The 72,089-nt window shown below is 43.3% G+C and overlaps 2 protein-coding genes across 2 annotated transcripts; both read left to right on the top strand.

Moving 5' to 3' along the window:
• The first annotated feature begins 22,522 nt into the window (after positions 1-22,522).
• On the top strand, positions 22,523-51,115 carry SYNPR (synaptoporin). Its single transcript, XM_035106752.2, has 4 exons — positions 22,523-22,665; positions 38,705-38,903; positions 44,712-44,903; positions 48,762-51,115. Exons 1-4 carry the CDS (start codon positions 22,523-22,525, stop codon positions 49,038-49,040), a joined length of 813 nt encoding a protein of 270 aa, XP_034962643.2. The 3' UTR covers positions 49,041-51,115.
• A 12,647-nt stretch (positions 51,116-63,762) lies between these two features.
• Positions 63,763-70,269, top strand: SNTN (sentan, cilia apical structure protein). The gene is made up of 4 exons (XM_035098242.2): positions 63,763-63,964; positions 65,298-65,332; positions 66,421-66,560; positions 67,755-70,269. The coding sequence occupies exons 1-4, from the start codon at positions 63,849-63,851 to the stop codon at positions 67,911-67,913; spliced, it is 450 nt and encodes a 149-aa protein (XP_034954133.1). The 5' UTR covers positions 63,763-63,848; the 3' UTR covers positions 67,914-70,269.
• Positions 70,270-72,089: the final 1,820 nt, after the last annotated feature.

The raw sequence follows: 72,089 nt of genomic DNA on the forward strand, positions 1-72,089 counted from the left end.
TCTACATTGGCTCCCAGTACGTTTCCGAGCACAATTCAAAGTGTTGGTGCTGACCTTTAAAGCCCTAAATGGCCTCGGTCCAGTATACCTAAAGGAGCGTCTCCACCCCCATCGTTCTGCCCGGACACTGAGGTCCAGTGCCGAGGGCCTTCTGGCGGTTCCCTCGTTGCAAGAAGCCAAGTTGCAGGGAACCAGGCAGAGGGCCTTCTCGGTAGTGGTGCTCACCCTGTGGAACGCCCTCCCATCAGATGTCAAAGAGAATAACAACTACCAGATTTTTAGAAGACTTCTTAAGGCAGCCCTCTTTAGGGAGGCTTTTAATCTTCAATCAATTATTTTATTCTTCTGTTGGAAGCCACCCAGAGTGGCTGGGGAAATGCAGCCAGATGGATGGGGTATAAATAAATTATTATTATTATTATTATTACTAGTTAAGCAGAAGCTTTCCAATGTTTTTCCTGGTTCTACCAGTGAATGTTCCCAGTTGCCATGCTCCTTGCCTGGTAGCAGTTTCCCCCATGTTTGGTTTCATCTTGGGTTTTCTTGAAAAGGCTAAGCGCTGAAGCTTCTCCCAAATTAGCCACATTCAGTTGGTAGAGCATGAGACTCTTAATCTCAGCGCCATGAGTTTGCACCCCATGTTGGGCAAAGGATTCCTGTATTACAGGGGGTTGGACTCAATGACCCTCATGGTCCCCTCCAACTCTACAATTCTGTGCTCAGATCTGAGCATGGTCAGAAAACCAAAACACATGTCCTACTTTTCATCCGGGGTACCAAAGTGGCTTACAAGCGGCTTTCTTTACCAGTTAACACTTACATTGTCTTACGTTGCTATGTATTTAGCAGGACCCAAATTCTTTCCTCTGTTGTGAAGCTATAAATGATAGATGCATAAAATAATTCACACAATTTCATTCCCTGTTAAGTGACATAACAGCAGAAAGAATTCTCCTTAACTGCCTGTATACCTGGAAAGATCGCACGTGGCATGCTGTATTTAAAAACAAAAAACAAAGTCTGAAGTGTGTTGAAAAATATAGCCCACACACACACAGCTAACCAAGGAAAGAAACATATTACTGAGTGCATTGCAAAGATACTAACATTGCACATGCTTACCCTTTGGGATGAGTAAAAAATTGCGGATTCCCCCCCCCCCTTCTGCTCCAGTGAAGAAGAATAAGAGAAACTGAGGGTAACAAAACGTTTGTGTCAAGTCCTCCAAAGAGCTCCTACATAAAATTAATGAGGAGTTGTTAAAATAGACTGTGATGTTCACAATTGGCGCAACGTCTAGCATGATGATAATGAAGTTAGCGACCTCCTTAATTCGACATCATCTTGGATTAGGTTTAATTGAAGGTTGCCAATGAGCAATTTAAATTTTAAATAATACAATGCAATGGAAGCCTTTACTGTAATAATAACTAGAGTTTACAGTCATCAGTTGCAAATATGGCAGTGTGGTGTTTGGGTTTTTTTTGGGGGGGGTTGCCTCCTGTTCACCTCTCTGACCCATTTGATTTCCTTGGGTAGGTTTTTTGAAAAAAATCTCCACCCAAGGTGAATTCCCACTGCATTTTCTTGATAAAGTCCTCCTGTTATCTACAATTGCTGCTCTGGGGAATTGCTGCTGTACAATAACTGCTGGAGATAAGTGAAAGAGCATCTGCTTTGCATGGTTCAATCCCTGAGATCTCCAGGTGCGGTTGGCAACTTCCCCTTGCCAGAAACCGTAGAGAGCTGCTGCCCATCAGTGTAGACCAGGCATTGGCAAAGTCGGCCCTCCAGATGTTTTGGGACTACAACTCCCATCATCCCTAGCTAACAGTAACAGTTGTCAGGGATGGTGGGAATTGTAGTCCCAAAACATCTGGAGGGCTGAGTTTGCCTATGCCTGGTGTAGACAATACCAAGTTAGATGGGCCAATGGCTGGACTCACTGTAAGGCAGCTTCCTATGAGAGATGTCAATAGATGTATAAAGCAGTCTCTAGGAATAGGGAGGACATGGAATCTCTATGCTAATCTAAGAACAAAGCTGCTGTTTCCAAATAATAATAATAATAATAATAATAATAATAATAATAATAATAATAATAATAATTGAAATGAAATAAAGTGACTGCAGTGACCTTATTTATGAATTCATTTGGAGAATTTCTAAAATGCACCTTCATCCAAACATAGGTTCCAGTGTGACGGTCATAACAAATTCCAAAAATCAATACAATGTTGAAGTAAGCAGTAAAAATAAAAACAATATTATGAGTTGCATCCAATTTTTTTAAAAGTCATAATCAGAGTAGACCCACTAAAATCAGTGGGTTTAAGTTAGTTGTGAGATCCGTTAGTTTCAGTGGGTCTACTCTGAGTCTGATTTATTCCCCCATGTGAACCGCCCCAGACCCTGCAATCATCATCTGAGGCCCTTCTTCATGTGATGCCCGGAAGATGGCAGCATGAGAACAGCCTTTTCTGTGGTGGCTCCCTGTTTGTGGAATGCTCTCCACAGGGAGCCTTGCTGGGTACCTTCATTTCATATCTTTATGCACCAGGTGAAAATGTTTCTCTATAACTTTGGCTGATTAACATTCTATGGCCTTTTAAAAAAAATTGTGTGTGGTAGGAGCGTTATTGGTTGGTTTGTGTTTTATCATGTATTTTGTGTTTTCATTTTTGCATTTTTTTTATATTGTGAACCGCCCTGTAATCTTTGAATGAAGAGCGGTGTAAAAAAAAAAAAGGAATTAAATCATAATTTAGTCAGATGCAACTTGAGTTCAAAAATATACTAAAGGTGCACTGAATTTGGCAATATTTAATTAAACAGAAAGAATGGGGGGAAACAAAAACAAAACTTATATACAAGGATTTGAAGAGAAATGAATGTATTAGATAAGGGTATTAGAGAAGCCTACTGGGTTTAGTACGTTCGTATAAAGTTAAAGAATACACCAGAAAATGGCAGGAAGTCGGACAAGAAAAGAAATTTATAAAAGAAAAAATCAGACAGACCCTTTTTTGATCCAACACTTACCACTTTATTGACCTCTATTGGACTCTCTCTTCAAACTCCAGGGTGGATATATAAAATGTATAGTAGGACATAAACAAAAGAGGGGAATGGGAGGGAGGGGGGGGAGGTAGGCAGAAGTGGAGGAGAGGAAAGGGAGGGAGTGGGGAAGGGGGGAGGGGGGAACCATATATATTTATGTACAATTTTTGTATTTTTTATTTATTTTTATTTTCCTTTTTTGACTTTTGTTCTCTTGCTTTTGTATATTTGTGAGCGATTATTTTGATTGGTAAGATTTGAGGAAATTCTGTTTTTTATATCTTCTTTCTCTGTAACAATAATAATAATTATTATTTTTAAAATATATATATAGTCAGATGCAACTTGCTAAAACCTGTTGGCCTTGTCCTGATATACTTTCCAAAGGTATGGGTTCATAATGGGGAAGCAGCAAGGCACTGCTGTGTTATGCTTCCACAGAGCCAAGTGGAGCCAAGGCCACCCCAGGAATCTGCCAGGGGCGGTGCTGTGTTCTTTGGAGGGAGCAATGACCTGCTGCTTTTGGCAGCTGATAGGAGAGACTTTCCCCCTCCACAGTACTCCTTTGGTCTGTGTACATTTGCTCAGGGAGGAAAGGAAGCGTGTGGAGCCTACTGATAGGGTCTGATGCGAAGAAATTGAACTCTCCGACATTGTGTGTTTGTGTTTTGGTTGTAAAATGGTTGCTTTTTTTGCTTTAGAAAGGCTCTCGGGCATAGCGAGGTCAAAGGTTCACAAGATGGTTAAAAAGTACAAGGAAATTGTACACAGGAGGGTTAAAGGTTCAAACGATGGACCTGGCAATTGGGAGGAAATAGCACTTATCAATACCTAAACTACCGAGAGCAGAAGGTGGTTGATGGAATTCACAATAGCATTTAATGTTTCATCATAGAATTGTAGGATTGGAAGGGATTGCAAGGTACATCTTTTCCAACCTCCTGCCATGCAGGAATCAGAGAATCAGAGAATCACAACTAAAGAATCTCTGGCCGATGGTCCACCACCTTCCAAAGTAATATGTTCAGCTACCAAACCATCCTTAATGTCAAAAGGTTCCTCCTAATGTTTAGTCAGAATCTTGCTCCATCTTTCATGTGAAAGTCCTTTAGATATTTGAAGATGGTTATCATAGAATCAAAGAACTGTAGAGTTGGAAGGGACCCCAAGGGTCATCTAGTCCAACCCCCTCCAGTGCAGGATGATATCTCCTCTCAGTCTCCTCTTTTCCAGGCTAAACACACCCAACTCCTTCAGTTGTTCCTCATAAGGCTCGGTTTCCAGACCCTTGATCATCTTGCTCAGCCTTCTCTGCACATGTTCCAGCTTGTCAATAATATCCTTCTTAAATTGTGGCGCCCGGAACTGGACACAGTATTCCAGGTGTGGCCTGACCGAGGCAGAATAGAGCGGTACTATTACTTCCCGTGATCTGGATACTATACTTCTTCTGTAGTCATGGTTTACATACTGGACTTTTCAGGGATGTGGTGGTAGTTGATGGCGCAAGGTGCTGCTGTTTTGCAGGCATCTGCTGTCTTCTGAGCTATGGATCTCAACTGAGAAGGTAACATTCTATTACTTCTGCCCATGGCTGGCCCACCCAAGAGGCAAAGTGAGGCGACCATCTCAGGTGGCAGGATCCACAGAGACTGCGGATCTGGCCCCCGAGGAATAAGCTCCGTGGAGACCAGATATGAGCACCCCCAGTGCTCTACAGCGGTCTCTTGGCAAAAGGAGACATTGCTGGTCTCCTCCCAAGGTACATAGATCTCATTCCTTCTTCCCTGGTGGGGTGAAAGCATCATTTTGTGGTTTGCCTCAGGTGCCAAAACATATTTGGCCGGCCTTGCTTCTGCCCCATCCCAACTATGGTAGCATTTCCTGTCCCCTAAGAAAGGCGAATTTAAACATTGCAGTTCCTGTCTGGAAGCTGCTGAGAATTATTTTCATGTGGTAATGTTCTATCTGGCAGGCACAGTGCCTGAAAGCCATATACAGTGGTAAGTAATACCTCTAGTTATGAACTTAATTCGTTCCGGAGGTCCGTTCTTAACCTGAAACTGTTCTTAACTAGAGGCGTGCTTTCGCTAAAGGGGCCTCTTGTTGCCGCTGTGCCACTGGCACACGATTTCCGTTCTCATCCTGGGGCAAAGTTCTCAACTCGAGGTAACTCTTCCAGGTTAGCGGAGTTTGTAACCTGAAGCGTTTGTAACCTGAAGTGTTTGTAACCACTGTAAATTGACCCCAACCAGCACCACACATATGACTTATTGTCAGACTTATTGTCTTGCCATTTAAAGAGATTTTAATGATCACTGTGAAAGAACAAAGAGTCCATTCTCAGAGTAAAGGTGCTCCCAATTAAGGTTTACACCCACTCCCCCCCAGTCACCCTCGTCACTTCCTCGCCTTGCAACCTTATCTAATCTCAGTGACCTTGGACTGATCAGCTGGACACTTTCCAGCAAACCCGAGTCTGTTAACTCTCTCTCTCCCAGTCCTTCTTCTCCTAGCTGTTCACCCAGTTCTTCCCAACCTTTGTCTTCTGAACTATGTCCCTCTGCAAACCACTGTTCCAAATCTATACTGTCCCACTGCTCCTGGGAAGATTCAGGATCCTGATCAGGAGCAGGGGGGGAGGGGGAGGCTCCCACCTGTGCAGCCCTCCTCAGCATGGTCCCTGACACTTATATGGGCAGATACACACAACTGAGCCATCCTTGTGGAATGAAACTCGAAGATATTATGCCTCTGGTATGGAGCACCATTCCCTGGAAACCCTGTGCAGGAGAAACATTTCAATTGATGTCAGCTTCAAAATTCTAGAAGAAAGAATGGCCTCCCTGGATTTGATGGACTCCAACTCCCATAAGCTCCAGCCATCATGGTCACTTGTCAAGAGTGATAGGAAAACAGGCAGCTGCCTTTTGCTGAGTCAGGCCAATGGTCCATCTCAGTAATGTTCACATTTACCGGCAGCGGCTGCCCAGGGTTTTAAATTGAGATTTTTCCCAGCCCTCCTAACTGGAGATACCAGGAATTGAAGCAAGAACATTCAGCGTGCAAAGCAGGTGCTCTTAGCCCTGAGCTGTGGCTCTTCCAACAACGTTTGGAGGTGACCAGAATTAGGGACACATCAAATTCTTTTAAAACCGGCTTCCCTGGATTGCTTCCTTCTCTGCTGAGTTGTAATTATGGACAGGGAGATTTTTCCTTTTCTTTCCATTTTATTATGATGACTTTGCAGATGACCTACTTCAGAGCATCTGGTGCTGGTTATTGCAACTTCAAAAACTGTTGAGGGGCAAGTTCAAATGTACTTATATTTATACCAACAAATGCAAATGAGAAATTGCAGCAGTCTTTTACTCCTCTGGGAGAGGTGGCAACCACATGTGGATTGTGCAGAAGATAGAGAGTGTTTATGTGCCCTGGGAGGCTGATTGTCTTACAGCTGTGTGCGATGGATAAGCAGAACCAGGTCTTCTATCCTGGATTAATATTCTCTCCAGACTATTAATCCCACTTTGGTTCTTTGATCAGCATTCTTGCTGATCAAGTTTCCTCCATGGACTTGAGCTCATTTTGCCCTTATCCTAAACTCTCTTATCAAAACGATCCAGATTCCTTGAGTGTCCTTCACATCATGTCCCATGTTAGCACACATTCTCAACTTCTGACTCATTAAATACTTGGAATGTATTACGTTTAAGGCAATAAAATGGAACTTTTTTTGTTTTTTTTGCAAATACTGCAAATACTGAAGGTAAATGTTTTCAAATACAAGTGCAAATTCTTGCCTGAATAACAACAGCTTGTATATACTATATCCCAAGGGAATACATTTTTTTTGCATACCTTGCAACTGTACATAGATATACATGTCTTTTTCAATGCTATACATGTCATGTTCAATGCTATATAAGTCACTTACATTTACAATCATATTGTACTACTTTGGCTATGTGTTTAATAAAATATTGAATTCTTGGATTGCGAAAAATGTAGATTATGGTAAAAAGTGAAAAACATTAATTGCAAAAACAAAAAAACCTAGAGCTTACAGAACAAAACCGACTTCAGATATTAAATCAGCATTGAAAGAACATATAAGAACAGTTGAAAAATCTCATGCAACAGAAAAGGGAAAAATTCCCCAGTTATTGAAAGAAATAGGTAAGCATTGTTGCGCCAGTAGCATTTATAGTATCAGGTGGGGTCAAAGGAGCAGCATGCAAGCTTCAAATGCAATCCAGTGAAGAGCAAGTCCTTTCTGCCAGGATCTGCTTTCCCAGCACTCCTGGCATGCACCTGACTCATAGCCATAGGATGCCAGGGAGCCTTCCTCCATCTCACCATGCCTGGTGATTGGACGGAGGCTGAAGAGGTTTGAAGATAGAGTGGAAGCAGAAGGTATGGAGGCCTCCTGGGGGATGGAGAATGGGTCTCCATCACACCCCCAATAACATCATTAAGGGTATGACAGAACCCAGTTTTGCTTGGAATAGAGCTGTTTGGAATAGAGAGCCAGTGTGGTGTAGTGGTTAAGAGCGGTAGACTCGTAATCTGGGGAACCGGGTTCACGTCTCCGCTCCTCCACATGCAGCTGCTGGGTGACCTTGGGCTAGTCACACTTCTCTGAAGTCTCTCAGCCTCACTCACCTCACAGAGTGTTTGTTGTGGGGGAGGAGGGGAAAGGAGATTGTAAGCCGCTTTGAGACTCCTTCGGGTGCTGATAAAGCAGGATATCAAATCCAAACTCTTCTTCTTCTTCTTTTCTGAATTGGAAAGGGGTGGGTGGGAATAGCTGAGTTTTCCATTGCAAATAAGTTTTCCATTGCAGATAAATGCCCTCTGGACATACCAAGGAACCTGCAAGCATCTTAATAGCTTAGATTAGAATACAATTGAGTTTTATTCTATTTCTATTAAAATATAATGAGGGAGGAGGAGTACTAGTATTCCATTATGTGGTTAAGCTAAATGGTGTGTTGAAGGGAGAGGGGGGAAATGGTTATTTTAAAATAATCAATGGGAGATGATTAAGATACAGCTTTTCTTCAAAGGAAACGATGGAAAATTGTCTCTCTGGAATTAAACTATTATGCAAGTAAAATGATTAGAACATGATGGTTACTCAGTTTAAAATATTCACAGCGCAAGTGCCATCATCCATCGATTTAAGAATCTTATTAAGTGGTTTTCATTTTAAAATGTGAAGTACTAAATGTTAGAGGCAGCATTCAGGGAACCCTTTAATGGAAAGGAACAAAAATGAAGATACACACATGGCTTTAAAAAAGGATTAGATAAATTCATGGAGAATAAGGCTATAACGGGCCACTAGCCAAACTGGCTATGCTCTGCCTGCATGATCAGAGGCAGTAATGCTTCTGAATACCAGGTGCTGGAAAAACCACAGGAGGGGAAAGTTGTTGGTTTTTTTGGGGTCATGTTTGTGGGTTTCCCACAGCCATCTGGTTGACCTCTGTGAGAGCAGGATGCTGGCGTAGATGGGCCACTGACCTCATCCGAAAAGGTTATTCTTATGTTCTTATGGCTCAGGCATTGGGTGCATACCCATTTCAGCCTCCTGCTGGAGGGCTTAAATTTTGAACAGGGTCGTGCCAAGGATTGTGGCCTTACCAAGACCAAAGTGGCCAGGCCAACCCCAGGCCGTCCCTGGAAGCTCTATGGCCCATCAGCCGCATGCTTGGCTTCTGGATAAAGACTTCCACCTAGACCCCTTTAGTTCGTGTCTGCTTTAGATTGGGTGATACAGTAAGAGCTGTTCGGCAGTGGAATTTGCTCCCAAGGAGTGTGGTGGAGTCTCCTTCTTTGGAGGTCTTGAAGCAGAGGCTTGACAGGCATATGTCAAGAATGCTTTGATGGTGTTTCCTGCTTGGCAGGGGGTTGGACTGGATGGCCCTTGAGGTCTCTTCCGACTCTGTGATTCTATGATGCACAAATTCATCGCAAACCTTGATGACTAGGATTCCAACCAATGCCTTACCCATCAAAAGTTGTTGGTTTTAACCCTGGCCAGCAGACCAGAGCAAGAATTTCAGCCCTCAGGTTTGCTGTCCAGGCTCCTGCCACTTGGATGCCCCTTGTCAGGCTTTTTGCCCTACAATGTGGACACTCAGGGAATTTAAACGGCCGGCCAGTGGGATGCGACTCCTCACTGCCCTAGGGATGGAGGGCAGCCCACGAGGCACTGCAACCACTGCCCACCCCAAGCAGGGTAAGTGGCCATTAGAAGCTTCTGGATCCTTCTAACTAGAAATTCCATGGACTGATCCAGGAATCATCTGCATGCAAAGTGTCTTCTCTTCCACTGAGCTATATCCCTTTCTTGCATGCTGGGACGTGTGTGAACGTTGTTTACCTCTTCATTTATCAATTTCTTTCCCTGGGATTCCTAAATGAATCGTATCCTGCTCATGGATTCTCACTTCCAACCTTCAGAAGACGGCATATCAGAATTACTCATGAAAAGTTCCCCACACAAAAGTGTAGCTTTAAAAAGAGGAATTGGTTCCATAATGATTGCCAAAGTGACAAACGTTCAGAAATACTTCATACCTGACTTATTTCACATTTTTTTGGGTGCCTCTGAAGCACCTTGTTAAATGGAGCTGCCTCCATTTTCCTTTTTGTTGTTGTTATTGTTGTTGTAAAAAAATCACAATAATCAGAATTTCATCAAGATATTACGCGGTGTGAATTAGATTGAATGCCAACCTGCTGTGGCAAATGCTGAAGGTTGAATGGCTGAAAACCAATAATTTCATCACACTACATAAGTACTCCATTGACTTGCTCTCCTGAAGTTCTTTTGATGTCAGCTGGAGTCAGGTAGATTATGATTCCATGCTGGGGTCTAACAACCTTTCGCAACCTTTCCTCTGCTTATAAACTGAAATCTTTTTGAGGAGCATAGTGTTGGTGCTAAACAAGATTCCCTGTACTTCATTCAGTGCCTTTTAAGTCAACAAAGGCAGAACTTAAATGCAGCAGATATGTTCTAAAAAAAAAATGGGGGGGGGGTGAAATTGCCATATAAATATAGAGCCATAGAACAAAAAGATGCTATATATCTATAGCAAATGTGGAATCCTTTCTGCAATGCGTTTTCTCCAGGTTTGTAGTATCCTCCTTTAAAGGATCAAATAGCCTAATAATAATAATAATAATAATAATAATAATAATAAACCATGGTTTCCAACGGATAGTTTTGCAATGCTGCAGTAGTGATACAGCACAGTTTGCATGCAAAGAGTTTTTGGTTAAATCTCTTGTATTTCCAAACAGGACTTGGGAAAGATTCCTATCTGGAAGGCCACTGCCAGTCAGTAGACAATACTGAACGGGATCAGGGGCTGCCAACATTTTTTTGTAAACCAGAGAATCTGCTGCGGACACTAGACACCACAACCTCTTATTCTATTGGCTACAGTAGAATGCTTCTTTGAAGCCTAGTTTTGCGGAGGATGGGCAGCGACCTTGTGGGCAGCAGAGAAGGCTTCTGCAGCCACCCGTGTGACCCTTGAGCTAGATGGATCAATAATATTGGTTGATATAATGCATCTTCCTAGGTGCTTTCATCATCTGATCCCAACATTACATGGGCAGCAGTGGTGGCTGTGTTCCATCCTCTGGCCACTATACCTGAAGCCCCCAGTCCTGCCACTCACCACCTGGCCCAGGGCGGGGCCTGATGGGCTCTATAAAGGACTGTTGCCGCCACTGCTGCTGGGCAGAGAGGGCTCCATTTTGTTTTGTTGTTTTGTTTAAATTCCTGTTATTTTTCACCTATGTTATTTTAAACTGTATTAAGGATGTATTCTTAGTTTTAGATTTTGATTCATGTCAAAATGGTTTTCTATTCGGTTGTGTATTTTTTGATGTGGTTCATGTATTGTTTGTGACTTTTGTAATTGTGCTATTGCTGTATTGTTTTGATATTCGATTGGAAGCCGCCCAGAGTGGCTGGGGAGACTCAGTCAGATGGGTGGGGTACAAATAAAAAAATATTATTATTATTATTATTATTATTATTATTATTATTATTATTATTATTATTATACCAGGCAGTGGTGGGGAATGGGGGGATACCCAAGCACAGACTGTTTATAGTGTGCAAAATCCTGACCTGAAGAGGGCCTTACCTCTTCTAAAAATGGTTGGAGGACATGTGAAGAGCCAGGCCTTCTGTGAGTCAGATCCTATGTCCATATGTGCTGATGGCTTGCAATTCATTCAGTGCCTTTTGAGTCAACAAACACAGAACTTACATGCAGCAGATATGTTCTAATACTTTTTGTTTTGCAGGGTAGGTGTGTGTGTGTGCAGGGGCGTAGCAAAGGGGGAGTGGAGGAGGCGGCCCGCTCCCAGCTCTGTCTTTTGGGGGGCAGCGCTAAGCATGCGCCGTATGTAGCAACGCCCAGCCCCTGGGTGCGTGTCATGTTTGTCGCTCTGGGTGCCCGAGCGGCTTCCTACGCCAGTGTGTGTGTGTCTGTGTGTGTGTGAAATAGCCATATAAATATACAGTGTTGTCCGATTGTTGGCATTTGAGAGACAATGGAGTGCACCTCTGAGGATGAAGTCAAACCACTGCATTAGCACCAAAGTGACCTCCCTGGGGTGCAAGCCTGGGCAGTGTGTATGGACATCCATGGCTGCCCAAATGACAAGACTCCCCCTCTTGGCCTCGCTGATGTGGCCCAAAGGAAAGCAGAGCAATGAGTTTGGCACCAGCTTGGCTGCAGGAGTTGCCACAAGGAGGCATACAAGGCGCCATCCAACCACCTTGTTGTTGTTGTTTAGTCGTTTAGTCGTGTCCGACTCTTCGTGACCCCATGGACCATAGCACGCCAGGCCTCCTGTCTTCCACTGCCTCCCGCAGTTTGGTCAAACTCATGTTGATAGCTTCGAGAACACTGTCCAACCATCTCATCCTCTGTCGTCCCCTTCTCCTAGTGCCCTCAATCTTTCCCAGCATCAGGGTCTTTTCCAGGGAGTCTTCTCTTCTCATGAGGTGGCCAAAGTATTGGAGCCTCAGCTTCACAATTTATTCTCAGGGCTGATTTCCTTCAGAATGGATAGGTTTGATCTTCTTGCAGTCCATGGGACTCTCAAGAGTCTCCTCCAGCACCATAATTCAAAAGCATCAATTCTTCGGCGATTAGCCTTCTTTATGGTCCAGCTCTCACTTCCATACATCACTACTGGGAAAACCATAGCTTTAACCAGGGTGGATAAAAATCAATGATTTTTTTTAAAAAATCAAAAAAATCGGATTTTTTTGATTTAAATCGGATTTTTTTGATTTAAATCGATTTTTTTGATTTAAATTGGATTTTTTAAAATAAAATGCTTTTTGAGGAAAACATATTACCATCCAAAGGTTATTCCATCATGAAATAAAGATTAGTTTTTTAATTTTGTAGTATAAGGTTGTATATGTTTAATTTTGGGGGTAAATAAATTCCATTAATCCATTCACAATGTTATGCTCTTCCAGAGGTTTTTGTAAGATTATTGGGCAGTTTCTCTGCCTACAAGATATTATCACAGGTGCTTGGTTTACTTTTGCAGTTCTCAAAACTGAATTTGACTAAACAGAGATCACATGCCTCTTCTTCACAGCAAAAATGTTATAACATGAACAGAGTTGAGAAAAAGACCTTAATCCTATTGTTCTACAAACCTATGAATACAGAAGCAACCCCTTCAGTGCTAAGTTTCAAGAAGTTCAGTGAATAGAATAGAAACAATATTTTTCTGATTGTTTGGAGTAGACAGTATTTAAGTTTTTCATGTGTAGGCTGGGCTGACAGTCTTAAGTTTCTTAAAATATATATATATTGTTTTTGTTTAGCCAAATTAGTTAACAAACATGGATGTTTGTTTAAGCAAATAACATTTGCTGAAATGTTATTGTTTCAGTTGAATAAATCTATTTAAATTGTGATTATTAAGGTAATGATTATTTTTCTCCTTCCTAAGTACAACAGTAAAGTTGTCCAAATATGAATGATTAACCTATTAAACTGGGGATAAAAAAACTAATATGAAAAGTTGTTATTCTAAAAATCTACATCTACTTGCATATTAAAGTTATACCAGCAAGAATTAGTCTTTATGATTTAAATCAACTATGATTTAAATCAAGCCTTACTGACTAGTGATTTAAATCGTGATTTAAATCGTGATTTAAATCAGTTTGATTTAAATCAAATCCACCCTGGCTTTAACTATACGGACCTTTGTAGGCAAGGTGATGTCTCTGCTTTTTAAGATGCTGTCTAGGTTTGTCATTGCTTTTCTCCCAAGAAGCAGGCGTCTTTTAATTTCATGACTGCTGTTATCATCTGCAGTGATCATGGAACCCTAGAAAGTAAAATCTCTCACTGCCTCCAGCCACCTTAGGGACTCTGAATTTGTGTTTGGGTTTACTCCTTAGTCTTTTATTCTCTGGAAGATATCCCACAAAGCAGAAGAGGTTTAGGACCAGAGTTTTCCTTCTCCTAGTTGGGCTACGTTCCCAAGTTGACAAGCCCAACCTGCCCCTTACTTCCCTCTACAGCACGTACAGAAACCGCCTTCTTGACCGTTGGCCCCATCATTAATCTCATTTGCGCGATCTGCCAGAGCCTGTCTTCACATGCGGCAGAAGTCTCTAGCTCACCAAGGGCTTCACACATAGTTTAGCTAGCCAGTCAAAGCCATTTCCTAAAGTGTGGTTGCATTCGCGTGTTGACAGTTTTCAAGAGCCACAGGTGATAGCTGAGTCCAGGGCAGGGACCAAAGGTGGACAAACTGCCCCAGAAAGAGCACAGCATGCCCCCCCACCAGAAGTACTACCCCCCCAACACCCTATACACCCCACACTATCCTATACTGGGTATTTATTTATTTATGACCGCAATATTTTTTCCAGATTCTAAACACCACTGAAAGTTTGTGAACTGAACACGAGACTGGGAAAATGAGGAACTATGAGAAACCAGGGTTGACAGATCTGCCCATCTTTACTTGAAAAGAGTGTTGAACATGGGCAAGAGAAGACAGATGCCCCACCGCTGTGTCTCTCCTCCCATATGCCCACCTGTGGTTTTCTACTTAAGCTGTTTTAGCCGCTGCTCATATAAGCTGAGCTATTGCCCATTTCACAAAGGTGGCTTTCTATTTCCTAACCTGGCGGGCATTGCCAGTTGGTCATCTGAGAGCACAGATGAAGCTCAGACCCAAGTAGAAGCCATGTAAGAAAAATACTCTGCCCTATTTAGCATGAAATGGAGGCGAATCCCTCTCCCCGATGCTGATCTTCTTACCTGCCACAGTGTGAGAAATTGTAATTCTCTCAACTCTCCCAGAATGTACGGGTTGCAGAGCTGCTACTGGCAAGTGGCTTTGCCTTAACAAGCCGCAACTCCTGACAGGTGACCTATTGCCGGAATGACAAGATGTTTTTTAATGCAGCACACTGGAAGTGCAAAACTCTTTTACATTTGTTATCTGGTTAATCCTCAAATGTCACCCTGGTTGTGCAGCTCAGCATTATCGTTAATGTAATTATTTGGCTGTATCCAGTTCTGTCCCTCTGCTGAGTAGAAAAGGGGAGGTGATTATTATTCTTTTTTGGGGGAAATCCATCCCTTTGTCCTGTAGCTCCTCTGCACCACCTTGCACACTGTTTGAAAGGGCCCACCAAGCCTCTGAAGCAGATTTGGTGGGTGCATAAAGAAAGAAGAGGACTGCAAAGAGAAAGAATAATTGGAGGAGGGAAAACCCCCCCCTTATGTTTATGGAAGACTCTGCTGCATGAAAGAATCTCCTCTCAGTGCAGGGTCAGTTCAGGGAAAGAACCGGATACAACCCATTACAGTGTGCTTGAAAGAATCCTTGCTCAGTGGAAGAATTGTGTATGCCACAATTCTTGCCATCCTTATCATTTGCCTCATGCAGCAAAACCTCTCGGGTTAGCTCTGGCCCTGGACTCAAAAAGGCCTTTTCTTTTTTAAATATTTTTTAAATTCAGTTTTACATAACAAATTTAAATTCAAACACACCAATCACCTCTTCATTTAGGATTCCCTGAATCCTCTGACTTCCCTCCACCCTTCCATGGTTACCATTATCAGTCCAATTTTCCATCTGCTTATCTTATTTCCTCTAAGTTGTTAAAAGAATATTGTCCATTCTTCCATTGTTTTTTGTACATTACAAGCATTACTCAAATCCTGCCAAAGTTTTTAATTTTGTTTACAGTGTTCACTTAAGTACATTATAAATCTTTCCCATTCCTTCTTAAAATTCTTCTCTTCCTGGTTTCTGATTTTCCCAGTCATTTTCGCCATTTCGGCATAGTCCATCATCTTCACCAGCCATTCCTCTCTGGTTGGAACTTTGTCTTCTTTCCATCTCTGAGCCAGTAGTATCCTCGCTGCTGTCATCGCATACATGAATAGTCTTTTCTGTTCTATCAGAATCTTTGTACCTAAAATGCCTAACAAAAAAAGCCTCTGGTTTTTTCACAAATGTTATTTTAAACATTTTTTTCCAATTCATTATATTATACATCATTTCCCAGAATGTTTTAGTTATGGTAGAATGTGCCTTCTTTCTCCTTACATTTCCAGCAAACATTAGAAGCAGTCAAAAAGCTCTTTTCAACTATGACCACTAAGAGCAGGCATAGGCAAACTCCGGCCCTCCAGATGTTTGGGACTACAATTCCCATCATCCCTAGCTAACAGGACCAGTGGTCAGGAATGATGGGAATTGTAGTCCCAAACATCTGGAGGGCCGGAGTTTGCCTATGCCTAAGATCCATCTAAATCCATCTGTGGGAGAAGTGGTGCCAGGCTGTGTATGCACCATAACTTTAAAGCACAAAGAATATTGGCAACTGTAGCTTATCTTTAACAGAGCTACAGTTCCCAGCTCCCTTAACAAATGACAGTTCCCAGAATTCTTGCTGGGGAGGCAGAAATGTGCTTCACATGTGTGGTGTGTACTCAGCCTAAGAGACCCTGTGCATTTGCGGTACATTGAAGCCACTGGAATTAAAATGGGGCGCTGGGGAGAGGGAATATTATGTTGCTTCCAACAGTGCATTTCCCAGGCTCACCAAATATATTGCTTTGTCCCTTTGCCACACAATTTGTAGCCGCACGATTAATACCAATTTACAATGCTGTTCCCTGTGCAACTCAATTAATTCCAAGGGGAGATCAGCTCTGAGTGTTTTGTTAGAGGAAATAATTGAGCCTCGTTTACTTGTGAGAGGTCTATTGTTCATGACATAGTAGCAACAATTACGGCATCAGAGTAAATACATAACAACAAAATGCACATGGAGCCTCCTCATCCCATTTTACCTGCTGGTATTTTTTCCCTGCCTGTCAGTTTGGCCCTACCTGGGCCTGGACAAACTATTTCATTAACATTTTATTACATCTTGCTATTGTTGTTTGGAATATGTGAGCAGCTGAGAGACAGTTTGAACAGAACTGCCAAAAAAAATATTTTTATCATGAGCATTTATCCCTTCACACAACCCAGTGAGTGGCCCTTCCGCCAATAAGTGTTGACCCAAGAAATTTTGCTGCCTGAGGCAGTGAAGCAAACGGCTCCCCCCTCCCTCAGTATCCAGGGCTAACCAAGTTATTTTAACACCCGAGGCAGAAAAATTCCACGACCTCCTCTTTCTGAAAGTAAAACAGAAAACAACAATAAGCTAAATAACCCAAATTGCTGCTCTTTCATGATGCTGAAAATTTGCTGCATGAGGTAGCTGCCATAGCTGCCAAGTTTTCCCTTTTCCCGCGAGGAAGCCTATTCAGCATAAGGGAATTTCCCTTTAAAAAAGGGATAACTTGGCAGCTATGGTAGCTGCCTCACTCTGACCCATGGCAGGCTCGTATGGCCTTGTGGCCTTTTGCAGCCATTCTAGGCTGGAATATGGTGGTGGCATAGCTGCCAAGTTTTCCCTTTTCTCGCGAGGAAGCCTATTCAGCATAAGGGAAAATCCCTGTAAAAAAGGGATAACTTGGCAGCTATGGGTGGTGGGCCATTAAAAGTTGCTGCTGAGCTGTTGTATGAACCCACAGCAAAATGAGTCACGTGGCGCTGCTATAATGTCTAAAGGTTGTCTTAAAGTGTGGAAAGGGTTGTAGCTCAGCAGCAGAAGACATGCTTCAGACACAGAAGGTTCCATACTCAACCTGGGCACCTCCAGGCAGCAGGTGATGGGGAAGACCTCTCTGGCTCTCAGGCCCTGGAGAGCCACTGCCAGCAGTAGCAGCCGGTAGGGCAGCTCACCTGGCAGACAATATCGGGCTAGAGCAGGCACCCCCAAACTTCGGCCCTCCAGATGTTTTGGACTACAATTCCCATCATCCCTGACCACTGGTCCTGTAAGCTAGGGATCTTGGGAGTTGTAGGCCAAAACATCTGGAGGGCCGCAGTTTGGGGATGCCTGGGCTAGAGAAACACATAGCCTGACCTGGCACAAGGCAACTTTCCATATTAGCATAGGAGCATAGAAAGCTGCCTTATACTGAGTCAGAAGAGGGATCCAGCAGACAGGGGGCTAGGGCTGGGCAATATATCCATATACGTATTGTGCAAAACTGGTTTGAAGTTCATATCATGATATTCAGGGCCAGTGCTAGGGTTTTTTGCGCCCTAGGCGAGATCACCTTCTGGCGCCCACCCACCCCCACCCCCCATTTCCCAGAGTTGTTGACCTTTTTTTAAGAAAAAATAAAAGTGGAATAAAAAAATAAAAAATGGAAAATAGAAAAAATTAAAATCGAAAATCGAAAAAAGTAGAAAAGTAGAAAAATTAAAATAAAAAATTAAAATAAAATAAAAAACAGCTGAGAGGTGCGGCGAGGTGGCCCCAGGCTCGCGCTCCCCGTGCGCCTCCGGAGCTGAGCATGGGGAGTGCGAGCCTGGGGCCGCCTCCACTGCGGCTGTCAGCTGTTGAGCGGCTTCAGGCCGCTCTCAGGAGGCATGTGCACGCCTCGGGATAGCAGCCTGAAGCCACTCAACAGCTGATAGGCATGGAGGAGGAGGCCGCAGGCAGCACTGGGGGGTGGCGGGCGGCGGGCAGGCTGGCCAGCGCCCCCTCCATTTTGGCACCCTAGGCAGCTACCTAGTTTGCCTTAATGGACGCGCCGGCCCTGATGATATTGGTTTCATAGTTTTTGACCTGGCAATATATTGCGAATCATGATGTGTGTGTGTGTGTTAGTTATGCAAAAATCACAATGTGGGGGAAATTGTGAAACCAGCCAATGTTCCTCCATATTTCAGACACTGTGATACAGTGTATCAGTAGATCTTGATGTTTAGCTGGTGATAAATCATGAAGCTGAAAACCAGATATCACCCAGCCCTACTGCTCACCTCTACATAGTTCCAACTTTATTTCAGACATGGTGATATATTGTTATATTGTGAAGTTTAGCTGGTGATATATCGTGATTTTGAAAACCAGATATTGGCCAGCTGTACAGGGGACATTCCCCCAGCCCTATCTGAAGATATCAGGGACTGAGCCTGAGGACTTCTACATGCAAGGCAGTTTCTCTGCCACTGAGCTGAGAGCCCCTTCTGTGACAGGGGAGAATTGATATGACTGTGGATGCAAAACTGGAAAGCACTACCAGTAATTCTTACGAGTTGGTTCAAAGGTGTGATCTCGACTATGTTGTGCAAATGAAGTTTGCTTTTGTTCGTGTTTGTGCGTCTTAATCGTGAGTCTTTCTTTCTGGGTACCCCTCGTTCCTTTCAGCTGGAGTTGCCATGCCATGCTAGAATAAATTCCAAAAGGAGGACAATGAAACTAGAATTCAGCTGCCCGCAATCCTAAGAGGTAAAAGCAGATGAGTGCTATTAATTGTGCTAAAAGCAGCCCAAGGACAAGGGAACACACCACATGTGAAGAACTGCAACAAAGGGATGTTAGTACAGATTTGTAGGGTGCTGTGCGGAATGAGCTAGTTTTCTAGTACTAGGTTTGCTTTGTGTTTGTAGACAGCATATAGCATCCAATATTTATAATGGCTCAAATAAAACAAATAGATTTTGTCCTTGAGCTCTTGTTGGGCCCATCTTTACAAGGTAACAAAAGGAATGTGTCCTCCAAGAAGATTCAGTGAATTGATTCAAGTGTAGAAGGCTGCAATATGTTGTCTGGTTTCCACATCTGCCTATTTAATAGGTTTAGCACGGCTTGCATTTGTAAACTCAATGCTTGCCTAATACAGGGGTAGTCAACATGGTGCCCTCCAAATGTTGGACTCCAACTCTCATCACTCTTGACAGGCTGGGGCTGATGGGAGTTGGAGTCCCACAAGACTGTGGGGAGAAACAGGGCCGGCCCACCCATGAGGCAAAGTGGCGCAACCGCCTCAGGCAGCAGGGCTCCAAGGAATGCATTACGTGCTGCCGCCGCCATGATGCGTTGCACTCTTTGGAGGCTGGCTCTGCCTCTTCCTTCACAGCCCGCCACCAATGTTACCTCTACAGTGGCCTCTTGGCAAATAGGAATCGTTGCTCATCTCTTCCCACCCTTGTTCCCACCAGTGTAGATCTTTATTCCCCACACCTTGTTCCTGATGAGCCAGTGTGGTGTAGTGGTTAAGAGGGGTAGCCTCGTAATCTGGGGAACGGGGTTCATGTTACAGGGAACCAGGCAGAGGGCCTTCTCGGTAGTGGCACCCACCCTGTGGAATGCCCTCCCACTAGAGGTCAAAGAGAACAACAACTACCAGACCTTTAGAAGGCATCTCAAGGCAGCCCTGTTTAGGGAAGCTTTTAATGTTTGATGGATTTCTGTATTTTAGAATTTCTGTTTTATTGGAAGCCGCCCAGAGTGGCTGGGGGAACCCGGCCAGATGGGCGGGGTATAAATTTATTATTATTATTATTATTATTATTATTATTATTATTATTATTATTATTATGTCTCTGCTTCTCCACATGCAGCTGCTGGGTGACCTTGGGCTAGTCACACTTCTTTGAAGTCTCTCAGCCCCACTCACCTCACAGAGTGTTTGTTGTGGGAGAGGAAGGGAAAGGAGAATGTAAATCGCTTAGAGACTCCTTAGGGTAGTGATAAAGTGGGATATCAAATCCAAACTCTTCTCTTCTTCTTCTTCTGATGTTGATCTTCATTTACCCTTGTTCCCTGATTTTTTTTTGGGGGGGGGTGCCATTTTGTGGAGAGGTGCCGAAATGTATTGGGCCAGCCCTTGGGGAGAAATCAGAGTTTCTGCAGAAAATAAGCATCAGTACATATACCCAAGCAGCACATACACTCAGCCAGGTGTCGCATCCTGCCCAGAAAATATTTAGCAATACGTTTGGCACCAGCTTGGCTGCAGGAGTTACCAGAAGGTGGTGTACAAGATGCCATCCAACCGTCTTAGGGACTCTACTCTAGATTTGCATAGGGTTTACTCCTTAGCCTTTTCTTCTCCCAAAGATATCCAGCAGGGTGCGACGAACCCAGTCCCGGCGTTGTCACTAAACTTTCAAGGATCCCACCTAGGATGTGAGGATCCCACCAAAAGCAATGTGCCTCCCTTTGTATAACTCTATCAGAGTGTGAAGGAAATAGGTTATTCCCTAAACAACCCACCTATCCTTCTTACGCCCCAAATAAACTGCCTGTTTAAGTTTAGGGTCTGCTAGTAATCGAATTGCAGTAACGCGGCTCAGTATCCTTTCCAACTCCCAACAAGTGTATCAGGAACCACCTTGTGCTCCCTGTAAGGATTCCCTTTTTAACCTAAGGTTCACCTCCACAGCCTGTTCCCATTCCTTTTAAACTCATGGCAGTCCCGCCCCTCAGGAATGGAATGCGTCATTTATCCAGGAGGTTGAGGTTTAACTCTTTACACCCTGGAGTTCTTTTGCAAACCAGCCCAATCCGTCACACAGGGCAGCGGAGGTTTAGGAATGGAGTTTTTGTTCTCCTAGATGAGCTACCTTCCCAGGTTGACAAGCCCCATCTGCCCTTCACTTCCCTCCACAAAATGGGCAGGAACTGCCTTTTTGACTGTTGGACCCAGTATTGGTCTTGTCTGCTCAATCCGCCGGTGCCCGTCTTCACATTCAGGGGAAGTCCCTATCTCACCAAGGGTTTGCGAGCCTAATGTAGACAAACTACCCACTAGGATACCCTGCATGCTGTGGTTTGTATGAACTGGCTGTCGAATTCACTTCTGCTTTGGAATGTCCTTATGTCTCTTTGCACTGATCTATATATACAGATATATATATAAGTGCATGTAGCATCTAATAATCCAAAACTACAATTTCGAGTTGTTCGAGGCAGTCTTGCGATGAATTGCTAGCGCTTGGAGCAGGAGGCATTTTCTTTTAAGCATGGCTCCTGATTAGGAATGTAAAAATCGATAATGTCTGAAGTATTGTGAGAGGACTTCCTAAATATGGCTCATCATGTTGAAAAAAATCAATGCAGAATGGGCATGTGGAGTCAGTGTGTCCTAAGAGGGGAGCATTAAGGAGGGTTAACCCATAGAAGGGGGCAGGAAGTAATCACTAAGGATGAAGCCGGCAAAGGATAGGAAAAGTCAGTGATGCTTTCTTGTTGGTTTCCTGTGTGTTGGATTTTTTTGCTTTGTTTTGTTTTGTTTGCTTTTGTTAACTCCCAGTGGTGCCATCCCAATGTTTCGGGGGTACAGCTTTCATTATTCCTGACTATTGCTAATACATGTGGGACCTTACAGTAGTTGGAGTCCAATATTGCCTGACGGGCACAACCTGGGTTGCTTTCTTTCAATAACTAGGGTTACCAGACTCAATAGAGGACAGGACTTCTGTGCCTTTGATTGCCCTGCTCTCTTTTGAGTCTGGAAACCTTAAAGAGAAACCAGCAGACCCTTTGCTTGGAAATTAAACAAAAGGTCTGATGGATTCTCTTTAAGGTTTCCAAACTCAAAAGGGAGCAGGGCAATTAAGGGCACAGAAGTCCTGTCTTCTATTGAGTCTGGCAACCCTGCCAATAACTCTTCTTCAACCTTATTCTTCATTTGAGAGCATGCAACCCTTTGCTGCGATTCAAAACTATTTTTTCTCTGGGGGTACAAGTCACTGGCTTTTGATTTAACACTGGTATAGTATCAGTATGAAAATGAAGAACATGCTACAAAAACCCATTGACTTCTGCTTATGTGGGGGTATTGTTTCTGCTTGTTATTATGCTATGTATTTTTGTGTTTTTATACAGTAAACTGCCCTGTGGTCTTTGGGTGAAGGACGGTATAAAGATTTATTAAATAAGTAAAACACCACTTGTCTCTTCCAGAGGACACAAATAATTGTACTGTCATAACTGCTATCTCACAAATGTTTTCACATGAATTGCATTGGTGGATGAGCTAAAATTACACACACACATATATATGTATGTATGTCTTTCCCCCCACAGCTTTTTGCAATCTTTGCATTTGCAACATGTGGCGGCTATTCTGGAGGACTGCGGCTCAGCGTGGACTGTGCAAACAAGACAGAGAGCGACCTCAGCATTGACATAGCCTTTGCCTATCCATTCAGGTAATCTCTTGTAGTTCTTTGCCATTGACATGCAAAAGGGTAGCCATTGTCTACTGTCTTTCAGTGTAGTGCTTCCTGTAGATATTTTCAGATGACAAGACATGCAGAGACTTAAGGTGATGCCAATTACTGGTGCATTTCAAGTTGCTTCTGAGCTGGAACCCTTTAGCACTGCTTTCCCACAGTTAGCTGGAAGTGGAATTAAACTGAAGACTCCACAGAAGCACTCAGATTAGCTCCAGCTGGTACGTTTGCACCTCACTGACTTCCCTCTGCCAGTAAGCGACTGAGGTCCACCTGAAAAGAATCTAGGAAAGCGGCTCTGCAATGCCAGGTGACCTGCTTCTGGAAGTTTGTGGTACTGTTGCACGCCACCCTAATCTCTGAGTGGTGCAAGATTCCAGGGGTTCCCAGGGTTCATGTTTCCTTTTGGGAATGAGGCACAACAGAGACTGTGGTGTCTTTATGCCATTTGGTTTATTTACGCATCTTCTTCTTTGGTGATCACTCGTAGCCAAGTAAGATTGTCTTCCATAATCACGCTTTTAACAGTGAGTCCATAAGTGTCTGTGGAGGCCAATTCTGGATCCACACATACTTCCACAGTGGGGACATTGGTTTCTGGGCAGGAGTTGATCATGGTGTGGATTTGCCAAGCGTGCCTTCCTCTTAGCATGTTTCACCCTTGCGTCCTGATATCGAGTGTCTTCAAAGCCCATGACACCTTTGGTAAAGGCTGTTCTCCAACTGGAGCGCTCGCAGGCCAGTGTTTCCCAGTTGTCAGTGTTTATACTACATTTTTTAAGATTTGCCTTGAGACAGTCTTTATTTACACACATATGCAACCTGAGCCTACGATGGAGGGGGTTCACAACATCAGGACCCCAAAAAGGTCTTGTTTCTCCCATAGCCACAGCCTTGGATTCAAACAGAAATCAGACATTCCTCTCAAACTTTACTCTCCAGCTTGCTGCTTTACTTCTAGGTCACACCACTGCCCCTTTTAACTCTAAACCCAATGCTTTGTCCTTCTGTCTCTGAGTAGAGGGAGGGGCCTCACCCATTTAGACCTATTTCCTTTGTTTCCTTAATGGCTCATCACCCAGGTGATTGCCTTAACACTTGCTGAATTCAGGGGTTAGAAGGATCTTGCATATAACCTACTTCTTACCGCCGCCCCCCCCCCACAAATTTGTAATGCACTTATATTGCAGGGTTCTTCCTCATGTCCCAGTTTTTCCTATAATTTTTAGTCCTTTTCACACATCTAATGTTTAGGCACAGTAATGTTAATGAAAAGTTTCTTTCTGATAAACAACCACAACTACTACTACTACTACTACTACTACTACTAATGGGAAAGGTGTGAGAATAGTGATAAATAGCCTCTCAATTTCCCCCGATTTAATTAAAAAAGAAACTTTTAATTTTTATAAGAAAATAGTTCTGTGCTGCTATTAAAAAGTGGGGGAAAGATTAGGTGATGGATGTGCTGAACTGGTTACTGGCCACAAAAATGGACTGTATGAGAGTCAATAAACTGAAGCTTAATCCAGACAAGACTGAGATGTTTCTATCGGTGGCCCAGCTACAACCTTATCCGGATGATGATAGCCTGCCTGCCATAACCTAGGCTCTGGTAACTTCAATATTATATTACTGCATTGTGGTTTTCATGGGTTTGCTTTTGAAGACAGGTGAGGTAAGGTGAGCCAATCATATAACACTGAATCTGGCACAGGTGCACTGGCTGCCTGTATGCTTCTTTTAATCCATAAAGCTCTTTATGGCTCAGGGCCCCAGTATCTTTCAAAGCACCTCTCCCACTATGACCCTTTGGTGTTCATCTGTCTTCTCCAGGTGCCTGTGACTTCTTTTGGTTGAAGGTCCCTGGCTGTGGAATGTTGTCCCCAGCGAGGGCCACTTGGTGCCATCATGAACATCTCCCATGTGCTAGGTTTAAACATATCTCTTCGCCCAGACATATGACAAATTATGGCAAGTTGTCTGATGGCCTACTTGATGGAAATATTTTGCTGCTGAAGATTTTTGTCCTTTTTTCCTGCACTATGAAATGGTTTTATTGACATACGTTGTTTTTGGTTTTGTGTCATTCCTACTGGGCTCTTGACATTTTGTAAAGGTAAAGGTAAAGGGACCCCTGACCATTAGGTCCAGTCGTGACCGACTCTGGGGTTGCGGCGTTCATCGCTCTTCATTGGCCGAGGGAGCCAACGTACAGCTTCCAGGTTACGTGGCCAGCATGACAAAGCCGCTTCTGGCGAACCAGAGCAGCACACGGAAACGCCGTTTACCTTCCCACCGGAGCGGTACCTATTTATCTGCTTGCACTTTGATGTGCTTTCAAACTGCTAGGTTGGCAGGAGCAGGAACCGAACAACGGGAGCTCATCCTGTCGCGGGGATTCAAACCGACGCCCTTCTGATCGGCAAGCCCTAGGCTCTGTGGTTTAACCCACAGCGCCACCCACACCCCACATTTTGTAGGAAGTGACTAACAAGTGAAATAGACAAATAACACTCAGAGTGTATGTATGCGTTGACTAACAAATTGCCTTTTTAAATATTAGCTTTCCAAAAGATTCAAATATGTCTTGGTTTCATAGCATCTGAGCTGTCCTAGAAAGCCTTTTTTAATCTAGTGATATGTCTGGTGTGTTTCATAAGCCAGTTTGGGAATGATAAACACCAATGGAAATGAGGGCACGTGTCCAGTGCCAAAAGTTAACAATGAAATATTTTTAAAACCCTGCTGTTAATAAGAAACAACACATTCACAAGCAGATGCAATGCAAAAAATAAATAAATATGGCTATCAGCCTTCCCCATCCCCCTTGCATCTAAACGGCCATGTCCTGATATATAAAAAGTCCCCAAACCTAAAAGTAGATTCATAGATATCTATTACTTTCTATACAAATTCTATTCCAAGAAATGTTTTTAAAGACAGCAACACCATCTGTCTGTAAAATGGCTATTTCCAGCAGACATCATTTGCTGTTTTGCTTTTGAGTTCCATTTATGCCTTTATTGATAGTAATGCTGTTCACTAAATGGATCTGAGCAGCTGGCAAACTCGTGAATTGTTGTTAATTTATGAGACATTTATGCCATACTTGTGCTCCACAGACTTGTACTGCCCTTTATTACAAATGTTAAATCCCCCCCCTTTTTGCTAACTTTGCTGTTCTGTACAATCTTTCATCTCTTGCTTCTTTTAGTATTCATGAAGCAGCTTTGAAAAATTGAGTTATGCAAATTTATAATTTGATTCTCTTCCAAACTTGTCACATTTCATGAGTGTTCTTCACAGAGGAAGGGAGGGAGTTCCACAATAGAAATTGCTATTTAAGATGTTGGTTTATATATGGTATTAGTTAATAATAATAATAATAATAATAATAATAATAGAAAGAAAGCTTGAAAGCCAGCATTATTTGGCTCAGATCAGAAATACATAGCTTATTGAACAGAGGTGTGTTGCTAGTGCATTCCATCTTTATACTACCCCCTCCTTCCCCCTTTTTTGATGAGCTGTGATTGAAGTCTTCCTCGGTTAATTAACCATAGTTTCCTGTGAAGTTTGAATCAGGAAACTGTGGTTATCAGCAGGGGCAGACTTTGGTCATCTTTCACAATATGGCGCCCTGTGTGAGGCTAAAATTTGGAACCCCCAAATGGATCTTCTCAATTGTGGATCTTCTTAATTTTGCTTCCCTTCAGCTCGGCACCCTGTGAAGGGGAACAAGCCACACACCCCTAAATCTGTTTGCTGTTACCAGTACACTGGAACATGCCAGAATATTACAGAAGCCAATTTCAAATCATGTAAGAGCCAGGGCTTATTCTCATCACCATAGTTTCCCAGTTCAGATGTTCTTAGAACTACAGTATGGTTAATCAACCCTGGAAGTCTTCAAAAAGTGCACACTGAGAAGGTGGGCAAAGGTAACATGAGGCTGGAGCATGCACGCGAAAGGCTGCCCTGCTACTCTCTTTTATTAAAAAAAAGGTTTCTCTTAAACCTACGGTCTGACACTCCTTTTGCCATGATGAGATGCAAGGTTGTGTTTTCTTCAGTACTGTCCATCCTTCATACTGCCTTGCTTCGGTTGAAATTGCAATACATGCCAGATATAAGGTTGCCCTGTTTGAAGGAAACGTGTAATAGATCTGTTCAAAATTGGGCTAACTGTGAAGCTGTTGTGATTAAGTATGGATTCTTGGTGCCCATAGCTGCAAAACACTGAATTAATTTTTTTTAAGTTAACTTCAAACTGTTGCAATTCTCACAGTTTTATTATTCTATTAAACTTGTTTCTGGTCTTCTAGGTGTTCTCCCACCCTACCCCCACCCTCTGTTTGTGCAATGATTCACTGTTTTGAGATTTCAAATTATGCCCACAGCATTCTTCAAGGGGAGAGATGCAGGAATACCTATAAATGGTTGTTTATGCAATTGTGTCCAGAAAGAGGAGCGAGGTCTATTATATTGCTCCCTGGATAGTTCCCCTGGGGAAAGATTTCTGAAAGAGAGTCTTGAGACAGGTTTGTTTGTTTTTAACAGTAGGACGAAAAACTGTTTCTTATTGCTTGACTAGGATAAATATATTGCATAAAAGGTTTTTATGTTTGCTCTAGGTTCCCAACCGATCACAGTGCCCTGGAGACCACCTATGTTAAAATGTATCTTTCAGCTTGATTATGTCTGAATTTTTGTGATGACCAATGCTTTTTAGCAAATGAATTTGACTGACACAAGGCGTGTGCATCATATCTTGGCTTATTAAGATAATGAACATCTAGCTGTTGACACCATTACCTTCATGCAATATAAGGTTTCAGAAATAACATCCATCTGTGGGATTACTTTAAAACCATATTGTTTATTAAAAGACAGTCTGCCGCACATTACTGGAAAGCCTTTGTTGTGGTGGTCTTCTGCAAAATTAAAATTAAAATCCATGCTTACTTTATTAATTTAATATATAAGTAGAAGGCATTATTAATACACTATCAAGTGGAGATTCATATAAGTTGTCCCAAATAAGCAAAGATATGATCTACTCTGTTATTGACTAGTGTGTATAGAGATGCTGTGTTAATAAAGGAAGACATGAGCCTCACTTGGTAGGATATTTTTCATTAATACAGAGAGAAATAATAAAGTTGAGGTTTTATGCAGAATACATCCTTGAATAGTATCCTTGCCCTATTTTTTTGGAGTTTGATCAAGCATTCCTTCATGCTACGAAAGGGCTTGAGGAAAGTTTTGTTGTGCTAGAACCACAGTTCATGGAACTGTAGAAGGAATAAAAAAATGAACTGAGTATACAGTTACATGACATGAGCCCATTCATCCACTCACATTTATTATAAAGCTTGGTTTGGATACCCAAGAGCCTTTGATGCAGCAGCAGAATCACACTGCAACACAATGTTTCTGCTTGCTCTGAGTTTAAAAATCAACGTTCCACAGTTGAGCAAGTAGACATTTTCCTCATCAGGAGGAACTTGTGTATAGTTCTTTCTGTTCATGACAAATACTCAACTTTTTGACATTCTGCCATTGGATATAAACCTACGTTAGGCCCACTTATATATGCAGATATCCATATCTCTGATATCTTTTCCCTTACACTGTGTCAAAGTCCCCTTATTCATTCATTCGTTCTTACACATACACACATTAATAAGCACAGGTCCACAGTTCCTTAGGGCCACATAGTCCCTACCCATAGGCCTCACATTATTATTATTATTATTATTATTATTATTATTATTATTATTATTATTTCTGCAAAGCTGGAATGTCCGTAAGCATTTCATAACCTTGCATTCCAGCACTAACCTCGTGGCTAGCAAGATCTTGTTTCAATGTTCTGAAACTCTGCCTTCTTATAGCCAACAGCAATGGTGGTTTCAAAAGTTGTACACCTTTTGTTTGCCTCGTTTTGTTTTTGTTTACTTGATTTGGAGTGGTGATGGTGAGTAAAATCACTATCCCCCCCCCCGCAATCCTTTATATTAATTTGATATCTTAGTTGTCCATCTGCAATCCTGCTAAGAGATTACTCAGAGCTGACTTTGAAAATTTTGTTGTTGTTTAGTCGTTTAGCCGTGTCCGACTCTTCGTGACCCCATGGACCATAGCATGCCAGGCACTCCTGTCTTCCACTGCCTCCCGCAGTTTGGTCAAACTCATGTTCGTAGCTTCGAGAACACTGTCCAACCATCTCGTCCTCTGTCGTCCCCTTCTCCTAGTGCCCTCCATCTTTCCCAACATCAGGGTCTTTTCCAAGGATTCTTCTCTTCTCATGAGGTGGCCAAAGTATTGGAGCCTCAGCTTCACGATCTGTCCTTCCAGGGAGCACTCAGGGCTGATTTCCTTCAGAATGGATAGGTTTGATCTTCTTGCAGTCCATGGGACTCTCAAGAGTCTCCTCCAGCACCATAATTCAAAAGTATCAATTCTTTGGCGATCAGCCTTTTTTATGGTCCAGCTCTCACTTCCATACATCACTACTGGGAAAACCATAGCTTTAACTATACGGACCTTTGTCGGCAAGGTGATGTCTCTGCTTTTTAAGATGCTGTCTAGGTTTGTCATTGCTTTTCTCCCAAGAAGCAGGCGTCTTTTAATTTTGTGACTGCTGGCACCATCTGCAGTGATCAAGGAGCCCAAGAAAGTAAAATCTCTCACTGCCTCCATTTCTTCCCCTTCTATTTGCCAGGAGGTGATGGGACCAGTGACTTTGAAAATAGATATATAGATTATAATTCAAACGTAACAGAGAGTGCCTTTGCTGGCAGTGCTTGAGTAAATCACCTCCGTGTCTGTTAAGTTAGGACCTTCAGCCACTCGGCGCCTTTGTTCAGGAGACAGGTAAGCTTCTTCATGGAAAGAACATCACAGGTTTTTTCCTTCACTGCACCTGGGAGTGAATAAATCTGTTTTTGTGCAGCATTTCTTCGCCAATTCCTCTCTGATTTATGATTACTGGTTGACAGTGGAAGAGTTGAGGGGGTGAGCCCGAAACAAAAGATGCCATGCAGCGAGCCCACGGAGCTTGTACCTGTCATGACTGTCAAACGCTGTGCTGGAAACAAGAAGAAGCTAAAATTTTAAGAAATCTGGATCTATCGGTATGACTCAGTTCTAGAAGCAGTTGTGTGTTTGTGCCAGTTTTTTTTCCTTTCTTCATCCTTGAACTTTGTGCAAAAGAAAGGATATCTGCCCTGGCTTGGAAAATTTGGGAACAAGATGGTATGGCTGATCATACAGGAAACTGTAACAGATAACTAAACAAATGGTACATAAACATGAATGAACCAAAAGCCCTTACCTAAGAAGGAATTGATCTAGAAAAGAGCTATTTAGCATCACACTTAACTAAATTTTGTACAGTTAGAATCATAGAGTTGGAAGAGACCACAAGGGCCATCCAGTCCAACCCCCTGCCAAGCAGGAAAAGTTGATAAAGTGGAGCTTTTAAATGTACTTAGCCAATGGTAATTTTAAGAGAGCATTCTCTTCCCATTGGGATGTTTTATAAATTGTTCTTGCGGAGCTGGGATAGCAAACCTCTGGGCCTCCTGATGTTGCTGGAACACAACTCCCATTATATTGGTCAGGGCTGGTGGGAACTGGAGTCGCACAATGACTGGAGGGCCACAACTTCCCCTTTCCTATTCTAGGGGGTCATAAGGAAAGGCTAACAATCAGAATTAACACTTGAGGATTAAGCTGAGATCTGAACTCAGGGCCATGCCCAGAACTGGCCACTGGCCTACACTGGTTCTTGCTTGCTGGGCTGATGAAGCATCCATTCAATTCTATTGTTTTATTTCTTTATTTCAACCATTTATATACTGCTAAGCAACATAATTTTTGTAAGCGATGTACAATGAAGTTGTCCAAGGGAAACAAAAGATAAAATCTATTGAAATCAATCAGAAAATCAAATTCCTCCCCCCCCCCCACCTCATATAGTAAAAAAATAAAATAATATCTGCTGGGTTCAGTCTACCCAGCACTTTATGCATCTGCGTTCAATAATGCATCAGGACAGCCAGAGATCTGAAGCTCTGCCGATTAATTATACAAACCTCCCCGCCAGGATGGGCAGCGAGGGATAGGTCAGTGCTTTTATGATCAACTTCCACAATTCACTGCCACGTTGTGGTCCCAGCAGTGCAGTTTTCTATGTAATTTGGGGCTTTTGTGAATGGATTAGCCTAAGCAGACCTTTTTTTCGTTGTGTTTCTCTTTCTAAATTGCTCTCATCCAGTTGGAAAGGAAACAAGCAAAGAGTGTAATGTTGCACCCCGCCGTGCAGAATTTGGGAGACGTATCCTTCAGGGCACACAAAACTCTTGTCGTGACATTTTCAGCAGCTCTGTTCGCCTTTTTTATACAGTATTTAATGCGACCTAATGATAGAACGTAGACCCAAAGCTCCAGCATCCTTCTTCGGAAGGTGAAACTACAAGTGTCTTCATTAATAGTAATCCCTGTGGTCAAGAAGTTATTACAGGTTTTGGGGGCAGGGATGGAACAAGTCCTAGCCCAAACTTTGTGGCCTCATGACCTTGATCTGATTTCCATTGATGTTTCAAAGGGAGTAGAAAAATAAGAAAAGCTTGTTCATTGTGCTGCCAGGGCTGGCAAAACAAGCACTGATGCATTGGCCACTTAACATGGAGATGTTTCTCTCTTTTCATACACTGTGTGCTGTAACCTTGTGCCAGAAGATTGCCTGGGAAACCAATGCATTGCCTGAAAGGCTAGCCATTTTACAGCCTAATGTGAAGGACCAGATTAGCATCCCCATCACTCTGACCAGACAGAAGCTGAATCTTTCCTCCACACTGACATTAAGGCAGCATCTTCCGTTGTGCTTGAGGGGCAGCAGGTTAACTTAGGGTGCATGAGTCAAGATATGAACCATACAGACACAGCACTGTCCTCTGAACACTTAGGCACTACTCATTACTACCAGCATCTAATGCTTAGGGCAACTGCCACACACTGCCCAATGGCAGAGCTGGACCGGATTGTCTAATGGGGAAATGTGACTCACTACCTCTGCAGCAGAGAAATTTGTGAGCAGTCACAGAAGAGGTGAATTATATGTAGGTCTGCACTGCAGTAGGGTATCATGCACCTTATAACCTCCCATTCCATCATCAAGTCTCAGCTCTGCTCAACCCTAGTTATTAGTGGGGAGGGGGTGGCACTGTGGGTTAAGCCACTGAGCCCAGGGCTTGCCGATCAGAAGGTCGGTGGTTTGAATCCCTGTGATGGGGTGAGCTCCCATTGCTCGGTATTTCCCATTGCTAATATTTTAAAAAGGCAATTTGTTAGTCAACTCATACATACACTCTGAAGGGTGGTGGTTCGAATTCCCGCGAAGGAGTGAGCTCCCGTTGTTCAGTCCCTGCTCCTGCCAACCTAGCAGTTTGAAAGCACGTCAAAGTGCAAGTAGATAAATACGTACCGCTACAGCGGGAAGGTAAACGGCGTTTCCGTGCGCTGCTCTGGTTCGCCAGAAGCGGCTTTGTCATGCTGGCCATATGATCTGGAAGCTGTACTCCCTTGGCTCCCTCGGCCAATAACGTGAGATGAGCGCCGCAACCCCAGTCGGTCACGACTGGACCTAATGGTCAGGGATCCCTTTACCTTTACTAATGTCTAAAATACTTTTGTATGCCGTATATTTATTACAACTCTGCTTGCAGTGAGATTGAAAGATTAAATGAATGTGTGCATGCACACAAAAGCTCATACCAATGACAAACTTAGTTGGTCTCTAAGGTGCTACTGGAAGGAATTTTTTATTTTGTTTCATTCATTCATTTTTTTTATGGTTATACCTCCTCTCCCCCTCCTACCTAGGGTGGCTTACAACTGCCTTAATAACAGAGCACAACTATCACATGGTTAGGATGGCACCTTGTTAGAGAAGGGCTGTATCTCCCAATCTCTGAAGTACTCTCAGAAAAATCATGACCTTCCATAAAGGCCCAGAAAGACCCCAGCCCATTACAAATGGAGATGGGCAGATTTCACCCTTCACTAATTCCTGCAAGATGTAAGAAATCGATTCTTTAGAATATTGGCTCCATTTGTGTTACCCAAAATACATTTATCCGTGGTTTGGAAGACTTTAATTTAGTTCTGTGCTCAGTGCAGTGATGGATAGGGTATGTAAATGATTATTCAATCGACATTTCTGACTGATGTTTTTCCCCAGCTCAAAAAAAATTGAAAGAAGTGTGCAGGTAGGAGGGGATGGGGTTGTATGTTACAGATCAGCTTTTCAAAGCCAGCTGCAAAAATTGTTCTCCATTAATGCATTATAATATGTGTTATACCGGAACTTATCAATTATCCTCATTCCACTTCCCCAAATTCCCCAAGCTACCTGTATGGTTTCAGTTTCCCGTCTTTTAAAATCCTGAAAGCCTTTGTACTTTGAGAATAGTGTGGATTCCAGTTCATACACTGAATTTCTACAGAGTTTAGAATGCTCGAATCCATTGATTGCTGTTGTGGAAGAGAGAGGGAAAGCTTACAAAAAGGAAAATTAATACCTGGATCAAATGCTTAAGGGGAAAAAATGTGCTATCTTTTTTCAGTAGTTCTTGCTTATCTAGTTGGTGCTGATGGTCAGCACACTTACCTTTCAGATCATCCTAATTCTGTACCAACCACAACCCAATTGCACTCATTTGTAAACCTTCTTTACCACCACTGCTCCACTGATGGAACAATAATAATAATGCAATGCTGAATTCCACCCAAAACTTAGAAATTGCAGAATCTTACCAATTATTGTGTGTATCCATTCTCCTGATGGGTAGACATTCTCCTAATGGATAGACTTATTTTGTTGTGGAGACAACAGCTATCTCAGTTGCTCAGTTATCTTAAGGTTGTGATCCTGTTGACAGTATGGGATGGGCCTTTCAATAGATAAATTCTAAGCCATTCAGGTCTTTAGAAGTCAAAACTAAAAGCTTGATTTGGGCTTCATGACAAATAGACAGCCAGTGCAGATCTTTGAAAATTAATGACCCCGTATAGTCTGGCCTGTTGAAACTCTGGCCACTGCATTTTTGCACCAACTGCAGCCTCCAAACCATATTCAAGGGCAGCTCCTTGACAAATGGCAATGGACAAAATAAGAGGTTACTAGAACATGGGTAACTGCAGCTGGGCTTTCCCCTGTCCCAGGATGGCTGTAACTGGCAAACCAACTAGAGGTAGGATAAATAATTGTTTCTCATTGTCCAAAAGAACTTCCTGGCTTCTTTCTTTAACTCCAGAGGTTGAAGCCATTTCTACATCCTGCCACAACCTAGCAAGTCATTATTTTTCTTTATGGTTTTTTAAGAAACATTTTATTAGTTTTCAAATAAACACATTAAACAAAAAATAAAACAAACAAAACATTCACCCACAAACATTCCAACATACAATAGACATAGAATTTTCTTTTGTTTACAATTCTTCAATTATTTCTTTTCCTTAGCTCTGCCGAGCTTTGACTCCCCCCCCCTCCATCCGGTTTTCTTATTCACTCCTATCTTGCAGTTCTTTTGTTTCCCTTACTTTAGGTCCATTCGTAGGATTTATTTCAATCCTGCGAGTGTCTTTAAACTTCTACAGTTCTTCTCCATATAGTCCACAAATTTACTCCAGTCGTTTTGGAACTTTGTCTCTCCCTGGTTTCGGATCTTGCTAGTCAGTCTTGCTAATTCCGCATAGTCCATCATCTTCGTCTGCCACTCTTCAATCGTTGGTAACTCCTGAGTTTTCCATTTTTGGGCTAACAATGTTCTAGCCGCGGTTGTTGCATACATAAATAATACTTGATCTCCTTTTACAATTTCCTCTCCTATAATTCCCAATAAGAATGCCTCTGGTTTTTTGGGAAAGGTATATTTAAAAATCTTTTTCAGTTCATTATATATCATTTCCCAAAATCTTTTGATTTTATCGCATGTCCACCACATATGATAAAACTCACCATCTTTCTCTTTACATTTCCAGCATGATTTACTACTCATTCTATACATCTTAGCCAGTTTTACTGGTGTTAAATACCATCTACATTATTTTTCTTTATGACTGTGAGAATACACGGTAGAGATTTCAGATTTCTTCCATGGATCTACCCATAATAGTTAAGGAGGAGTTTGCTGCTGAGAACTAGTCTTTGCCAGCCTAATTGGATCCAGCCCACATTTCTCTACAATCTGTGGAAGAACTTGCTGCTGAGATGTAGCCTTTGCCCAGCTCAGTTCAAGCCAACATTGTGGGACAGAATTTTTGCTGGAGAGCCCATGTCTCGCCAGCTAACATTAAACCCAGGTTTACCTGCTGTTTGCAGAGCAGTTTACTAATGAGAAGCAGCATTTCCAACCCAAAGATTCCCCCCTTTTTTATCAAGGGACTGAGTCAACCCATCCATAATGCAATTCTCCAGGTGAGGCGTGCCTGCTTTTCCTCCCTGTGTAATGAATGCAGGTCTAATCATTCCTAATATGCTAAAGCAGAAACAATAGTGCATTTGTGCCTGTACAAAATGCAACCTTGAGAATACATTCAGACTAATTTTAGCCGATTCATGCTAGCTCCTCTTAATGATGAGAGGGTTTTCTAATTTTTGAAAGCGTAGATGATTTTGATGCATACCAATCAGGATGAGTCTGTCTGCTAACACAGCTTGACTGTCTGCTGGAGAAGCTTTCTCAGGGGAACAGAATATACCTGCTTCTGCCGTACACTGAGAGGAGTAATGAGAGAGCGAGGAACAGCAAAGAATAGTTCATCACTGCTATGAATACTCCCAAATTACAGTCTCTCTCCTGCCATTCTGTGTGTCAAGGAGTTTTCTGTTAGGGAAGAACGGGGCAGCCCAAGGGAGGCGCAAGCTGCATATTACACACCACCTGCAATTTAAAGCTAGGAGGTTGTCAGGGAGCAATGAATGATGAAAGTTACAGGAAAGTGCCATGCAATCGTGTGCATGTTTACTCAAGCTGCATGCACACATCATTTTATTCTAGAATCTATGGAGACTCAGTACGCAGTCCACCAAAACACAAATCTATTGTATATTCTGCATTCATCAGAAAGGAAACTCAAGGAACAATTCATGCCCGTTGCCTTGTAGGACATCTTTGGGTGAAGTCAAGGCTAAGGAGTAAATCCTACACAAGTCAAGGGTGGGGTTCTTAAGGCAGTTGGGTGGCATCTTCTATGTCTCCTTTCGGCAACTCCTGCAGCCAAGCTGGTGTCAAATGTATTGCTTTCCTTTCCTTTGAACAACATCAGCGAGAAGCCCAGGACCTCAATACACACTACCCAGGATTGTGCCCCAGAGAAGTCACTTTGGTGCTCCAAATGCAGTATGCCCATTTGAAAACAGGTGTAGGCTAGCCTGGAAAGATGGTGTGTGTGTTCACCTCTACCTAGTGATGTTGTGGGTGGGTGTGGGTGGGCTATGATTGGAAGATAGAGGGTGTTTGTCTCACTGCAGTCTATTTAAAGATTACTCAGGTATTGATTCAAAGGGTGCTGTGTGGATACAGAGATCCAGATCCTACTGAAGTCCATGGGATTTAAGTTCTTCTGTTTTGAGTGTCGTCTATATTTGCGATACATAAGAAGCAACTTGTTTATGCATTGCTGCTTAGAATCATAGAATCATAGAGTTGGAAGAGACCACAAGGACCATCCAGTCCAACCCCCTGCCAAGCAGGAAACGCCATCAAAGCATTCCTGACAGATGGCTGTCAAGCCTCTGCTTAAAGACCTCCAAAGAAGGAGACTCCACCACATTCCTTGGCAGCAAATTCCACTGTCGAACAGCTCTTACTGTCAGGAAGTTCTTCCTAATGTTTAGGTGGAATCTTATTTCTTGTAGCTTGAATCCATTGCTCCGTGTCTGATTCGCTGGAGCAGCAGAAAACAACCTTTCACCCTCTTCCATATGACATCCTTTTATATATTTGAACATGGCTATCATATCACCCCTTAACCTTCTCTTCTCCAGGCTAAACATACCCAGGTCCCTAAGCCATTCCTCATAAGGCTTGCCATGTACTGTGTTTGTTTTTCTGTGCCCTAGTCCATCTTCTGTTTCAAACACTCCCAGTAACCTTGGTTAGCTTTGTCTCCATGCTTGGCGAAATTGCAAAGACAGATGCAAAGAGAGAATTCCTCCTCCACGAGAAGACAATAAACCCTGATGAATAGTATTTGCATAATTGAGATGGAAAACCTTAAAGACCAGTCAGGAAGTTCTGGCTTTGTTTAGGAGCATCCTTATCACACTTCTAAGTTCTTTCTTCTGCCCAAATGGTTTTGTCCACATGACCTGTAGGGCTGTGTGGGTGTGGGGAAATGTGTGCAAAGAGAGAAGCGGCTGTTGTTGTGTGGCTGTACGTGCCAGGGACCGTGCTGAGGAGGGCTGCACAGATGAGGAATGGTGGGAGCCTCCCCCCACCCCCTGCTCCTGATCAGGATTCTAAATCGTCCCAGGAGCAGTGGGACAGTATAGATTTGGAAGAGTGGTTCACTGAGGGACATAGTTCAGAAGACAAAAGTTGGGAAGAACTGGGTAGTGAACACCTAGGAGAAGAACCAGGAGAGAGAGAGTTAATAGACTCCAGTTCGCTGGTAAGCATCCAGCCAATCAGTCCAAGGTCACAAGATTAGATAAAGTATCACAGAAGGCACAGTGGTTGCCACATCAGTTAGCAAGGGGAGGAAGTGACAAGGGTGACTCTGGAGGGGTGTAAACCTTAATTGGGAGAACCTTTACTCCGAGAATGGACTTTGTTCTTTGTTCTTTCGCTGTGATCATTAAAATCTCTTAAAATGGTAAGAGAGTATTTTTGCTTTGTTCTACTTATCCACGGCCAAAGGGAGGGAGGAAGCCACTTTCCCGAAACCCGACAGTACACTAGCACAATGTGGGGAGGCAAACTTTTAATATTAAAATGTGTCAAGCATGTTTCAGCACCTCAAAGCACAGACCACATGCCATCTAGCTGGTTTTATAAATTACTGAAACAAAATACGTCAGCTGATAAAAGATGAATGCCAAATACCGCATTTTTCCATGTATAGGACGCCCCCATGTATAAGATGCCCCCCTTTTTTAGGGACTCCGGTTTAAGAAAATGGGGAGATTGCCCCATGTATAAGATGACCCACAGTTTTTCACATAATTTTAAAGTAAAAAAAGCCTAGTCTTATACATGGAAAAGTATGGTACATACAAATATATATTGGTGGAAACTATGGGATCCACTTTGATGGGGAAACTGACTAAATATACAGTCTTTATGCAATCCGAAAACAAGACTTCTATAAGGACTAGCAACACAAAGCAACTTATGGCAATCCACCGGAAGTTCAAAGCTCTGAAGGACAAAATTTCTAGGCAGTAGCATCACTGAGTATTTGCTGCAGTAGAAGGCTTTCCTTGTGCTTCTGCTCCTCTCTTCTTTATAGGCCACAAGCGTTGGTAACGGAATTACATAAATGATGGAATGAAATAGTGCTTTCCTACTTCAGATTACTCAGCATGTACCCCACTAAGCCAAGTGCAGCCTGGCAGTCATGTTCAGTAGCCTACGAAATACTTGATAGCCTTCCAGGTTTGGCCGTTCCAAAGGCAGGAAAAAGTGGAATACAGTATATATTAGCTCCTGGCGATCAGTGGTTGGTGGGCTCAGTGCAACTCAGCAGGTCACAAGTTGTGTCGCCTTGCAAGCTTTGAAGTGGCCTGTGGTTCTGTGGCAGTGTGGAACTGGGAGTGGCTAAATGGCTGCTATCTCTAATTGGTCATTCATCTGCTTAATTGAATTGACCCACTGAATTCTAGAATGGGGCAGTTATATAGAGATGGTCATATAACTGTCACCCACAAGCAGCCAAGCTATTTTTTTAAAAAAATAAAAACTAATCCATCTCACTGTCTTCTCATTCTGGATTTTAGGTTGTACCAGGTGAATTTTGATGTTCCCACCTGCGAAGGCAAACGACGAGAAAAACTCTCACTAATAGGCGACTTCTCTTCTTCCGCGGAATTCTTCGTCACTATTGCAGTCTTTGCCTTCCTCTACTCCTTGGCAGCAACGGTGGTTTACATTTTCTTCCAGAACAAATACCGCGAAAACAACAGGGGCCCTTTGATTGTAAGTGTTCGTTACACTGACATCTTTGTTCCTATTTATTTATGGATTCATTTGTTTAGCCTCTCGCTTTGAATATGGGTGTGGTATTGTTTTTCTTTGACACCGGGCTTGAATGAAATATTCAGTTCTCAGACATCATTGCTGAACACAACAATGGAGATTGCAGAGTGAATGGATGGGTGGATGGGTGGATGGGACTCTATCAGTCAAGACCACAATGTCTGTTCATCAGCATATAATCCCTGCTGCATACAATATCATGTTTTTATGTTATTTTCATTTACTGCTTTGGACAAACTTCACCCTTTTCATTTTCAAACCTTTACCTCTTTTTTTAAAAAATCAGAACTAATTTTCCATCCAGACCCTTCTGGATCCTATATCAACCTTCCTAATATTTCACCTAAGCACCCAGGACCCCTGCTTAGATAGGGAGATGTGATTTTCTTCCCCCACCCCTTTAACCTTTTGCTCAAACTACCTTATGACTTGGAATTCAGCAACAGTTTAACTCGTTTGCACAGATGAAAGTTCTTAGACAGAGATGAAGAACCTCAGAGATGATGAACCCAGGGGTCCATTAGACCTTGGTCTGGGGAGAATGTCCCAAGACTGGAGGACTGAATTTATATGTGCCTTGGGCCACATCACTCACTAGCCCTGCTTTTCACCCTCTTTGAGTGCTTCTGCCTGGCTACATGGGCGGAGCGGCACCACAAGTCGCTTCTACGCATGTCCAGGGGATTTACAGGATTTTTTCCAATCTGGGCTGCCAGTGGGAAACGGTTTAAAATACGGGGGTGTCCCGCGAAAAATGGGAGACTTGGCAGCTATTGTCTAGAATGATGCAACTTACACTTTAGTATTGTTAATCTGGATCCCTTTTAGGGATTGTTGTTGTTGTTGTTGTTGTTGTTTGCAGATCACATCGATCTTTATATCCCCATTTTACTGCCATGTCCCATCTATTGTATCTGCAAATGCCAATTATTTCACATTTTCCTTTTTTTTACTCAGTAAATCACTATCTGCAACTCATATTGTACTTTTCATTTTATATACCACTAACTTATATTTCAGTTATCTATTCCTTTTATCTTTCCTGTCTGTTAATGTTGAGTCTGTTCAGTTCCATTGTCTGTCTCCTGGGACTGGAACAAATCTTCCAGATGTACTCTACTTTTGGTCTGACCCTGCTTCCTCCTGGATCCCACCCCTCGCTTGCCGGAAGGCTAAAATTAGAACCTCTTTTCTCCATCCACCCCACGAATGGCTGAAGAAGGAGCTGGCAGGATGTCTGGCTGCACCGCCTTAGTTAATTCCAATCCGAAAAGCTGCAGAGCTGCTGGAATATTAATTAGATAAGCTATACCCAATATAAAACAAACAATCCTGAAATGTGCTTTGAGACTGCTTTAATATAGAATACAGTATCAACGCAGAGGCTTTACAACATTAAAATTTCCCTGAAGTAACAAAACTCTCTTGTAACATTTCATTAATTTAAAAAAGTGAAGCTTTGAAAGCAATACTAATGATTACATTGTATTCAATTATTCATGAAAAGTTAAACACCTTTTTCTTCCACTGAGAATTTAAAACAACCTTTATTTTCATTGTATATTGATTATTCCTTTCAATCCAAGTGGTAGCTTTAATAATAATAATAATATGAGCAGGATTCAGTCTTTTTTTCCCCCTAATGAAAAATTCCCTATTTTCTTTAAATACCGTAATCCAGCACAAATATATATATATTGTTTCCCAGGATGCTGTTGGCATGCAATAAATATTTGATGTTAATGAGGATTTTGTGCCTCCTTTAAACCTGCAGCTGTCTCAGTTTCCCAGAAGAACTGAGATCCGCTCAGATCAATGGGGCATTTGCAGCTGAAGGCTGCAAATAGGTGAAGGGTTGTCACACCCAGATGATGGAGCAAATTTGCGCCAGAGGGTAGGATCTGTACCCACAGGTTCCAGTTACAGAAAATGGGATTTTTTTTCTGATCATTAGATGAAACATTAAAAATCATATCTGATGGCATGAGCTGTTGGACAAGGGGACAGACTACCTTGGGAAATGGTGGACTCTGCATGATTAGAGGTTTCTAAGCAGAGGCTGGATGACCACCACCTATGAAGAATGCTGTTGTAGTGGGTTTCCTGCATCAGAAGCATACAAGCACTGCCAGACAGAGCGGGAGAAAAACAGCGCCTCGTGTACACACCATACACCATACACTTAAAGCAGATAATTCCCCCCCTCCCATAAGCCTGAGAACTGGACTTAACACTCCACAGAGCCACTATTCCCAGCACCCCTTAACAACTGTAGTTCCCAGGATGCTTTGGGGGAAGTCGTGAATTCTAATGTGCTTTAAGTTTATGGAGTGTTTCACAGCCACAGCCAAATTTGTGAAACTAAGACCTACCCAAGCAGAACCCTGTTTGCTTGGGAATGTGTGGCTTTACTTCTGAGTAAACAGGGTCCTCGCTGTGAATCTTGGCCATCAGCACATTCTTCATAGAATCATAGAATAATAGAGTTGGAAGAGACCACAAGGGCCATCCAGTCCAACCCCCTGCCGAGCAGGAAACACCATCAAAGCATTCTTGACATATGCCTGTCAAGCCTCTGCTTAAAGACCACCAAAGAAGGAGACTCCACCACACTCCTTGGTAGCAAATTCCACTGCCGAACAGCTCTTACTGCCAGGAAGTTCTTCCTAATGTTTAGGTGGAATCTTCTTTCTTGTAGTTTGAATCCATTGCTACGTGTCCGCTTTTCTGGAGCAGCAGAAAACAACCTTTCTCCCTCCTCTATATGACATCCTTTTATATATTTGAACATGGCTATCATATCACCCCTTAACCTTTTTAAATGAAAGTATCCCAAGTGTTACTGAAATGCTCCATGGCTTGATAGGAGCATGTGCCTCCTTGCACATACATAAATTGAAAGGTTTTTGAAATATACTCGGAGTTGAGAGTGAATTTCATGCTCTTTAATCAGCTCATAGTCATCAGGGAGAAGAAGAGAAGAATGCCATTTTCCCAAAACCATCTGCTTATATACATTATTTACACAATGGGCTTTGTGTGATTGGCTACTTTAGGGCTACACCTGTGGGCCAATCAGTTTGTGGATTGACTTCTGCCAGCAGCCTGATTCTAAAACATCTGGAGGGCCGAAGTTTGGGGATGCCTGCTCTATACCCTCTGTTTAGGCCAGCAAGAATCATGATCAGAGTTCATGATTAAAATTACCTCATTCTTTGTGGAGAGAGGGGAGTCTTAGGTAAAGGTAAAGGGACTTCTGACCATTAGGTCCAGTCGTGACCGCCTCTGGGGTTGCGCGCTAATGCTTTACTGCACCTGTGGTGCCAAAGAAGAAGGATGTTTTGCTGGACTCCAGCTTTATATTTTATATAAGGTGACAGTCTATAAAGATGGTTTAAAAGGTAAAGGGACCCCTGACCATTAGGTCCAGTCGTGACCGCCTCTGGGGTTGCGCGCTCATCTCGCATTATTGGCCGAGGGAGCCGGCGTACAGCTTCCAGGTCATGTGGCCAGCATGACAAAGCCACTTCTGGCGAACCAGAGCAGCACACGGAAACGCCGTTTACCTTCCCGCTGTAGCGGTTCCTATTTATCTACTTGCATTTTGACGTGCTTTCGAACTGCTAGGTTGGCAGGAGCTGGGACCAAGCAACGGGAGCTCACCCCCTCACAGGGATTCGAACCGCTGACCTTCTGATCAGCAAGCCCTAGGCTCAGCGGTTTAACCCACAGCGCCACCTGGGTCCCTAGATTAAAATTACCTCATTCTTTCTGGAGAGAGGGGAGTCTTAACTCACCCCATTTAGAAGACTTAAGGAGGATTGTCTACCCATTAGCTCCCATGGAAAGACATCACTGGAATAGGCACATATACACACATATTTGACATGCAGGATTGTCCCCATGCTTTAAAAAGGGGAATTGAGTATGTGTAAACTCCATAGGAGCAAGCTGTACGGGCACCATTCCCTGCACACTTAATTTTAACAGGGCGGTGTCGTCGAAAGCATATTTCAACATTCAGCAGGCAGCATTCCCTTGCATGGGTTCCGCTTGACATGTAAAAGACATTCCCAAGTCATGGGCTGCACCTAATCTAAGACGGATGGCCCCCTATCTGAGTTCCCTGACACTATTAGGGCTCCATTATTTTCAGGGAAGATAATCCTGATTAGCAGAGGTTGTGACAGAATCTTAATGCACTGACTCCTCTGCTCTTTTCGGTAATGTCTTTCTAGTCCATAAAGCCTGAACTAGCCACAAGCAGAAAATAAACCATTGTAATAAACCGTACCGAGGTTGTAATGTAAATGGTGACATTTTCATTGCCTACGATTTCTGAATATAATTAGATGAGCTATCACACGCTGCATAAATCAGTGTTGTGTTTCCATACAGTCTCAGGGGAGAGACAAATTGGATAATCAGTAGCCTCTATAAAGGAAACCTTTTCGTTTATCTGCACTCCCCCCCCCCCCCATCTCTGCCACATTTCCTCTAAGGAACTCTGGACGATGTAGCTGCTTTGCCTCCCTTTTTATCTCCACAATAACCCTGAGAGGTAGGTGAGGTATAGGAAGTGGCCCAGGATCTGAACTCAGTTCTTCCCGGTCTGTAGCCACTACACCACACAGGCTTTTCATGCAGATGGTGAAACTACGTGTTATGCACCGCACCAGGGTGCTGCTCAGAATGACATCCCTCTCTTGCATTGTCTCATTGGGACTGACAGGGAATGGGGCAGGGATACCACCAGCAGGTGGCGCCAGAGCCAGTGGCAGGCAGAGCCAATTCCTCCTTCCTGTTGAGAGGTACTGTACAAAGGCAAGCAAAATTGAAACTAAGGATGAGGTAGATGGAGGCTGGCTGAGGGCATACAGATGTTGGTGGGGCAGTGGCCCCAGTGGCCCCAATGCCTTATGCTCTACCAGCCCCAAAGAACACCAGCCACCATTTCCCCTCCCCCCTGGTAAGTTTACATTTGAGCCACACATCTATGACCCACTTTCTTAAGTTGCTCTGTTGCCGACAGAGCCGTATGGCTGCAATCATTCCCTTTGATTGGAGGTCTTGGTGAGAGACCTCCGGGCTAGCATTTAAACCCTTCCACAAAGTGCTTTAATGTTTCAATGCTTGTGATTAGCTCCTTAGCTTTAAAACACGAACTCTGAGGGAAACCGAATTGCGGTCACCGCTCATCAAAGCCCTGTTGAGGGGAGACTTCTTTGTCATTTCCGGGCCTGTAATTCCTCCGTTTGCCTTCCGTTTGAATGCACACAGAAGGATTGATGTTTTCCTCCACATCCCAGAGAGTGCTGCTTTTCTGTTGGTTCTCCAGTGTATGCCAAACGCCAAACCTCCTCCTTACATGTGGCTATGTTGGTATGCCTTCTAGCCACAGAAAGGCTGCATGGTTGGGACTGTGTTGCCCTCCTGCCTCCCCAATGCTATTCATCACTGCTGAACTGCAGGTGCTGTGGTGGAGACAATCTGATGGTCCCGCCACCATGTTTACACCGCACCAACACCACACAGAGCTCTTGCTGCCTTGCCCCTCTCCCTTTTGAATGACACATGGTGTTGGGACGACTGGAGAGCAACGATTGCCTGCGTGTGAGGAGATACTGATGCAGGAGTACTTTGAAACCAAAACAATCACCCATGGAGAAGACTGTACCCCATGCCCCTCTGCCCCATTCAGGCATCTCAGGAACCCGCACTGTTTGATTTCCTCTTCTCTTTTCGTAGGACTTCATTGTGACGGTGGTGTTTTCGTTCCTGTGGCTCGTGGGCTCCTCTGGTTGGGCTAAAGGGCTCTCTGATGTGAAAGTTGCTACAGACCCCGGTGAAGTGCTCTTACTGATGTCGGCTTGCAAGCAGCAGTCAAACAAGTGCATGCCTGTGCGCAGCCCAGTTATGTCTAGTTTGAACACTTCAGTGGTAAGAATTTGCTTTTATGTTATTGAAAGAAAGGCCGGAGGGGGGGGAAGCATCCCTGGAAGAAAATGGGTGGTCCTTAGCTATGAGATCAGACAAGAGTTTGGGGGTTTTCTATTTCTCTGCCAAACCACTGGAGTCCAACACGCAGCTCATCGTGACTTCACCTAATTCACGGTCTCTTCTATGAAACATAAAAACAAGAGAGGGAGCAATGATAATAATCTGAGCAACAGACTATAGTAAGTGACAAACTTCTTACTTGAAGATTAAAAGACTGGGTGCTGTGGCACACATAACAATCAAGATGCATTCATCAAAGTAGCCTGGAGAACAAACATGCAAAATAACTTGATAATTAGATTATGCAATATTTGGAGTAATAGAGAGTTCTTACTTACCTATGCTTATGGATTATTGCCACTGCTACTACTCATGTTACTGTTACTTCCACCAGGGGAGTTATCATCTGCCTTGCAAAAGATTTTCTTTTAGAATGGTTTTAACAGCTTTGTCATCAAAAAAGGCAACTAGGTAGTGATTCATCTTGTCTAATAATGCACACAATAATTAACAGGGGCCACAGACGTGTAATGCCTCCTGCCAAAGTATGTGAGTCTTCTTTGAATCAGGGGCCACTGCCAGCAGTCCTCTTACTGGAAGAAAGCTGTAGGCAGCCTTCAGTAGATTCCTATTTACTCCTACGATCTCAGTTTATAAAGACTAGGAGCAGCTAGATCAATCTTTCATTTGCTTTAATGGGATGGCACCCTTGGCCGTTGGTGTACACCAAAGAGCTTGTATATAGAAATGATCTTAATTGCTGGAGTGATCTGTCTGCATCAATAATCCTCTTCGGTCTGAACGCATGAAATGGCAAGTGAGAATGTGCTGACCAAGCCCGATCCCATTGAGGACAAGGTATGTGCAGGCAAACACTTCCTCACCAAAGTATGGTCAATGTTAGGCCTTACATAGCTGCCAAGTTATCCCTTTTTTAAAGGGATTTTCCCTTATGCTGAATAGGCTTCCTCGCGAGAAAAGGGAAAACTTGGCAGCTATGCTACCTTACTCACCTGTTGGGAAATACTCATCCCCCTTCAGACTCACTCTGATCACACGTGGGCCAGGGAGTGCACCCAGGACACAGTGCCATAGAAGGTGCTTGACCTGCACATTGTTGCTCGATTCTTCATGCATGGAGATCTGAAGGGGGCTTAGATCAATCTAGAGCTGGTGGGAGGAACATGCCCCCCCAGGTGGCACTGGATTGCAGCTCCTATCACCCTTGACCATTGGCCAGGCTGGCGGGAGTTGGAGTCCTATCAGGAGGGCCACAGGTTGATGGCGAAACCATATGTGAAAGTTCACATCTTTTTTTAAAAAAATATTATTATTTATACATTTCACTAATTTTACAATCATTTTAACATTTCAAAACTTGACTTCCTTCCCCCTCTTTCTGCAGTTCCTTAAATTTATTTTTAATATCTTCTGCATATCCAAATTAACTTAATTTGCTCATTTATCCACCTACTTTAAATATGTACTCTTATAAAACTGCAGGTTATTACAATAATCCTGCCAATGTTCTTATATGTTTACAATGGTATATTCAATAAACCAGTTCCATTCTTTTATTAAAAAGTTTGTTATCTTGATTTCTTATTCTTCCAGTAAGTTTTGCCATTTCTGCATATTCCATAAGTTTTTGTATCCGTTCTTCCTTTGCTGGGACTTCTGCTTCTTTCCATTTTTGGGCAAGTAACATTATTGCCACTGTAGTAGCATACATGAATAAGTTTCTATACAGTTTAGCTAGTTCTGTCCCTATAATTCCCCAAAGAAAAGCTTCTGGGGGTGTTTTCAAACGTTATTTTATTTATTTTTCTTTTTTTATAATAATTTTTAATAGAGTTTTTCAAAGTACAAAGAAAAAGACACAAAAGAAAAAACACAACAATAATAACAATACAAGAAAAATAGGTAGGTAGTCGTGTTGGTCTGAGTCGAAGCAAAATACCAAAATATAAACTTAGTTGGTCTTTAAGGTGCTACTGAAGGAATTTTTTTTATTTTACAAGAAAAATAAACACACAAAATCGAATTACTTATTCCTTTTTCCCTTCACATTGTCTATAGGGACCCCCTCGGGCTTCCCTCCCTGTGGTTCTTTAACACATTTATAATTAGCAAATTCTATATCATTTTAATCACCTTATATATCTTGTTTTCTAACTATCATATAACATATTACTAAATTCCACAGTTTATTTACAACTTAATTTCTGTTCTAATATGTTACTTTGGCATGTTTTTAAAGATATAATTTAAAATCTTTCCATTCTTCTTCCGTTGCTTCCTCTCCCTGGTTGCGGATTCTTCCGGTCATCTCAGCCAGTTCCATAAACTCCATCATCTTCATCTGCCAGTCATCGATCGATGGTAGTGTTTGTAATTTCCAGTTCTTGGCAATCAAAAGTCTCGCTGCCGTCGTAGCATACATAAAAAAAAGACACATTTTTCTTTGGAATCTCTTTCCCTACAATGCCCACTAGGAATGCTTCTGGTTTTTTAACAAATGTGTTTTTCAACACTTTCTTGAGTTCATTATAAATCTTATTCCAGAAGTCACTTACTAGTGGACACGTCCACCACATGTGGTAAAAGGATCCTACTTCTTTCTTACATCTCCAACATTTGTTATCATGGTTGTGATATATCTTTGCCAATTTTACTGGTGTAAGATACCATCTATACATCATCTTCATTAAATTTTCTTGTAGTAAACTACACGCAGTAAACTTAATATTCACATTCCACAATTTCTCCCATTCCTCAATCATAATATTGTGACCAACATCCTTTGCCAACAAAATCATAACATTCTTTGTTTGTTCATCTTTCGTATGCCACTCAAGCAACAATTTATACATTCTGGAAAGTATTTTCGTCTTAGGTTCTAACAATTCTGTTTCCAACTTTGATCAAACGTTATTTTAAACATCCTTTTCAATTCATTGTATATCATTTCCCAGTAAGCTTTAATCTTACTACAAGACCACCACACATGATAAAAATAACCTTCTTTCTCTTTACATTTCCAACACTTATTTGATTTAGATTTATACATTTTTGCTGATTTACTCAGTGTTAGATACCATCAATATATCATTTTCATATAATTTTCTCTTAGACCATAGCATGCTGTAAATTTTATATCCATATTCCACAATCGTTCCCATGCTTCCATGTCTATATTATGACCAATATCTATTGTCTAATGTATCATTGAGGATTTTACTTGCTCATCCTTTGTCTCCCATTCCAATAATATTTTATACATTTTAGACAGCACTTTTACATTACATTCCAACAGGTCTCTCTCCAGTTGTGATATTTGTTCCTCAAACCCTCGTAGCTATCTTTTTAAAATACTTCATTCAAATGAAGATATTGTATCAATGTTGTTAATTTCCCTGATAATTCCTTAAATTCTTTTAATTTATACTCTCCTCCCTCATTTTAATAAATTTCTGTAAGTTGTCCACCCTTCTATCACATTCTTTTTCTTTACTGCTATAGCTTCCAATGATGAGAGCCAAAGAGGTGTTTTTACCTCTAATAAATTATTGTATTTATCCCATACTCTATACAATTTTTTCCTAATTATATGATTTGTAAATCCTTTATGAACTTTCACCTTTTCATACCATAAGTAAGCGTGCCAACCAAAAATATTGTCATGACCTATGTCTACAAAATGTGAATTCTGTAATGTCATCCATTCCTTCAACCAACAAAGACAGGATGCCTCATAATATAGTCTCATATCCACATCTTGGTTTACTTCCTATTTAGATCTTCGGATTCTTGAACTTTATTCTCTGGGCAGGAAACATTTGGTTTGTTTTCAAGGAGACTGGCTGGCATTCTTCAGGCACAAGGCACCCTCAAGACACCATGGAGAAGCAGTCTGGCAGCTTTAACCAAGGTGGCTACAATCAAGATAGCTATGGGCCAACTGGTGGCTATAACCAACAGGGAAGCAGCTTCGGGCAGCCGACCAACTATGGCCAAGTGGATGAATTTGGCCAGCAGCAACAGAGCAGCCCCACCTCCTTTGCTAATCAAATTTAGCACACACAGAGTTCCAAGAGCTCTTACATTGAGCATTGTATGTGGAAAGCTGAAACACAGTGGCAGGCAGCAGATTTCTCAAGTTTTAGATAAATGTGACAGAATTTCATCTAAATCAAAGGTCTACGGGTACCAGCCGAAGAAGGTGGGTTGTGGCTCTTACTTTGTTTATATATGAAGCATCTTCTCCTTGTGAGTAGATGATTGAGGATATAGTCATCAGAGGTGGTGGATTGGGGTAAATAATTGTTGTATGTACTGTATAGATAACCTTACGGTAGTTTTGTATGTGTATGGTGGCAGCATTTTGTAGCCTCGAGTCTGTAGTATATGATATGGAGAACACAACTGAATTAGCTTTAGATTTTCTTCTGCATTTTGGTGAACAGCAAAATGTGTGTTTTTGCATTATTTCTGATCGTATCACAATGCATGCATTGTAGCGCCTAAGTTTTCAACATTGCCTGTCTATGACTGTTGGTTTATAATATTTGGTTTGGGGGTTTTTTTCTATGTAAGAAATTTATTTGACATTTGTCCTGATTAGCAAATTTGCAGAGTGTCTTAGTGCATGAAGCTGCATTATTTTCACGCCAACAGAATGTTATGAACTGTGTATATGGGATTTTTTCAATACCACCACTACTACTTTTTAATTGGTTCGTTTGTTTAATATAATGTTTTAGATAATGTATGTATGTATGTATGTATGTATGCCTATTTTATATATTTTGCAGAGTTGGATCAATGGCTTACCCAAATCTTGAATGCTGCATATAACTAAAACAGTTTTCCTTAAAAGGGCATTCAGAAATAATATGCTGTAAACTGACCAATTTGTTTGTTTAATCGAGCTCAGTATTCCTTCATTAAATCCATATTTTGATGTTTTGTGACTCTTTGAACGTGAACTGTGTAATATAAGGACCAAGTAACTGTGTTTACATGTTTACAAAGGTATTTATTTAATTAGGATAACAGAGGTGCAGATATCAGTAAGTGAAACTATCTGGTGGCAAATGCCACATTGACAGATAGCGCAACAGAGCATGTGCACATTCAGAGCTGTTGCGGAACACTTTTCCTCTATGGCCATTGATGGTGAAGAATGTTTTTCTCTCTAAGCTGTTTCAAAGTTGTTCAACGTCTGTTCGGTCCAGTCATTATAATGATGTATACTGGATTTGGTGCTATTCGTAAGTAGAAAGAGAGTGTCAAACACATAAGATCTCAGCAATCGAGAACACTGAGCCATTTCCTTAGCGGGGTAAGGGGCCTAGGTAATTTAGAGATCATGCCGATCTCAAATTGGGCGTAATATTTTCCAGGGGGGGGGGGAATAGTTTCTGCTCAGCCATTTTTCCGCAGAGCCCTTTAGCTCCATGGCAAGGCAACAGAGCCAGACTTCTGCTGCTAGATGGAAAGCTTTGTTTTCTCTTTCCTCCAGCAATAGACAGGACTCCACATAATTAGCAGCAAAGGAAAAAAGAAAGCCATGCTGCTAAATGGAGCCAAGTTTGAGAGCAGCAACCTCTCTCGCACTGCAAGGGGAAAGACTGAGCTCTGCTTTTGTTCCTGTGTGAGTTGAGCACTGGACTGCTTCCTGCAGGATGCTAAGCCGAGCATTTCCATGTCTCCACATATACACATATGTACTGCAGGGAACTGGTACGGTCAGGAGGGAGTTAAGTACTGAGTCGCTACCTTGCCTCAGTCTCACTGACTGAGACTCAACTCATCCTGGTGAGAAAATGCTGCTAACCGCTAATCTAAAACACATTGGATACTGCGCAGCAAAGCTAGGGTCACCTTTGCTTCCCTTTCAGCTGCCCCACAACCCCCTGAAACTCCGTTTGCAGCCTACAGGTGAACACACACCACTGTAAAAACTGAACATCTGCATTTCTAAATAGAAGTGTATCCGTCTATGATATCATTGTATGAGCTGTAAATGTTCAAAGCATATTTTAGCATAAAACAGCATAGTCACTTCTGTGATTGTTGTAACCAATGTATGACTGCTCAGTGGATGACTCAATATTGTGATATATCTATTTGACCCGCATAAATAAAGATTATTGCATACAATGCTTGTTTAAAGGTATGTGGTGGTGATGCAACACACACACACAGGGGAGGGGGAGGGAGGGAGAGGGGGGAGAGGATAAAATAGGACATGCATCTTCTTACCATCCATTTTGACTCCAAGCTATTGTCTAACTTGGGCTTCAACCTGAAATGACAAGTCTGCTTGTATGCGCATTATGCTTGAATTGAAAATTGTGTTTTCTGTTGGATCAGCTTAACCTGACATGGGAATGTGTAACATACAGTATGTGGGACGCGGGTGGCACTGTGGGTTAAACCACAGAGCCTAGGGCTTGCCGATCAGCAGGTCGGCAGTTCAAATCCCTGCGACGGGGTGAGCTCCCGTTGCTCGGTCCCAGCTCCTGCCAACCTAGCAGTTCGAAAGCATGTTAAAGTGCAAGTAGATAAATAGGTACCGCTCCAGCGGGAAGGTAAACGGTGTTTCTGTGCACTGCTCTGGTTTGCCAGAAGCGGCTTAGTCATGCTGGCCACATGACCTGGAAGCTGTACGCCGGCTCCCTCGGCCAATAACGCAAGATGAGCGCCGCAACCCCAGAGTCAGCCACGACTGGACCTAATGGTCAGGGGTTCCTTTACCTTTAACATACAGTATTATGTTGGGGAGAAGGTATGAAATTCTGATTCAAAGCCATAAAAAGAGGGGGGGGAGACTCTGCAGGATCAGATCAAAAGGATCCATCTTTTCCAACACCCTATTTTGAACCACAGCCAATGAAATGCCTGGCTGTGGCATTGAGAGTGTTGCATAGATTTCCTGTTTACCGACAAGAATCAATAAATTCTTGCTCTGGATTATCTTGAGACTGGAATTCATAGACTGCCTAGCTTCACAGGTATATTTTTTTTCCCTCCAGGAAACCTACACAGCACATTCGGAAAACAAACCCAGGAATTAAAGTTCACAAGGAGAAGAAGAAAGCACATAGCAGTCAGCCTTGTCTCTTGCGGTCTGGCAAAAGGGTGAAGACAGAGTGGTTGGAAAGAGGCATTGTAGAAAGCAGGTGGAAGGGAAGTTGAGCTGGTGGCTTAACACCTTCTGCAAAGCCCCAAATCTAGCACAAATGCCTCATTTGCCATAAGGGCACATGCCAACCCGAAAAGAAGGCACATCATTATATATTTAACAAGGGGAAGCAATGAATCATAGGCTATTTTCAGTCTGTGCTGTGAAGGTTGTACTAGCTTTGCTGTCAGGAGGAGACTGGAGATATCACAATAAAAAAGGGTGATGAACCTCTTGCCTCCGGCTTGCATGGTGACAAGAATGTAGAGGAATTCTCAACATGGACACATCGTGTATCTTAATCTTATAAAGAACGCCAGAGATTTGTTGCCTTCTAACAACACTTTCTTTTAGGCAACTGGAGAAGACGCTTGGTTAGGAAAAACATTACATTTTGTTCTGATGTACCTCTGTCCTCTGTTAGTGAAGTTAACTCTTTATTCGAGGAAACCAAAACAGTGCTGGCCTAGTAATCCCATTAGGTCTTGCCCCAATGAGACACTTCCCCAGAAGCCTAAGGCTCAATTGCCTTGTATCTGGGAGATCAGAGGAGAGGGGGAAGCTGCTGGTCGCAGCAGGAGGGGGAGTTTCTCTGGCTTCTTCAGCAGCCTGCCAGTGCCTCGCCTCTGTCTCCTGGCTCCCTCCTCTCCTGCCTCTGAGTCTGTGCTGCTCTCTGCCCTAGCTTCTTCTTGCTCACTAAACCCTGTTGCCTTTTCAACTTCCAACACCTCCTCCCAGTCTGCTCCCTCTTCTCCCTCTGACCATGCATCGTCATCCCACCACCAATCCCCTGGCTCTGAGTGAGCCATCTTCCCTTGGGGGTTCCCCAGCTTATGCCTCCTACCCCTCCTCTGCATTCAGCCAGTCCATGACGCCTAATCGGCAGGGCCAACAGTTAAGGATGATGGGAGCTGTAGTTCAACATCTGGACATTCAATAGATTCCTCACCCTGGTTAGTACATTTGGCTAGTAGAGTACTAACTAGCCAAAGGGCTCTGCAACTCATAGATACAAGGCAAAGACCAAACCACATAATGACACCAAATGCACCTCTATAAACACTGAACCACCTCATCCTGTGCTGCTAGGCACAATGGGCACTAATATCATCACAGGAGACAATTTCCATTGAGATCACAGGGAGGGAAGGGGTATGGTCTACTGAGCATCCCATCATGACCAGGGATCAGCAAACTTTTACAGCAGGGGGGCGGTCCACTGCCCCTCAGACCTTGTGGGGGGCTGGACTATATTTTTTTTGGGGGGGGGATATGAATGAATTCCTATGCCCCACAAATAACCCAGAGATGCATTTTAAATAAAAGGACACATTCTACTCATGTAAAAACACGCTGATTCATGGACCGTCCATGGGCTGGATTGAGAAGGCAACTGGGCCTTAAGTTGGCTACCCCTGATCACGACTATGGTCCCAATATATCCCTGACATGCTTTGTCTCTGGACACATTTAGTTGGCCCTAAGTGGAAACTTTGTGCCTTCAGTCTTTGACATAGCCCAAGTTATACAGTAAATCTAAGCAAATGCATCCTCAAACAGTTCTGTTTCTGTACTATTGTTTGCACTACCTTGCAAATCACAGACTTTTAGTAACGGCATTCTGGAACAATGCATAGGGCACCACAAACTATAGCAGCTTGATAGTAGTTTATTGCATTGCTGCCCCAGACATGCTTACTCAGCAACAAGTTCAGTAGACCTTACTCCCAGGATAGGTTAAAAAAAGGTAAAGGGCCCCTGGATGGTTAAGTCCAGTCAAAGGCAACTATGGGGTTACGGCGCTCATCTCGCTTTCCTGCATTTGTCCATAGACAGCTTTTCAGGTCACGTGGCCAGCATGACTAAACCGCTTCTGGTGCAACGGAACACCATGACTGAAGTCAGAGCGCACAGAAACACCGTTTACCTTCCTGCCACAGCAGTACCTATTGATCTACTTGCACTGGTGTGCTTTCGAACTGCTAGGTTTGCAGGAGGTGGGACAGAGCAATGAAAGCTCACTCCGCCGTGGGGATTTGAACCACCAACCTTCCGGTCGGCAAGCCCAAGAGGCTCAGTGCTTTAGAGTCAGACCACAGCGCCACTTGCGTCCCTTATATCTCCCAGGATAACCATGCATGGACTGTTGTTGAACCCTTTCCTTTATTAACAGAATATATACAATCTGTGTTCAGGATTCCAGGGCAGTTAGCGATTCATCAGTAAATTAATATCAATGAAGCCAGTCGTTATTTTATCAGCAGGTAACCACTGCACACACACACACACACACACACACACACACACACACACACAAACACACACAAACACACAAACACACACACATGAATTCCTACTCTGCATCACAAAATATTGGTTGAATTGCAGGATGGTTCTGAATTATTCTTAGCAGGGCCTCTGATATATTGATGAAAAGAGGCTGCATGCGACATTTATTCCATCTGCCTTGTCTTTGCCACCCATCGTTATCATTCATATAACTCTTCTTTTCCAATCTTTGCTTGCTCCTTAAATGATTTAATCTAAGCTACAAAGGTCGTTTCTCACATTAGACAAGAGGGGACGCAGATTGCCACTCAGTGCATATGAAACAGGGACCTGCAGCCATTTACAGGGTCCCTGGCAAGCATTCCTGTATAAGATACCACACACACACACACACACACACACACACACACACACACACACACACACACCCAACGTGTGAATTGGCCCTGCATCTCTATAATTAGTTCCCTCTTGGAGCTTTAAACTACAATCCTTACTATCAACTTAAAGGTAAAGGTAAAGGGGCCCCTGACCATTAGGTCCACCTGGAAGTAAATCTCTCTGAACTCAATGAATTCAATTGCTTCTGAGTATAGGATCATGCTGGTAACCACCTTCATTGAAATCCATCATTACTAGATGGTATCTTCAGCAACACCTCAGCATGACAGAATAGATGCTCATTCGTTTGTTACCAGAGAAATTCTGGGTGCTCTTTCAGCAGGGATGAACATAAGGACGTAAGAAGCACCTTGCTAGATCAGGCCAAAGAATCATCTAGCCCAGTGTCCTGGTCTCAAAGTGGCCAACCAGATGCCTAGAGGACCTAAGTGCAACAGCACACTCCCCACTTGCAATTCCCAGCAACCAGGATTCAGAGGCACCACTGCCCCCCACAGGACAGGTGGAGCATAGCCATCAGAGCTAGTAACTATTGAAGAAGTTTGTTGTACTGAGGGAGCCAGGTGGATAGGTCATTTGCAAATGGTCTGGTGGCACCATCTACTGCCTAGGTTTTTGAAACAACAACAGTGTAACCTTAGTTACAGGTAGGTAGCCGTGTTGGTCTGAGTCGAAGCAAAATAAAAAAAATCCTTCAGTAGCACCTTAAAGACCAACTAAGTTTTTATTTTGGTATGAGCTGTCGTGTGCATGCACACTTCTTCAGATACACTTGAAACAGAAGCAACCAGACCCTTATATATATTCAGAGGGTGGGGTGGGGGGTGATGGGATTGGGTTATGGGCTGTAAGAGTGGTAAACCTGTTGATGGCTGTTAACGACTGCTGATTACTGCAATAGGTCCTGTGGGGGGGGAACAAGGTCTGGGGCTAAAGAAAGCTTGATCATGCATAATGAGATAAGAATCCTATGTCTTTATTCATCCCAGGTGGCTCCATGGTTTTAAGCTTGGTAATGATTTCCAATTCAGCAATTTCTCTTTCCAGTCTGTTTCTTAACCTTAAATAGAGATGTAAGACCTACAACCCATACCAGCATACCTCCTCCAACAGTGAAGGTAATACATAGCCACCCTAGCTGGTAGCCATTGACAGCTTTATCCTCCATCAATTTGCCTAATCCTTCTCTAAAGCCATCCAGATTGGTGACCATAGTTACATCTAAAGGGTTGCAGGTGTAAATTCACATTGTGGCACATGTAAGTTATGTAGCCCAGTAGTCTGTGGACCCCTACCCCCACCCCAGAAAAAAACCAAACACAACATTATCAAAGTAATAATTTAATAATAATAATAATAATAATAATAATAATAATAATAATAATAATATACCGCCCTATACCCGGAGGTCTCAGGGCGGTCCACAGAACAATATCAAAATATATACTGTAAAACCACAAAATATATACTGTAATCAAAATAAAAACAACAACCCAATAACTCCCCCAATAACAGGAGGGAAGTTAAAGAAATAAATAAATCCCTTGTGTTGCCTTGGTAATGGACTGGATGAGAGCCAACAAACTGAAGCTCAATCCAGATAAGACTTGAGACACTGTTAGTGGGCAGTTCCTAGACTGGATAGATTTGGAGGTGACCTGCTCTTGGTGGGGCTACACTCCTTCCGAAGGAGCGGGTACGCAGCTTGGCAGTACTTCTGGATCCATTGCTGTTGCTTGAGGCTTAGCTGGTGTCGGTGGCAAAGAGTGCCTTCCATCAGCTTCAGTTGCTGGCCCAGCTGCGCCCCTATTTGGATAGAGATAGCCTAACTTCTGTCGCAGGCAGTGCAAGACAGGAGTGCCTGGCGTGCTATGGTCCATGGGGTCACGAAGAGTCGGACACGACTAAACGACTAAACAACAACAACAACTTCTGTCGCCTGTGCTCAGGTAACTTTTAGGTGAGATCATGGGTAGTCAGCCTTTTTATATCTACCGCCCACTAATGCATCTTTCTTGATGATGATGATGATGATAATAATAACAACAACAACAACAACAATAATTTATTATTTATACCCCACCCATCTGGCTGGGTTTCCCCAGCCATTCTGGGCGGCTTCCAACAGAAGAATAAAATAATCAATTAAAGATTAAACGCCTCCCTAAACAGGGCTGCCTTCAGATGTCTTCTAAAAATCTGGTAGCTGTTTTTCTCTTTGACATCTGATGGGAGGACGTTCCACAGGGCAGGCGCTACTATCGAGAAGGCCCTCTGCCTGGTTCCCTGCAACTTGGCTTCTCACAATGAGGGAACCGCCAGAAGGCCCTCGGTGCTGGACCTCAGTGTCCGGGCAGAACGATGGGGCTGGAGACGGTCCTTCAGGTATACTGGACCGAGGCCATTTAGGGCTTTAAAGGTCAGCACCAACACTTTGAATTGTGCTCGGAAACGTACTGGGAGCCAATGTAGATCTTTCAAGACCGGTGTTATGTGGTCTCGGCGGCCGCTCCCAGTCACCAGTCTAGCTGCCGCATTCTGGATTAGTTGTAGTTTCCAGGTCACCTTCAAAGGTAGCCCCACGTAGAGCGCATTGCAGTAGTCCAAGTGGGAGATGACTAGAGCATGCACCACTCTGGCGAGACAGTCGGCAGCCAGGTAGGGTCTCAGCCTGTGTACCAGATGGAGCTGATGGTAAAGTTTCCTTACCACCCACCAGTGCTCGATGGAAGGAGGATTCAGCTTGTGCCGTAGAACCCCCTACCGCCCACCTAGAATACTGAAACGCCCACTAGTGGGTGGTAGGGATTAGGTGGACAACCCCTGGGTTAGATAGACACAATGTGTTATTCATAGGGCTGCCGCTGAAGATTGTTCGGGAACTTCAGCTGGTGGCCAGGTTGCTCACCGAGACAAAGCGGTTTGAGCATGTAGCACCAATCCTGGTCCAACTGCACTGACTCCCAGTGTTCAGGGATGGTGGAAGTTTTAGTCCAGAAACATCCAAAGGGCCATAAGTAGGAAATTTGTCCTGTGGACCGTCTTGGCAAATGGGTGTTCAGCTTTCACACAATTCTTTTGAGATTTTTTTTATTTTTTTATGCGGGGAAGACAGTTCAAATCACCCCACAGCCACACTTCCCTAATGATAATCCAGTTCTCCATTCCAGTTGATACAAAGAGATGGGGCTTGTATTTTAAGATGAGAGCACAGGAACATGCAGGTGATTATCTCCAAATGCAAGGTGAGGCTCCATAATCCCCGAGGTACCTTGAAATTCAAAAATAGCCTTTTCGCATTCAGCATGGTGATCTCTTTCTGAAGCATGCCTGAAACTGAAGCAATAAATTATATGCCCTCACCTGCACAGTCATAGGCCTATTATAGCAGCTCCTCAGAATGACATTTTACCAGCTTTATCTTCAGAAACAAGTGATTAGTATTTGAATCATTAGTGACCCACAGAGCTCAATTTAACTGTCAGAGCTGCACAAAGTGTGTTGTCAGCTGAAGAGCGTAATGGATTCTAAAGCTGAGTTTTACCACAACCAAGCCACTCCTGAGCCTCGCTGTCCACACCTACAGGCTAAACACCATTGTAACATCCTGCACCGACAAACCACTTTAAAAGACCATATATTTAAAGCGCATCCAACACACATTTAAAGCACATGACTTTCCCATACCCTGGAAAAGAGGAGAATGAGAGGAGATAGGATAGCCACCTTCAAATATCTCAAGGGCTGTCACATGGAAGAGGGAACAAGCTTGTTTTCTCCTGCTCTGGATGGTAGGACCCAAACCAATGACTTTAAGTTATAAGAAAGGAGATTCTGGATTTTCTGAAATTAAGAGCTGTTTGACAGTGGAACAAACTTCCTTGGAAGGTGGTGGACTCTCCTTCCTTGGGTATTTTTAAGCAGAGGTTGCAGGGCCATCTGCCACTGGTGTTTTAGTTGAGCTTCCTGATTCAAGGGGTTAGACTAGATGACCATTGGGGTCCCTTCCAGCTCTACAATTCTATGATCCTTGGTGTGCTTGTAGGGTCCAAGCAGCTAGAGTTCCAGGGCCAGCCCCTCCTTCACGTCGTGTCACAAATGACTTTTGCAAGCCCCCTCAGTTTCAAGAGTGAATTGACACACAATGCTGCCCGAAGCTGGTACTCAGTCTAAACTAGAGGTGGGGCAGAAAGACGAACCTACCCGATTCACAATATCCAAAACAATATGGGAACCGAAACACGGCCATCCTTTGGAATTCGCAGCTCTCTGAATTTTGCAATGCACATCTCCAGCCACGTAAAATGCGCAAAGGCTAGTAATGTTTCGATGCAAATGCACGTGTTAGCAAAAGTAATGCAAAAGTGTGCTATGTTAGGCAAAAGTGCTTTGCAAAAAGAAATTCGTGCGTTAGGCAAAATTACACGCAAATTTGTGTACAGGAACGAATTCACAACTGATGCAGAAGCGTGGAGAACTGCACTGAAAAAGGGGAAAATAAGAAAGTGAGACAAGCTAAAATTGACAGAGCCACCCTTCCCACATCCAAAGCAGTTATTGGTTCCTGGCCAGTGACTCTAATCTTCCCAACAGCATGACTGAAAACGTTGCGTGCCATATTGTGGGGTTCAAAACAAAACAAGCAGCACGCAAAGGCACCAGATTCAATCAAGTTTCAATCAAGTATTATTAATCCAAATAGAAAACAATAAGAGAACCATATACAAGTGCTGACACAGGAGCCAAAATAAAACGTTGAACAGATAGCATGTACAAATTAAAGGCAAACCAGTCTTTATAGTCTTTGAGGCTATATAGCGGTCAGCAAAGTGGCAGCAGGTCGAGCGAGGTGTCAATGGTAGTAGACAGGCTGCCGGCGTTTTTTTGCCTGTTTCGCCCATATGACGGGCTTCTTCAGTAGTTTCTCCTTGTGCTTTTATGTTTAGTGCATTCAAATTTGTATGAAACCACTTATCTTGGCTTAGGCCACAATGCTCAGGTTTTTTTTCAAAAGGTTCTCTCATTTACATATTCCCTGGTAATACAAATCAAATTATTTCTTGTATTCAAAGTATTTTTGGTTTGAGCATGTATTGACTAAGCATGTATTGGTTAGTATTTGGTTTGAGCATGTATTGACTATATTGTGGGGTTCAGCTGATGGGGAAAACAATCCAGGTTATTACTCACACTTCATGTGAAGGCTCTTTCTAATTTTCAAGCTGGGAGCAGATAAATTTCTGTGTAATTTAAGTGTGTTAACTGAAGGAATAATGAGCATGGATTACATGCATTTTGGCAGTGACATTGCAATTACAGGCTCTCTTTTATTCATAAGCCCTCCCTAAAGGAGGCACCAGGGATGTAAGAAATCTTAAAGCACTTCCAAAAAGGGCGGGGGGGGGGAAGAATGGCTTGAAAGATGACTGACTAAATATGGTGTGGGTGAGATGAGGTGAGGTGTATGGGATGATATTTCCCCAGATAATTAAAGATAATTAAAATCCAGAAAGAGTGATAGTTGTAGGTATCTATATTTGCTTTGGCCTCAGTAATTTCACTGCAGCTAAATGAGGGAGAAGTCGTAATTCTTTTGGCCATCTGTTGCAACCTTCTTTCTGTGTCAGCATCATGTCACATAAAGAGTCGCTTTGTCGTCAGAATTTATCACGGCACAGGAAATACTAGGTAGAAATTTGAGCAGCAGTGGTATACAGTGGCCTATAGGGGTGGGTTGGTAGGGAAAATTTCACGTCACCAGCAGTGCAAAGAGCCCAATACTGCGGTGGCAGCCATATTGTCCAAAGAAAAACTGCTGGGGAACACCAAAATAATAATGAGGGCAGAGGGGGAAATGAATCTGAATAGCACCTCTGTCTAATTTTTTCCCCAGTTGCTTTCACAAAAGGGCTGCATGTCTCAAAACACATTGTCAATGTTACAAAAGCAGAAAAACAAATTTCAAAACCATTACAGTGGTACCTCGACTTACAAAGGCGATCCGTTCCGCGGCCGTCTTCGTAAGTCGAGGTTTTCGGTTCTCGAAGTGCCGCTTCGGTGCATGCCGCTCTGTGCAAGCGCAGAACGCGCACGCCGGGCGCGCGCGGAGAAAAGACTTCCGGGGGTTGTTGACTTCGGAATTCGAAACCTTCGGAAGTCAAAGCGTTCGGTTGTTGAGGTATGGCTGCATTTAATTTCAAATCACGTGCAAGCAAACTATGTATGTATTCCCCCCCCCCCAGCATACCAGAGTTGGTTTCCTCAGATGAAATGATAAAACAATTATCTATTTTTTAAATATAAAATTTGATATAAAACTATTTCGTAGCATCAGGGATGCTCAAAACAAGTGTTCCGTATTTTAATACGGAATTGATTTGACATATCCTGAAGCAAACTTGCATTTAAGTAAACCGCCCTGAGACCTCCAGGTATAGGACGGGATATAAATTCAATAAGTAATAATAATAATAATTTAATGTCTCACGATGGCAGAATTAGGACTCATAAAACATGCCATACATCCAAGGGGGCTGAGGTGAATCCCAGTGTTTAAGCCCCACATAAACTGTCAGGGAGGATTAGCACTCATGTCATAGGTTAGGGTGGGCTCAAAACGCCCTCCAGATCTGGGGAAGCGAGATGGTCATACATTTTCAACAATAACTCGGTTGGTAGAGCATGAGACTCTTAATCTCAGGGTCATGAGTTCAAGCCCCACATTGGGCAAAAGATTGTTGCGTTGCAGGGGGTTGGACTAGATGACCCTCATGGTCCCTTCCAACTCGACAAAATTCTGATTCTATGTACATGGGCTGAATTATACCCTGAAAAAGGGTTACTATAAATTTGATATCAAATCAATCAGATTGAAATCCTTTCATATAAAATTTGATATCCCTTGATTTAAAATTTATATCCTTCCATACAAAATTCATATCAAAAGGTGAGGCCACCTGTCACTTTCCTTTAGAGATGATGGGTGGCAATCCCTGTAGTTTTCTAACTCAGAAGCACAATCCAGGTCTCTTCCGAAGGTACAGTGATGCCTCGCAAGACGAAATTAATTCGTTCTGTGAGTCGTTTTGTATTGCGAAAATTTTGTCTTGCGGTTTTCCAATTTAAACAAAGCAAAGCAAAAAAAAGCATTTGTCTTGCGAAAAAAAGCATTTGTCTTGCGAAGCACGGCAATAGAAAAATTCGTCTTGCGAGTCAACAAAAAGATTGCAAAACGCTTTCGTCTTGCGAGTTTTTCATTGCGCGAGGCATTCATCTTGCGAGGTACCACTGTATATTTCAAACAGGACATTACAGCTGCAATCCTCTGGATTAGTCTCACACAGTTCAATGAGACTCACGCCCAGGTGTGTGTTTGGCACCGCAGCCTATAAAGTGCTCTGTGAAATCTGAATGTAGTATCTACATTGACCAGAAAGTACTGTGTTACATTTTTAAAGTGATCTCCCCCACCCCCCAATTTCAATCTCACATTAGCATTCACATGTTGTTGTGAACTCACATTCACAAAGTTACAGGTAGGTAGCCGTGTTGGTCTGAGTCGAAGCAAAATAAAAAAATTCCTTCAGTAGCACCTTAAAGACCAACTAAGTTTTTATTTTGGTATGAGCTTTCGTGTGCATGCACACTTCTTCAGATACACTTGAAACAGAAGAGTCAGGCCCTTACAGAGGGTGGTGGGGGTGGGTGGGAATGGGTGATGGGCTGATGGGAGTGGTAAACCTGTAGATGACTGTTAACGACTGCTGATGCCTGCAATTGGTCCTGCGGGGGGAAAGCAAGGGCTGAGGTGCTAAAGAAAGCTTGATCATACATAATGAGATAAGAATCCAATGTCTTTGTTCATCCCAGGTGGCTCCATGGTTTTAAGCTTGGTAATGAGTTCCAATTCAGCAACTTCTCTTTCCAGTCTGTTCCTGAAATTTTTCTGTAATAAAACAGCTGCTTTGAGATCTTGTATAGAATGTCCTGGGAGATTGAAGTGTTCTCCTACTGGTTTCTCTGTCTTGTGGTTCCTGATGTCAGATTTATGTCCATTTATCCTTTGGCGTGGGGTTTGGCCTGTTTGTCCAATATAGAGAGATGAAGGGCACTGTTGACATTTGATGGCATACACAATGTTAGTTGTCTGACTCTTCTGTTTCAAGTGTATCTGAAGAAGTGTGCATGCACATGAAAGCTCATTCACAAAGTGTTCGCAGGAAGCTCAGGATCAGGGCCTTCATTACCTGGGGGTGCAAGGGGTGTGGGGCAACCGGGCGCTGAATTCTGGGGGGGAGCACCAGGTGCCCGCCGCTGAAGCCGCCTAAGCTCTTAACTATCTACCTGTTATGAAATAATAAATAATTTTGATCAAGCTAGAAAAACAAAATACATATATACCTAGGTATTACCAAATTGTATACCTACTGTTTCACTAAAGGACTTTCATCTTTGTGAACTCATTTGCCAAAGATGCGTCGCGCCAGCGGCGGCGCTTGTCATTTACAACGGCGGCGCTTGTCAGACTCAACGAGTATATGTCTATTGTAAATAAATGAGCAAAGAATAAAGTTTGTTTCTTTTTCCTCCCTTCTTTCGTAAACAAGAGATCAGGCGTAAGCGTGGTGTCTGACATAACCATAATAAAAAAAAGAATAATTTGGGAGCTAAACTAAACTTGGGGGCACTGGGCGGGTCTTTGCACCCCGGTGGTGCATGTGCTAAAGTCTCCCCTGCGCAAGATGGTTTTTAGCACCAGGCAGTGAAGCAGCCTTAGCCATGTGTGTTGCACAAGCAGCGATGAGCTCCCTTTGACGATCTCTTAGAATGTCCTCCCAGGCTGATTTATTTTGCCAGCAACTTAGCGACCAGAGAGCCTTCCCATTGTTAATAGGCCTGGCTGGTGAACAGGTACTTTCCCCCTTCACAGCTTGTGTTTTTTTTCTTTTTTCACAATCTCGGAAGTTGCTAAGAGATCGTAAACAGTGCTCAGGCTGTAGCAAAAGATGTGTGGCTGTGCATCTAGCGCTGCGGACAAAAAGTCCTATTCTCTCAATCAGCCGGGAGATGTGTCTTCTTCGAAGAAAGGCACAAATTCAACTTCCAAAAAGATGGCCAAACCGTAAGTGAATCATCCTGCCCTCTTTCCCTCTAGCCGGCTCTCATACATTTCCCTTGCTCTTTCTCTCTCTCTGTCAATGAGCTTCCACAGGAGAGGAGAAGACAGAGGTTTCACAGCTTGTGGGCTGGGCTGTAATTAGTTTCTCGCACTTCGGCAAAACTAATCATGCTTTCTATTAAAATGTTTAAATCCTAGGGGAGAATAGGGAAATCCTCCAAGAGCATTTTATTGATATTATGCGCTTTAAAAAATTGATTACTTTATTTTTCAAACTAGTATCTCACACTTCTTTTGAAATCTCAGAACCACTTAGATGGGCTTCTCACTGGGCAACTAGCAAACCCAGGCCAGCTCCTAGCAGCTGCTTCACTAAGGCTGCAATCCTATGCATGTCTGCCTGGGAGTTGAGTCCACAAACAGAAGCCGGAATTGTCCAAAATGAGTTGTAAACATCGGAGCCAACTCCTAAGGGCCGAGGTCCCTTCGCCACCCCCTTATAAAATATTTTATAATAAGGGGCTGGGCCCCCCAAAGTTAATGAGCATTGCCATTCAAGTGGTGTGGTTGCACCATGTCATGTGATTATGTGGGGCAGGGCTTACCTACTCCCCCACAATATTATATTCAAGTTGGCACCCCTGGTTGTAAAGGTCTTATCTTAAGGTGTGCTCAATATACACAGGCACAGATTCTATTATTGCATGCAACCGAATCTGATTATGTTTTGTTGTTGTTGTTGTTTAGTCGTTTAGTCGTGTCCGACTCTTCATGACCCCATGGACCAGAGCACGCCAGGCACTCCTGTCTTCCATTGTCTCCCACAATTTGGTCAGACTCATGTTTGTAGCTTCGAGAACGCTGTCCAACCATCTCGTCCTTTGTCATCCCCTTCTCCTTGTGCCCTCCATCTTTCCCAACATCAGGGTCTTTTCCAGGGAGTCTTCTCTTCTCATGAGGTGGCCAAAGTATTGGAGCCTCAGCTTCACGATCTGTCCTTCCAGTGAGCGCTCAGGGCTGATTTCCTTCAGAATGGATAGGTTTGATCTTCTTGCAGTCCATGGGACTCTCAAGAGTCTCCTCCAGCACCATAATTCAAAAGCATCAATTCTTCGGCGATCAGCCTTCTTTATGGTCCAGTTCTCACTTCCATTATGTTTTAAGGAGCATTACATTTTTATCCTATATCTCAGAAAAGAAAAGAAACTTTTAACGGAAAGGAGAGTGACCAGCCCAGTATTAAAAACCATCCCACTATGCTCTCAGATCAAAAAACAATTTCTTGCTACATTAACCACCCAGATATACCAGTAACAATGTCTATTTTAATTTCCAGTATTCCAATATCCAAGCAGCTGGCTTCTATAAAAGGTAAGTGGGCTACTCCCCTTGTTTCCTTTATACATTCATCTATTTTCCTGGACAGGGCAGCATAAAATGCTGTGATGCACATAGCAATTCTAACAATGTTTACTTCCAACCTTATTCTATGGAGCTTACTCCCAGGTTATTGGGGTTAGAATTGCAACCCGAATATATTGCAACACAGAGCATGCATCATTCCCATCCCAAAGCCAAATGTTTTTGAGGTTCTCTTAAGAATGTCTAAGGAAACAAATACGTTTTTAGTTGATGCTGAAATATTTTATATATATATATATAAGTTGGTGCGATACATTACTCAGAGTGGCATTCCATCAATGAGTGCCACCACTGAGAAGCACGGGCAGAGCTTCATGCTCCAGCACCGGGGGTGGGGCGGGGCTGGCGCACGTTTTGGGGGCATGGCACGCCACCCGGAGGGGCGTGGCATGCGTTCTGGGGGCGGGACACACATTCTGGGGGTGTGGCATGCCTCCTGGAGGGGCTTGGCGCACATTCTGGGGGCGGGGGCGCGTTCTGGGGGTGGGGCGGGCAGCCGCCATGGCGCCCTCGGGATTGTGCTGCCCGGGGCGGAGTGCCCCCATCGCGCCTCCCTTCCTTCGCCCCTGCTGAGAAGCCCATTCCTGCATCACCACAGAAGGAATCTAACCCCACACCAAGATGCTAACTCTATAGATTTTAAGGGCTGGGCAGCCTCAGGACTATTTTTGCAAAGTGGCAACTCTAACCATCAGGGTTTACAACAGCCTCAATCACAACCCTCTCTTAGTCTGCAAGGTTGTTCCACCTCTAAGCAGGCATCCTTACCGCTGTTCTGGGCACATTGCAACACACTAGGGCCACCGCTAAGGCTCTTCTAAGCCTTACTTTGAATCCTGCAGCCAGCTCTTCTGCAGGTCGCTCAGAACCATCAACACCCTCGCCATACAAATACAGTGTGCAGTGTCATTGCTGTTAACTGCAGGAAGCTCAGAATAATTTACTCTTGCTGACTCTGGACTCTACTGTTCGTCTTCTTGTTGCTGTTTAAAAAACTGCTTCCATTGGCCTCCCACTTATTGTATTTTGCCCCTCAGCTCTAGGGAAAGGCTCAGATCTGGAGAAAGCTGTTGCGACAGCGGCCTTGGTTTATGACAACGTTGCCGACACAGAGGGCAAGCTCAGCAAAGCCGAAGCAAAAAAGTTGCTCGAGACTCAGTTTGTGCATTTTATGCAGGTAAGTGGGATGAAGGGAGTGAGCAAGTTGGTGTAAAGGGAACATCGGGGGAAGGGACAAAATCCTCAGCCCTAGGCCAAGAGCATTGCCACGCCCAGTTGAAAGCACCAATATCACCTTTAAGGTAAAGGGTAAAGGGTAAACCATCAGGTCCAGTCGTGTCCGACTCTGGGGTTGCGGCGTTCATCTTGCTTTATAGGCCGAGGGAGCCGGCGTTTGTCTGCAGACAGCTTCCGGGTCCTGTGGCCAGCATAACAAAGCTGCTTCTGGCGAACCAGAGCAGCGCACGGAAATGCCGTTTACCTTCCCCGCCAGAGCGGTCCCTATTTATCTACTTGCACTTTGATGTGCTTTCGAACTGCTAGGTGGGCAGGAGCTGGGACCGAGCAACGGGAGCTCACCCCGTCGCAGGGATTCGATCCACCGACCTTCTGATCAGCAAGCCCTAGACTCTGTGGTTTAACCCACAGCACCACCTGGGTCCCTAATATCACCTTTAATAAAGCCTTAATAAAGCCCTAACTTTCTGGGATTTGGAATATGTGAAGGACCACCTGCTGAGATCTACTGGGGGGTGAGGAATTGCATGGCACCCGACATCCCACTGCTAGCTGAACAGGGGCTGGTGAGGGTTTGGGGGCCCAGGATCCGGAATTCCAATTTCTGGTCCTCCTCCTCCTCCCTTTGGATGGTAGCAACATTTGGTGAACAGTTAATCTTATGTGGGAACCTGTTGTTGGTTTTTTAGTATTATTGCTGCTGTTTTTATTACGTTTTCTATTGCTTTTCTCTTTAATACAATTTTATTCTATTTTGTTGGCTCCGAGAACCAAAGAAGAGCATATGAGATTTTAGTATAAGCTCCTCTCCAGGCCTTAAAAAAAAAGCAGTGTTTTCAAAGCCTTTCTTCTGGCTACCTCTTCTGACATCAATCCATGTCAGCTGGTCACACATGCCCTTTCTTTTCTTTTTCCTGTTAGCATAGCTATTTGTGCCTTTGGCATGCTTGCATCAAACACATTTGATTGTGTCTGCTAATAGTCTCTTGGCGCGCGGCACTTCCCCCTAAACTGACCCTGATTCTGCAACCTGTCTAGGAAGCATGTCTTGTAGCTGTTCTGCTCTCCCTCATTAGCAGCCATGATGAAAGCAGCTTCCATTTTTGGCCACAACATGATTCACATTTTTTCACAGGGTCAGGAAACCAAACCGAAATACCAAGAGATCATTTCTGCTCTCGAGGAGAACAGGGACGGCGAAATGGACTTTGAAGACTTCATGGTTCAGCTGCTTAGCCTCACCCTGATGTCTGATCTCCGGGAGGAGATCCGAAACGTGAAAAAAACAAAGTGATGAAGGATGCTGGATAGAACAGATGTTTTGGGTGATGGGGTGGGTGGAAGGGGGGAAGGAGAGAGAAACTAAGGGGAGCATATTATTTTTTTGGCATTGTTTCCAGAATGAAAGATAGATCACTGGTATTCTTGGCAGAATTGTGGAGCACAGGCGTACGGGTGACTTCCCCACTTATGTGGGGTTTTTGTTCTGGCGCCCTGTGTGCATAAGTGAAAATTCCGTAAGTGGGGAGCACACTCTAAATACACTTTTCATGCCCTCTCTGCCACTGTCTATCCAATTCAGATCAAAAATGCTGTACCAAAAATATCCGCAATGGAATTGAAGCTCGTGGGGCAGGGGGCAGCTGGAGGGCACATGGGAAAGTGGCTGCTATCCCACACATCAGCTGTTAGGTGGGGAGGCTCAGCAGACTAATCAAATCCCCACTGTGCCTCCAGTCTCTTTTCTGCCCTCGCTGAAGTCCTCTTCGGACTCCGGGGAGAGTCTCCTCACAAGCCACCAGGACTCTCCAGCTCGCTTGCTCTCGCGGCATTTCCTGGTGTAAATGGAATGATTTAATTATTTCCTGGCACCATGCATATACACGGTCACACACAAGTTCATCGCAGGCAAATTGGGGGGTGCAAGTATTCTAACAGGAGAGAAAAGGCTTTTAATAAAAAAAAAATGGTTATCTGCTTTCTGTTAGGCTCTAGTAGTGTGGCCATCCAGGATCAAATGAGTAACCAACAACCCAAATCTGTGCAGGTTTGCCCATTGAACTGTGGGACTTATTTGCAAGTAAGGATGCACTTGACTGCCAAAGGTTTCAATCCTGCACACTCTTATCAGAGAGCATCTCGTGAAACCTTTGAATCAATAAGCTTTTGAGTACATATGCATACAGTTTGGGCTGTAAGAGCAATATGCATTTCAATTGTGCATGAAGCAATATGGCGAAAAACAGATACTGGCCCCAATCCAAAGATACTGGTGCGCAAGAAGGTGTTGCATGAAGCAAGCAATGGGGGTGTGAAGGCTTTGTGTGGTGGCCCTAAATACCTTACAAGCATTCCCATCCACACCAAGGCAGATGGAATGGGAATGTGCACTTTCTGGAGCAATGGAGAAGGCATTAGTTGACTCACATAACTGTCCTGCCCTTACTGAACTCCACCTGCAACCCCATTCTGTTAGATTACATACGCATTGTGTACCTTCCCTTGTACCGTCTCCTCCACAAGAACCCCAGCTGGGCTAGCATCTGAAGCAGCCTTAAGGGTGGACCAGGTCTACAATACTGAAGTAAAATAGTTTCATCTCCTAGGTATGTTCATTAGCTAGGCTATTGTGTGGGAAATGTATAGGAAAATACCTAGAGTTAGTATTGAGGACCTCGGATGTTGCAATTAAATGTTGGCATATTGAGCTGAGTTGAAAGATTATATTGAATCTTAGCCTGAACACTTCAGCTGGTGCATTATAACGAATAAAATTAACGCTAAACCAAGACAAATAATGGTTTATGTATTTATTCTTGCAAAAGATACAGAGCTGTCAAAAGCACAGAATTTCCTTAACATTATTTCACATGAAGTACATTCTCGGTCATCCTGAAATTAGTCTATCTTGGCTTCGCCTCGGGACAATTTTGTGACAGCTGGAATCTCTCTTTTCAGGTGGTCCGAAAATGGGAAGAGAGCCATTCCATGTTGCACAAAAGTTACTGGGGGGGGGGACATTTCTTTGATAACCTGTACATTGATTATTCAAATGTCAGGTTTTCAGCTCACAAAGCAGCCCTGAGCCATGATAACTTTGGAAGGCTGCACTCCGGTGCACATTTACTTGGACGTAAGCCCAACAGATCACAGTGGGACTTCTGAAGGAAAATGAATGACATCATGCTGTAAGGTTACTGACCACACAATCCTATGGATTCCAGTCCTTGGAAATAAACTTCATTGTGCGCAGAGATGCTTATTCCCTACTAAGTGTTTAGGAGTGCAGCCTAAATGCCATTGACACATTGGGCATCATTCTCAGAAAACACATTTACGAATGATATTGCTAGGTTTGTCCTGAGAGACTGAAACAGTTGGAGGATGTGTCTGGGAGCAGGCAGTCTGAATGCTACCCTATAGCTTTACCAGCTCCTGTTTATAAAAAGTTCCGGAACTTCAAGCAGAGTGTTTTAGAGCAAATGTCTATTAGCGTAAACACAGTGTCTATACTTTGTGAAGACTCCAGAGATCTGAAGGGAAGACTCCAGATATTCTTTCCTGTTCTGTGGAATCTGGTCCTCCATGTAGGATGATGACCAGATCCAAAAAGAGAATAGGATCTCAGTAAACCTTTAATAAAATACAGTCATACCTTGGAAGTCAAACGGAATCCGTTCCGGAAGTCCGTTCGACTTCCAAAACATTCGGAAACCAAAACACAGCTTCTGATTGGCTGCAGGAAGCTCCTGCAGCCAATCGGAAGCCGTGCCAGGCTTCCAAAAATCATCTGGAAACCGAAACACTCACTTCTGGGTTTCGATCATTCGGGAGCCAAATTGTTCAGGAGCCAAGGTACAACTGTATAAGGAACCTATTCAATACAAGGCATAAGGATTTTGGCTCTGCCCTGGTTTGCCGGCATGGTCATGGCTGCCTTATGCAGCTGTTTGAATATTGCACTATTATAGACTTGGGGTGGATCCACACACAGGGAAGAGAAGGCTATAAATAAGTCAGAAATTAAATTGTTATAACAAAAGAGGGGGAAAGTGCTATGGAAAACTGCAAAGAATTTCCCCCTCCTCTCCAGCGCCATCTGGTGTTGCATGTTTATAACGCATTCAAAGCGCTGCTTTTTTTGACTAATGTAGCTTGGATTCACTTCCTCACTCAGCCATGAAGGGTGACGGTGAAATAATCATTAGCTCACAGTCTAACCAACCTTAGCAAGGTTGTTGTAAGAATCAGCTGGGTGAGAAGGAGAGCCATGCATGCCCTGAGCAGCTTAGAAGAAGAGCAGGATGCACATGCAGCAAAATAAAATGGCAGAAAACTAGTGAATCCAAAATGGAAAGATACAGAAGAGGAGAGGGCTCTGGCACCATTCATAGTTGCATAGAACCACAGAATTTTAGAGTTGGGAGGGACCCTAAGAAGATTTTTAGGCAGATGTAACTTGCATGAAGCATAGCTGCCAAGTTTTCCCTTTTCTCGCGAGGAAGCCTATTCAGCATAAGGGAAAATCCCTTTTAAAAAGGGATAACTTGGCAGCTATGGCATGAAGATTCTAAAATTCCCTCTTTTACACACCTGTTAAAAGGTTCAAGAGCCCTGTCTGTGTTGGAACCTGGCCCCTCTACTGAATATGCCATTTTAACATTTTAACTTTAACATGTGCATTTTTGTACTCACCCCTTGGTAGGAGAACTGCATTGCAATATTCAGAGAAGCGTGAATTTCAAAGGACAGTTCGTTTCAGAAAGTGCAGTTTCACCTTTAAATGCAAACTGAATTGAACCTGTTCCCCATCACTGTTGACGCCTGCATATTAATGTACAGCCCACACAACAATAGATTTAGCAAGTGTAAGGGGGAGGGCTTATAGGGAACAGCCCCCCCTCATTAGGTCCAGTTCTTCGCAGAACAGCAAGTCCAGTAGCGGATCAGATTATAGGAATCAGGAAGTAGAGAGGGAGGAGAGGGGCTCTGACAGCATGTGAGAGCCTCAACACCGAGTAGAGAAGGAAGCAGCTGGGGAGGAAACGACGGGATTGGCCACTGGAGAGCAGTCAGAAGGACGACCCTCCCCTCCGGTGCCTGAATTGGGGTGCACGGCACCCCGTAGGGCGAGAGGGAGGCGCTTTGGAGTTCCCAAGCTGTTATGTTGGGCGCGAAACAGAAAGAAGCCATTGCGAGGTTCTGACTCGGACTGAGCAGACATGTTTTCCAGACTCTTTGCACTGTAAATAACATGCACAATAAAGACACCTTAAAGACAAGGGGGTGTGGAGCGTCGTTACTCAAGAGTAGCCACAAGAACCTCTGACAGCAAGGAAACATTAATCACTTAGAGGGAAGTGCAACCCAACAATGAAGATGATTTCCTGGCTACATTTGAAGGATCGTTAGACTTGTCAGGGTCCCGCTGAGAAATGGTGGGTGCTTGCCTTATGAGATGAACTAGCTG

The sequence above is a fragment of the Zootoca vivipara genome, chromosome 2 (assembly GCF_963506605.1).
Source record: "Zootoca vivipara chromosome 2, rZooViv1.1, whole genome shotgun sequence".
Taxonomy (NCBI): domain Eukaryota; kingdom Metazoa; phylum Chordata; class Lepidosauria; order Squamata; family Lacertidae; genus Zootoca; species Zootoca vivipara.

Coding starts and splice junctions, on each gene's coding strand:
- SYNPR (XM_035106752.2), top strand. CDS start 22,523: ATGTCTTTCCCCCCACAGCTTTTTGCAATCTTTGCATTTGCAACATGT. Junction 38,904..44,711: donor ACAACAGGGGCCCTTTGATT/GTAAGTGTTCGT, acceptor CTCTTTTCGTAG/GACTTCATTGTGACGGTGGT. Junction 44,904..48,761: donor CTAGTTTGAACACTTCAGTG/GTAAGAATTTGC, acceptor CTTCCTATTTAG/ATCTTCGGATTCTTGAACTT.
- SNTN (XM_035098242.2), top strand. CDS start 63,849: ATGTGTGGCTGTGCATCTAGCGCTGCGGACAAAAAGTCCTATTCTCTC. Junction 63,965..65,297: donor TCCAAAAAGATGGCCAAACC/GTAAGTGAATCA, acceptor TTTAATTTCCAG/TATTCCAATATCCAAGCAGC. Junction 66,561..67,754: donor AGTTTGTGCATTTTATGCAG/GTAAGTGGGATG, acceptor ATTTTTTCACAG/GGTCAGGAAACCAAACCGAA.